The sequence below is a fragment of the Natrix helvetica genome, assembly GCF_964273705.1.
Source record: "Natrix helvetica genome assembly, chromosome: 1".
NCBI lineage: Eukaryota > Metazoa > Chordata > Lepidosauria > Squamata > Natricidae > Natrix > Natrix helvetica.
The window spans coordinates 10264357-10335528 of record NC_138548.1 but is presented as its reverse complement, the minus strand read 5'-3'; the positions used below and the strand labels follow the sequence as shown (position 1 = coordinate 10335528).

At 47.4% G+C, this 71172-nt stretch overlaps 1 protein-coding gene across 2 annotated transcripts; it reads left to right on the top strand.

The window, feature by feature from the left end:
• Positions 1-12924: 12924 nt before the first annotated feature.
• C2CD4C (C2 calcium dependent domain containing 4C) lies at positions 12925-43159 on the top strand. Of its 2 annotated transcripts, none has more exons than XM_081959620.1 (2): positions 12925-13080; positions 40433-43159. In XM_081959620.1, exons 1-2 carry the CDS (start codon positions 12950-12952, stop codon positions 41754-41756), a joined length of 1455 nt encoding a protein of 484 aa, XP_081815746.1. In that variant the 5' UTR covers positions 12925-12949; the 3' UTR covers positions 41757-43159. The 2 variants fall into 2 exon arrangements, with proteins under 2 accessions (XP_081815746.1, XP_081815745.1); XM_081959619.1 differs by having other exon boundaries at positions 12952-13080; positions 40403-43159.
• Positions 43160-71172: the final 28013 nt, after the last annotated feature.

Genomic DNA, 71172 nt, shown 5'->3' with positions numbered 1-71172 from the left:
TAGATACACATACTGATTAACAGAGTTGGAAGGAACCAGCGGTGGGTTTCACATTTTGTTACTACTGGTTCGCTGCACATGCGCCCTCACGTTTTGCATGCGCCCCTTCCGCACTTGTGTCCGGCCTTCCGCGCATGCATTTTGCTTGCATGCATGGCTTCCACGCATGCACCCGGCCTCAAAAACATGCCCAGGTAGGACAGCATAGAGCCCCCCTCCCCTCCCATGATTTCCGCTACCGGTTCAGGCGAACCGGTCTGAACCGGCTGAATACCGCCTGTGATTTACAGGGTAGGAAAGGACCAATAGTGGATTTCAGATTTTGTTACTGCTGGTTCGCTACGAAGCCTCCCACTTTGCAGGTTCCCGCACCCTTTGTGCATAGGCGCCTGGCCTTCCTTGCATGCGTTTTGCTCGCACGCGCGCCTTCCGCGCATGCGCCCAGCCTCAAAAACGTGCCTAAGTAGGACAGCATAGAGCCGGGGCGGATGGGCGGGTCCACCCATGTTTTCCGCTACCGGTTCAGGCGAATTGGTCCAAACCGGCTAAATATCACCTCTAGAAGGGACCTCGTAGGTCAGTAAACTTTTTTCTTATGACGTGCCAAGATTGTGGGTGCATGCATGCTAACACACGCACGTGTGTGCCCACACTAATTCAATCCTCCCCGCCCACCTGCGCATGCGCACACGACCGCTCCCCAGGCTTCAGAGGCTACCCTGAAACCTGGGAGGGCAAAAATGGCCTCCCTCAGCCTCCAGAAGCTGGAAATGGATAGTTCCCGAACTTCTGGTTGGCCCATTGGGGCCGTTTTTTGCCCTCCCCAGCCTCTGTAGGCTTTCCTGAAGCCTGGGGAGAGCAAAAACGGCCTCCTCTGGCCCTGTGGAAGGGCGAAAAATCAGCTGGCCAAGCACGCGCATGCATGCCAGAGCTGACAGCTGATGTGCCAGCAAATATGGCTCCAGGTGCCACAGGTTCGCCATCCCAGAGCTAAATGAATAATGTGATCTTTAAGTGAATCCAGTTCCCCCCCCCCCTTGACTTTGTGGTGGAATACATGCCAGTTGCCAGCGTGTCAAGCACCCACATTTTGATCACATGGCTGTGGGAATGCAGCGACGGTTGCAAGTGCGAGGACCAGTCCCAAGTCACTTTTTCTAGTGCTGTTGTGACTTTCACAGTCACTAAACCAATGGTTGTAACTCAGTGGTGGGTTTCAAAATTTTTTAGAACCTCTTCTGTAGGTGTGGCCTGCTTTGTGGGAGTGGCTTGCTGGCCATGTGACTGGGTGGGAGTGGCTTGCTGACCATATAACTGGGTGGGCATGGCCAACTTGTAAAATGTGGTGAAACTCACTTAACAACACTCTTGCTTAGCAACCAAAATGTTGGCTCAGAAACTCTGGCATTTGAAGCACGCAAGTCTTAAAGCTGTCAAGTTACAAGACCCTTGCACCCCTAACCCTTTTGGAAAAAAAACCCCAGGGGTGTTCAAACTTGACAGCTTTAAGACTTGTGGACTTCAACTCCCAGAATTCTTCCTCCATTCATGTTGGCTCAGGAACTCTGGCATTGAAGCGTGCAAGTCTTAAAGCTGTCAAGTTACAAGACCCTTGCACCCCCTAACCCTTTAGAAAAAAAAACCCAGGGGTGTTCAAACTTGACAGCTTTAAGACTTGTGGACTTCAACTCCCAGAATTCCTCCTCCAGTCATATTGGCTCAGGAACTCTGGCATTGAAGTGTGCAAGTCTTAAAGCTGTCAAGTTACAAGACCCTCGCACCCCTAACCCTTTAGAAGAAAAACCTCCGGGGTGTTCAAACTTGACAGCTTTAAGACTTGTGGACTTCAACTCCCAGAATTCCTCCTCTCGCTCTTCATCTTGATGATGGGCAGATGGGCGGGGGGGAGGGAGCTGGAACCAGTTCTAAACGGCACTGTAAATTTGTGGAACCTCTTCTATAGAAGAGGTTAGAACTGGCAGGAACCCATCCCTGTTGTAACTTGAAGTGTAGTTGAGCACTGTTCCAATCATCGACAAGTCAGTAGGGTATATAACAAATGTTTCACTTAGCAACATACAGTAAATTTTGGGTTCAATTGTGGTCGTAAGTCGAGGACTACCCGTCTCCATTAAATGTCCTGCATCTTAATTCTCTTGGAAGTTTTTTGCCTTTTTCAATGTCTTTGTAGGTTTGAAACTGCTTTTTCTCATCTATTTCCTGCACGCTGCCGACCTAAGATACTCCTGGAAGCCAGGATTCAGCAGAGCAGTTGGTGGTTTTAATACACTCAGGGTTTGTTTGTTTTTTAGTTTAATTGATAGTGCCTTCTTGCCAAGATGAATCTGGGTGATAAAGGCAGGTAATATTCTCAACATCACAATAAAAGGCAGAGAGAGAGAAGGATGAAAAAAACAAAAGTGAGAAAAAAAAGGCAACCATCAACAATAAATAAAACACTTCTTCCCAGGCTCAGCAAAACTCCCTTTCCTGGGAGAACATTCAGGGCTCAAGGCATTTTGAAAGATGACAGGTAGTCAATCCGAATAGAGCTGAAAGCCACCTTGGAGGTCTTCTAGCTGCTACCTGCTCAGGCAGGAAAACCTATAGCAGTGATGGCAAATGTTTTCGGCACCGACTGCCCAAACTGGAACATGCGTAGAGACCAGCTGGCCGGCATGCACATGTCTGTTTGGGGGGCATTTCTGGCCATTTTTCGGACTGTTTTCAGGCCATTTTTTCAGGATTTTTTAGACCATTTTTGGCCATTTCTCGGGCTACCGTATTTTTCAGAGTGTAAGACGCACCGGAGTATAAGACGCACCAAGGTTTTGAAGAGGCAAATTTAAAAAATGAAGTTTTTGCACTCTGCAAAAACGGCCTGCTTTTCGTGAAAATGGGCCCGGTTCCCACACCGCCCCCCACCCAAAAGAGCATGGATAGCCTTTATGAGGCTTATAGAGTGCTCCTCGGGGCTTGGGGGGGGCGAAATTGAGCGAAAAACTGGCTGTTTTTCGCTCACTTCTGCCCTCCCCAGCCCCCAGGAGCACTCTGAAAGCCTCCTAAAGGCTATGCACAGCCATTTTGGTGAAGGGGGCGGGGTTTCGTGAGGCAAAAAATGCTGTATTCAATGTATAAGACGCACCCAGATTTTCAGCCTCTTTTTTGAGGGGAAAAACTCCGTCTTATACTCCGAAAAATGAGGTATTTTCAGGCCGTTTTCCGGTATTCCGGCACCCGCAAAGACCAACGGGCCAGGGTTTCCGGAACTCCGGCACGCACATGAATTGCGGTTCGGGCACTCAGTGCCGAAAAGGCTCGCTATCCCATCTCTTCACTGAAACCAGAAGAACAGCCAGCTCCGCGTGCCACCTCTGGCATGCATGCCATAGGTTCGCTATCACGGCCCTATACCATTTCGGACAAGTGACTGTCCGCTTTCTTCTTAAATACCTCCATTGATGAAGCACCCACAACCTCTGGAGGACATCTCTGTTTAGTTTAGTGTACTTTACTGTCATTCACATCGTACAACGAAATCTAATGCCGTCTTCAGTGTACATTATAACCATTATAAACACAAACATGCATCCTTTACATTCTGTACAATTAAAACTGAAAAGCTGATAATGCATTAATATTGCACTATACCTGTGATGGCATACCTGTGGGATGCGGAGCAATATTTGCCGGCACGCCAACCGTCAGTTCTGGTGCGCAGGTGCTGGGCAGCTAATTTTTTGCCCTTTCGGAGGGCTGGAAAAAGCCGTGTTTGCCTTCCCCTAGGCTCCAGAGGCTGGGGATATTGAAAAACGGCCCCAACAGGCCAACTGGAAATTCAGGAACAATACAATAGTACAGTTGGAAGGGACCTTGGAGGTCTTCTAGTCCAACCCCTGCATAGGCAGGAAACCCTATACCGTTTCAGACAAATGGTTATCCAACATCTTCTTAAAGACTTCCAGTGTTGGGGCATTCACAACTTCTGGAGGCAACTTCTGTTCCACTGATTAATTATTCTCACTGTCAGGAAATTTCTCCTCAGTTCTAAGTGGCTTCTCTCCTTGATTAGTTTCCACCCATTGCTTCTTGTTCTACCCTCAGGTGCCTTGGAGAATAGTTTGACTCCCTCTTCTTTGTGGCAACCCCTGAGATATTGGAACACTGCTATCATGTCTCCCCTAGTCCTTCTTTCTATTAAACTAGACATACCCAGTTCCTGCAACCGTTCTTCATATGTTTTAGTCTCCAGTCCCCTAATCCTCTTTGTTGCTCTTCTCTGCACTCTTTCTAGAGTCTCCACATCTTTTTTACATCGTGGCGACCAGAACTGAATGCAGTATTCCAAGTGTGGCCTTACCAAGGCCTTATAAAGTGGTGTTAACCCTTCACGTGATCTTGATTCTATCCCTCTGTTGATGCAGCCTAGAACTGTGTTGGCTTTTTTGGCAGCTGCTGCACACGGATGGCTTGTATTTAAATGGTTGTCCACTAGGACTCCAAGATCCCTTTCACAGTTACTACTATTGAGCAATGTACCACCTATACTGTACCTGTGCATTTCGTTTTTCTGCCTAAATGTAGAACCTTACAATCCATTCCCGGTTTCCAGAGGGCCTTGTGGGGGTGGAGGCAATTTTCACCCTCCCCAGCCTTCAGGAAAGTCTCTGAAGTCTGGGGAGGGGTGATGTGTGCATGCATGGGGGTGGTGGTGGTGTCACACGTGCATGCGCAAGTGGATGGGGAGAATTGAATTGGTGTGGGCACACACATATCTGTGTGATAGAACGCACACGTGCAATTTTGGCACGCCGTAAGAAAAAGGATCTCCATCACTGATTGAGCAGCTGTAGTGTTTCACTTAACAACTTTGGCCAGAAAGACACTTCACAACTGCCTTGCTTAGCGATGGACATTCAGGTCCCGATTCTGCTTGTAAATCGAGGACTGCCTATATAAACCAATACGGCAGTTTGTTTAGTGACCATTTGAAGCTAGAAGGGCACTGAACAAAAAGTGATTTATGACTGTTTTCACACTTAGGACCGTCGCAACATCCCCGTGGTCACGTGATCAAAATTTGGCCGCTTGGCACAACTGGTTCGTATTGATGGTGGTTGAAGGGTCTTGGGGGGTCACATGATCCCCTCTTACAACCTTCGGACAGTCCAAGAGTCAAGGGAGAAGCCAGATTCACTTAACAACCATGCTAGAACTTAACAGCTGCTGTGGTTCACTTAAGACGTCTGGCAAGGAAGGTCGTAAAAGGGGGCAAATTTCACTTAACAACAGAAATGTTGGGCTCAGTTGTGGTTGTAAGTCAAGGACTACCTGTACTGTAAATAGTTAAGATTGTAAGTCTAGAAAGAGTGCAGAGAAGAGAAACTAAGATGATGAGGGAGACTAAAACATACGAGGAATGGTTGCAGGAACTGTGCATGGCTAGTCTAGTGAAGAGAAGGACCAGGGGAGCAGTGGCGTAGCGTGGGGGGTGCAGGGGGGGCCGGCCGCACCGGGCGCAACATCTGGGGGGGCGCCCTGACTCGCCCTGCGCCGCCCTTTGCCGGACTGTGGCCGTCTCTTTCCTCCCGAGGAGGAGCTCGAAGGGCAGCGGGAAAAGGCTCGACTGAAGGGAAGCAGGTGCCGCGGGGGTGGGAGGCGCACCGGGGGCTTCGGGAAGGCGCCGGCTTCCCGGGGCACTCCAGGCGGAGCCGAAGGAGAGCGGCGCTGCGCTCCGTCTGCCCGCCGCTGCAACGCCACCGCGTCCTCCCGCTCCGCCTGGAGCGCCCCGGGAAGCCGGCGCCTTCCCGAAGCCCCCGGTGCGCCTCCCACCCCCGCGACACCTGCTTCCCTTCAGTCGAGCCTTTTCCCGCTGCCCTTCGAGCTCCTCCTCGGGAGGAAGGCAGGAGGCCAGCATGGAGAGCCTCACTTGACTGATGCCGACCCAGGGGCAGCTGCAGTCGGGCCGCCCTCGCTTTAGGGGGCGCAAATTACTTGCCTTGCCCCGGGTGCTGACAACCCACGCTACGCCACTGCAGGGGAGACAGGATGGCAGTCTTCCAATATCTCAGGGGCTGCCACAGACAGCAGGGAAACAACCTATTTTCCAAAGCACCGGAAGGCCAGACAAGGAATAATGGATGGAAACTGACCAAGGAGAGATTCAACCTAGAAATAAGAAGGAACTTTCTGACAGTGAGAACAATCAACCCATGGAACAGAAGTTGCCTTCGGAAGTTGTGGGGGCTTCATCATTAGAAGCTTTCAAGAAGAGACTGGACTGTCATCTCTCAGCAATGATGTAGGGTCTCCAGTTTGGGGGGAGGGTTGGTCTAGATGACCTACAAGTTCCCTTCCAACTCTGTTAATCTGTTAAAAAAACCCTTCTAGGGTCAGGCCAGGATGGATATTAGTCCAACATGTTGTTCCTCATCACAACCAACCAGATAACACTGAGGTGCTCCAAAGCCTGAGGCCTAACCTCTACCGCCATTTTGTTCCCCCGAATCTCACACATTAGATGTCATATAACTTCATTCATTAGTGGGACGTCGTGGCTCAGTGGCTAAGATCAGTAAGGTCGGCAGTTCGGCGGTTCGAATCTTTAGCGTCGCGTAACGGAGTGAGCTCCCGTTACTTGTCTGAGCTTCTGCCAACCTAGCAATTCGAAAGCACGTAAAACATGCAAGTAGAAAAATAGGAACCACCTTTGGTGGGAAGGTAACAGCGTTCCGTGCACCTTAGGCATTTAGTCATGCCAGCCACATGACCACGGAGACGTCTTCGGACAGCGCTGTCTCTTCGGCTTTGAAACGGAGATGAGCACCGCCCCCTAGAGTCGGGAACGACTCCCACCTATGTGTGAGGGGAACCTTAACCTAACTTCATCTGCCACGTCTGCCTGAAACCATGAAATCCCTTCCCCAGAACGACGTTCCAAAAAGGAAAATAAATTAATCCACAAGATCATCTAGCTGGATTCTGAACCTCGGCCAACAAGGAAACGTAATGACACAACCCTAAAATCGCTAATCCGTGTAAGCACAGGCAAAGCCCAGCCCGGTGTTTGCTCACAGCCTTAGAGGCTCGGAGCAGTGGGCCAAAGGACTATGTAGAAAAAGCTTCTCGAAGTCAAAATGAGACAGGTCCAAGTTGACGCCTATGGAGTGAGTGCCATAGTGTGATGTCACTGAGATTCACACACCTTTTCTGGCTCTCGTTCAGGTACAGAAAAAGACATCATCCACGGTAAACTTTGAGCAGGGAATGTGCAGACAAACGCATTATGTGCAGACCAAAGATACAGGTAATCCTTCCCTTGCAACCATTGATTTAGTTAGAATAGAATAGAATAGAATAGAATAACAGAGTTGGAAGGGACCTTAAAGGTCTTCTAGTCCAGCCCCGATTAGACAGGAAACCCTATACCGTTTCAGACAAATGGCTATCCAACATCTTCTTAAAGACTTTCAGTGTTGGAGCATTCACAACTTCTGGAGGCAACTTCTGTTCCACTGATTAATTGTCCTAACTGCCAGGAAGTATCTCCTCAGTTCTAAGTTGCTTCTCTCCTTGATTAGTTTCCACCCATTGCTTCTTGTCCTGCCTTCGGGTGCTTTGGAGAATAGTTTGACTCCCTCTTCTTTGTGGCAACCCCTGAGATATTGGAAGACTGCTATCATGTCTCCCCTAGTCCTTCTTTTCATTAAACTAGACATACCCAGTTCCTGCAACCGTTCTTCATATGTTTTCACCTCCAGTCCCCTAATCCTCTTTGTTGCTCTTCTCTGCACTCTTTCTAGAATCTCAACATCTTTTTTACATCGTGGCGACCAAAACTAGATGCAGGATTCCAAGTGTGGCCTTACCAAGTGACCGGTCAAAGTTAACAGTGGCATTGGAAAAAAAAGTTATTTACAACCATTTTTCACACTTACAAACATTACAGTATCCCCACAGTTGTATGATCAAAATTCAGACACTGAGAGGTATAACAGCACAGAAAAACAGAATAACAGAAGAGTCGGAAGGGACCTTGGAGGTCTTCTAGTCCAACCACCTGTTCAAGCAGGAAACCCCATACAATACAATACAATACAATAGCAGAGTGTGGAGGGACCTTGGAGGTCTTCTAGTCCAACCCCCTCCCTAGGCAGGAAGCCCTATACCGTTTCAGACAAATGGCTATCCAACATCTTCTTAAAGACTTCCAGTGTTGGGGCATTCACAACTTCTGGAGGCAAGCTGTTCCACTGATTAATTGTTCTAACTGCCAGGAAGTATCTCCTCAGTTCTAAGTTGCTTCTCTCCTTGATTAGTTTCCACCCATTGCTTCTTGTCCTGCCTTCGGGTGCTTTGGAGAATAGTTTGACTCCCTCTTCTTTGTGGCAACCCCTGAGATATTGGAAGACTGCTATCATGTCTCCCCTAGTCCTTCTTTCTCTTAAGCTAGACATACCCAGTTCCTGCAACCGTTCTTCATATGTTTTAGTCTCCAGTCCCCTAATCCTCTTTGTTGCTCTTCTCTGCACTCTTTCCAAAGTCTCCACATCTTTTCTACATCGTGGCTACCAAAGCTGAATGCAGTATACAATTTGAGGCAAATGGCTGTCCCGTCTCTTCTTGAAAACTTCCACTGATGGAGCACCCACAACATCTGGTGGCAAGCTGTTCCCCTGGATAATTAGGAAGTTTAGGAAGTTTCTCCTTAGTCCCAGGTTGCTTGTCTCCTTGATATAGTTTCTATCCCTTGTTTCTCGTCCTGCCTTCTGATGCTTTGGAGAATAAGTTGACCCCCCTCTTCTTTGTGGCAGCCTCTCAAATATTGGAACGCTGTTATGTATTTATGACAGTTGCGGCATCCCGGGGTCTTATGATTCCCTTCTGCGACCTCCTGACAAGCATAGCCAAGGAGGAAGCCTGATTCACTTAACAACCGTGTTACCAATTGAACAGCCGCAGCGATTCCCTTAGCCATGGTGGCCACCGAGGTCGCAACATGGGGCACAAACTCACTTAACAACTGTCTCTCTTAGCAATGGAAATGTGGGGCTCAATTGTGGTCATAAAACGAGGACCACCTATGTTTGGAGGGAATCCTTCGATTGCAACCAGCAAAGTTTTCCTCTTAGCGTTCCGGAAACTTGCTGGATGGAGCTGTTTCCCTTCACCCAGCGAATCTTTGCACTGCTCCAGGGGTGGGATTCAGCCGATTCGGATCGGTTCGGGCGAACCGGTTGTTATGATTTTGCACAGTTCGGAGAACTGGTAAAATCGACCACTGGCTAGCCTCGCCCCACCCACCCCACCCCACCCTGTATATTATCTTCCTTTCATCAGCTAATCTCCGTGCCTCACCTGTTCTGCTCACCAAAGGTAAGCATGCCGTCAGCTCGCCCTTCGCCTCGGGACGGGGCCCAGGGACACGCTATTCCCCAGCTCTGGCTTTGCTCTGGAGCCTCCGCCCATTCGCTCTCCGCCTCTGCCAGGTTGAAGAATGTGCCATTTGGTGGCGAAATTCAATTTTTTTCCCTGCCGGTTCTGTGGGCGTGGCTTGGTGGGCGTGGTGTGGCTTGGCGGGCGTGGCTTGGTGGGCATGGCAGGGGAAGGATACTGCAAAATCTCCATTCCCACCCCACTCTGGGGCCAGCCAGAGGTGGCATTTGCCGGTTCTCCGAACTACTCAAAATTTCCGCTACCGATTCTCCAGAACCTGTCAGAACCTGCTGGATTTCGCCCCTGGTGCCATTCCCTGGCTTCGGCCTTGCCCCGGGCTTCCCCCTGCTCGCCACCCGCCTTGGCCAGGTTGGGGAATGTGCCATCCAGTCTTCTGACCGGCTTCCCCTGGTCTTTTACCCTTAAACTGCCAAAAATGGAGGTACTGCTTTCCTTCCGGCAGTTTAAAGTTGGATCTCGATACGGAAAAAAATGAGGATTCTCCCGATCCTGAGGGGATCCATCTTTGTAGGAAGCGACTGACTCTGGAAAGGCGATGGAACAAGCATAAAGGGCCCCCCTCCCTCCCCCCCGGCTACCCACTGATAAAACGCCTCAGCGAAAGAGTCTTACTGGAAGTGGCGCATCAGTCTTTGATGACTCTTGTGAGGCGGCTGTTATCAGGCAGCTAATTCTGAAAGAGGAATCCTAAGGGTTCTAAGGAGCTCCCACGATTGACCAAACATCACAATAAAGGAGGTTTTTGATGCAACTTATTATTGTACATAAGATTTGAGACCTCTTCCTCCCTTCCTTCCTCCTTCTCTTCATTTCTTTCTTCCGTCTCTTCCTCCTTCTTGCCATCCCCTCCTTTTTTCTCTCTCCTTCCTTCCCTCCTTTCCTTCCTCCCTTCATTTTTTTTCTTCCCCTTCTCATTCCTGCCTCCATCCCTTTCTTTCCCTTTCCTTGCTTCCTTCCTTCCCTCCCTTTTTTCTCTCCTCCCTTCCTTCCCTCCCTCCATTTCTTTCTTTCCTCTCTCCTTCCTTCCCTTTCTTTTCTCTCCTTCCCTCCCTCCCTTTCTCCCTTTCTTTGTTCCCTCTCTGCTTCCTCCATCCCTCACTTTTTTCTCTCCTTCCTTTCCTCGTTCCTTCCCTTCATTTCTTTCTCCCCTCTCCTTCCCTCCCTTTCTTTTCTCTCTCCTTCCCTCCTTCCTCCTTTTCTTCCTTCATTTCTTTCTTCCCTCTCTGCTTCCTCCATCTCTTTCTTTTCTCTCTCCTTCCTTCCTTCCTCTCTTCCTCCCTTCCCTCCCTTTTTCCTTCATTTCTTTCTTCCCTGCTTTCTCCATCCCTCCCTTTCTTTTCTCTCCTTCCTTCCTTCCCTTCCTATTTTCTATTTTTTATTCTATTCTGCATTCTTTCTATTCTATTTTATTCTCTTTTATTTTCTATTCTATTTTCTTGTTTTCATTCTGTTCTATTCTGCATTCTTTCTATTCTATTTTCTATTTTCTATATTCTATTCTATTCTTCTATTCTATTCTCTTTTATTTTCTGTTCCATTTTCTATTTTCTAAAAGTTGGAGCCAGTTTGGTGCAGTGGTTTAGGTGAAGCAGTGGTGGGATTCAACCAGTTCGCACCACTTGGGGAGAACCCGTTGTTAACTTTCTGAGCAGTTTGGTGAACTGGTTGTTGGAAGAAATCATTAGGGAAGAGAACCGGTTGTCCAATTATTTGAATCCCACCACAGAGGTACAGGCCTAGAAATCAGGAGATGGTGAGTTCCAGTCGTGCCTTCGGCATAAAAGCTGGCTGGGTGACTTTGGGCCAATCACCAGGAGACACTGAGTTCTAGACCCGCCTTAGGCATGGAAGCTGACTGGATGACTTTGGGCCAATGACTGGGAGATGGTGAGTTCTAGTCCCGCCATAGGCATGAAAACTGGCTGGATCACTTTGGGCCAATCACCAGGAGACGGTGAGTTCTAGTCCCGCCTTAGGCATAAAAGCTGGCTGGGTGACTTTGGGCCTGTGAATTTCTCTTAGCCCAACCCACCTCACAGGGTTGTTGTTGTGGGGATAATCACAGGAGGAAGGGATATTAAACATATTCGCTGTCTTTAGTAAAGTAATACATAAATCCAAGCCACTCCCTCCATGCCTGAACCAACCAGGAATAAAATGAATTGATAACATTGCTTTCAGACACGCGAAAGCTCTCTGCATGTGCTCAGAGGCTCTGTTACATGATACCACCAATGCCAGCAACCTGAATTGTGAACAGGGTCATCTCCTCTGAGCCTCCCCCCCCCCAATCCCCAAAATGAAATTCTGATTGAAAAGCCATACATGCGAAGAGGGTTACCTCTCCATACCCGAACAGAGGTTCCATCCTGCCAGATAATCAGAACAACTTTCGTGCTTGGCTCTCAGCAGAGGCCAAAATCAAACCCTCCGGCCTAATCAGACAGCCACAGACTAAATCTAAAATGAATTACACCAGCCGTGCCGAGCGCAGCAAACTGGAGGAAGGGAGCAAGTGTTACACAAGGATCTGAAAAACAAAAACAACAAAACAAAACAAGAAACACCTCCCCCCCCCAACCTAAACACATTTTGGAAACTGACACTCTCTATGGAAAGATCAGAAAGAAAACCAATTTATATGCTACACACACACATATATATAAAAGGAGAGGAGGAGGAGGATTAACCAAGTTCATTAAACAGATCTCTCTTTGTCTAATCTTTTTTTAAGGCTTATGATCTGATCAGACAGACAGGGAGGGGGAGAGAGAGAGAGAGAGAGACTAACAGAGAGAGACTAGCAGAGAGAGAGAGAAAGAGAAAGATGTAATAGTAGGCGAGAGAGAGACTAAGAAAGAGAGACTAGCAGAGAGAGAGATATACTAGGAGAAAGTAGCAGAGAGAGAGAGAGAGAGAGAAGGAGAGAGAGGGAGAGGGGGATATAGATAGATAGATAGATAGATAGATAGATAGATAGATAGATAGATAGATAGATAGATAGATGTAATAGTAGGAGAGAGAGTGACCAGCAGAGAGAGAGAGAGGGAGGGAGGGAGAGAAACAAGGAGGGAGAGAAAGAAAGAAAGAAATGTAGTGTAGGGAGAGAGCGACTAAGAGAGAGAGAGAGAGAGAGAGAGAGAGAGAGAGAGAGAGAGAGAGACTCACTCATAACCCCCCCCCCCACACACACACGCCCGGGGAGACGACTCTGTCTTTACGTGCGTGAGAAAGCAAATGAAGTCGGGAACAAACCCACCCAAGACCACCACCCCTCTCCCGGATCCACCGTTGCAGCCCGTCAGCAGCCTCCGTCCCTTTCCTGCAGGGCAGCCAAGCCAGACCTGCGCGCGTTCCTCTGCGGGTGCGTGTGTCGGTGTGTTGGTGTTGCGCCAGGCGGCCAGAAAAAGCGGCGGCTCCCCGTCTTAGGAGGATTACGGCACCGTTGCGGCGGGCTTGAGAATCGAGGGCTGCTTTCTGGTGCCTGCGATGAATGAATGGGGCTAACCTTGCTGGTATAAAAAGGCGACGTCGCGGGTTCTTGGTGCCAGCCCAGGAGAAGGCGGAGAAAGGATCGCTGCTTGCCTTACTTCCCAGGTGTGTTAGCGGAGTTTGGAGCTCGCTGTAAGTACAGCTTTTTCTACTTTCAAAGGGAAGGGAGACCGAGAAAGCTCTCTCTCTCTCTCTCTCTCTCTCTCTCTCTCTCTCTCTCTCTCTCTCTCTCTCTCTCTCTCTGTCTGTCTGTCTGTCTGTCTGTCTGTCTGTCTGTCTGTCTGTCTGTTTATGGATCAATCCTAGCTCTTCCCCCAGCCCATGTTTTGCAAGCTTAAAATTCTATTTCTTTCTTTCCTCTGTCCCTACCTTATTTGATTGCATCCCGGAGACCCTCTCGAGGGGGGTTTAGCAATCTCAACCCCGGGATCAAATTGTTGCTAAAAGTTCATCGCGGCTCGATTTTCAACACAAAAAAGGCAAGCCCTGTTTTGACAAGTTCCCAGCGGTGGGGAGCATACGCAGAGAGCAGAAAGACAGACTGGAACTCACTACCCTTCTTTGCTCAGCCTTATTTTGGGTGTTTCCCCCCCCCTTAAATAGCAGAGTTGTTGCTATAGTCGTTGGTATCCAAGAGAAAACAACCCTTTCTCTTGGGGGGGGAGGGGGGAAAGGGAGAGAGAGAGAGAAAAAAGATAACAAGCAGAGAGAAAGAAAGAGAGACTAGGGGAGAGTGATTGACTGGGAGAGAGAAAAGATACCAGCAGAGAGAAAAAGAAAGAGAGAGAGAGAAAAGATACCAGCAGAGAGAAAAAGAAAGAGAGAGAGAGAAAAGATACTAGCAGAGAGGAAGAAAGAGAGAGACTAGGAGAAAGACAGAAGCAGAGAGAAAAGATACCAGCAGAGAGAAAAAGAAAGAGAGAGAGAGAAAAGATACCAGCAGAGAGAAAGAGAGAGAGAGAGAAAAGATACTAGCAGAGAGAAAAAGAGAGAGAGAGAGAGAAAAGATACTAGCAGAGAGAAAAAGAGAGAGAAAAGATACTAGCAGAGAGAAAAAGAGAGAGAAAAGATACTAGCAGAGAGAAAAAGAGAGAGAGAGAGAGAAAAGATACTAGCAGAGAGAAAAAGAGAGAGAAAAGATACTAGCAGAGAGAAAAAGAGAGAAAAGATACTAGCAGAGAGAAAAAGAGAGAGAGAGAGAGAAAAGATACTAGCAGAGAGAAAAAGAGAGAGAAAAGATACTAGCAGAGAGAAAAAGAGAGAGAAAAGATACTAGCAGAGAGAAAAAGAGAGAGAGAGAGAGAAAAGATACTAGCAGAGAGAAAAAGAGAGAGAGAGAGAGAAAAGATACTAGCAGAGAGAAAAAGAGAGAGAAAAGATACTAGCAGAGAGAAAAAGAGAGAGAAAAGATACTAGCAGAGAGGAAGAAAGAGAGAGACTAGGAGAAAGAGAGAGAAGCAGGGAGAAAAGATACTAGCAGAGAGAAAGAGGGAGACTAGGATGGAGGAAGAGAAGGGGGCAAATAATCGTGTTTTTTATTGTGTTTTTTTAAAAGGCTGCTCTCGAATCCACAACAAAAGTAGACCTCACAAGGAGGTCTACTTATGTTTGAGAGAGATCCGAGCCAGATAGGTGATGGTTGAGGTGGGGGAAGGAAAGGTCCTGGTTTCAGACAGGATGGAAAGGGAAAGGGATTAGAGAATAAACTGGTTTATGAGAAACTGAGATTTGGAAGCTGGGCAGTTTTTTGTTTTTCTTTTTTTACTTTTAAACTGCAGCTTTTGATCTGGTCTGGGTAGAATTCAGCCCCTGGGGATAGACACTTCTGCTGTGTCATTTGACCATTGCCGAAAAGGCAATAAGTGGTGTTTTGCGCAGGTAGAAGGTTGGTTGTCAACAAATAGATCCCTCAGCCATGTACATTTTGGGCCAAATTCTTTCTTCTGGTGGTATCTTTTTTTTTAATTAAAAAAAAAACAAAACCTCTGGGTTCAGTTTGGAGACGATCATTGGGTTTTCCCAGAGAGACGCAGGGGAAGCCTCTGGTTTCTTCAGAGCGGTTTTACCTGGATGCGGGAAGGATCTTCCTTGCAAATCTTAACTTTAGGAGAAAATCTCTCTCTCTCTCTCTCCCTCTCTCTCTCTCTCTCTCTCTCTCTCTCCCTCCCTCCCTCCCTCTCCCTCTCCCTCTCTCTCTCTCTCTCTCTCCCTCCCAGCTGGAGGGCAAGTCCCTCTATCCTGATCAACAGTTTTAATTGAAGATGCTTCCAGTTTAAGGAGAGCTCTTCCTTGCTTACCCTAGAACGATCAATGATCAACAACTATCAGTTATGAAATTATTCTCAGGATAGTTTTCCCAAGTCTTCCTTACAGAATCCAGTTCTTTCACAGAAACCTTCTTAGTCCTAGAATTATAGGTTTGGCTATATTCAAGGGAAGTTTCATCATCATCAGTTGGAAGGGACCTTGGAGGTCTTCTAGTCCAACCCCCTGCTCAAGCAGGAGACCCTCTACCATTTCAAACAAATGGACGTCCATTCTCTTCTTAAAAGCATGCAGTGATGGAGGACTCACAACTTCCGGAGGCTAATTGATTCTTCTCACGGACAGGAAATTTCTCTTTAGTTGCTTCTCTCCTTGGTTAGTTTCTATCCGTTGTTTCTTGAACTTGACGGCCTCCTTATCGTTCCTCGAAGCTTAAAATGTTCCTCCTTCGTCATTTCTTGGGATATTTTCTCCTCTGCCCAGCAAGATTGGACTGAGTTAGATCTAACCTAGCCCAAATCAGGGAGAAATCAGAAATGTGAGTGAAGATCTTTTGCCACCGCCAATATCCTTCTTCTCCAAACGGTAGTTTGGTTACTACCATTCCCCTTGACTAGAAATGGTGACATCCATGGATTTAATAGTAGTAATAACAACAACAGAGTTGGAAGGGAGGTCATCTAGTCCAACCCCCAGCTCAGGCACGAAACCCCGTATCATTTCATACAAATTGTTGTCCAATCTCTTCTTAAAAACTTCCAGTGTTGGAGCATTCACAACTTCTGGAGGCAACTTCTGTTCCACTGATTAATTGTTCTCACTGTCAGGAAATTTCTCCCTATTTCTAAGTTGCTTCTCTCCTTGATTAGTTTCCACCCATTGCTTCTTAACAGAATAATAAAATAACAGAGATGGAAAGGACCTTGGAGGTCTTCTAGTCCAACCCCCTGCTTAGGCAGGAAACCCTACAACACTTCAGACAAAGAGTTATCCAACATCTTCCTTAAAACTTCCAGTGTTGGAGCATTCACAACTTCTGGAGGCAACTTCTGTTCCACTGATTAATTGTTCTAACTGTCAGGAAATTTCTCCTTAGTTCTAGGTTGCTTCTCTCCTTGATTAGTTTCCATTAGTTGCTTCTTGTCCTGCCTTCAGGTGCTTTGAAGACTAGTTTGACTCCCTCTTCTTTGTGGCATCCCCTGAGATATTGGAACACTGCTATCATGTCTCCCCTGGTCCTTCTTCTCATTAAACTAGACATACCCAATTCCAGCAACCGTTCTTCATATGTTTTACTCTCCAGTCCCTTAATCCTCTTAGTTGCTCTTCTCTGTACTCTTTCTAGAGTCTCAACATCTTTTTATATATATATATTTTGGCAGCCAAAACTGGATGCAGTATTCCAAGTGTGGCCTTACTAAGGCATTATAAAGTAGCAAGTCAGACGTTCTCCATCCCAGGACGATCTCCGAGCCCTTAATTCTGTCCTGACACGGGAAGATAGAGGAAACCATTTCTTGCCAACTCATTATCTGCCCAGCTCCGAATGATCTCAGAACCATTCCCAGCTTTACCAGCAGACAATTCCGTAATTAGGACTCTTATTGGAGATAAATGCAAGCTGATGGACATTTCAATAAACAAATAAATAAATGGCCCTCTGAGTCACACCATTTTCCTGGTTCAATTTTCCTCCGGATTCAAAAACCTGCGTCTTAATTCCCCGAAGCTTCCCTTTTTGCTCTGACTTTTTTTGTTATTGCTGCCTCCCCTGTCACTCAAGCCGTACCTGAAAGCAAGGATGAGCTCACTGTTTGCACGGCAAGATTCAGGTTTTTTTTGGCAAGGGGAAGAGCTGAGCAAGGTTCAGCTTAGCCGGAAGGAAAACAAGAACAGAATAACAAGAATCGGAAAGGGGACCTTGGAGGTCTTCTAGTCCAACCAGCTTCCCAAGCAGGAGAACCTCTATGGATAATCCTCATCTTAACAACCGTTTGTTTGGGGACCATTCGAAGTGACGACGGCATGAGGAAAAAAACTGACTCCATGATTCTAAAAGTGCAGAGAAGAGCAACCAGGATGATTAGGGGGCTGGAGGTTAAAATATATGAAGAACGGTTGCAGGAACTGGGCATGGCTTGTCTAGTGAAGAGAAGGACCAGGGGAGACAGGATAGCAGTCTTCCAATATTTGAGGGGCTGCCACAGAGAGGAGGGGGACAACCTGTTTTCCAAGGCACCTGAAGGCCAGACAAGGAATAATGGATGGAAACTGACCATGGAGAGATTCAACCTGGAAATAAGGAGGAACTTTCTGACAGTGAGAACAATCCACCCATGGAAGAGAAGTTTCCTTCGGAAGTTGTGGGAGCTTCATCCCTGGAGGCTTTCAAGAAGAGACTGGACTCTCCATTTGTCAGAAATGGTGTAGGGTCTCCTGCTTGAGTGCGGGGGTTGGACTAGATGACCTACAAGGTCCCTTCCCACTCTGTTCATCTGTTAAATCTGTTTTTCATACAAGACTGTTGCAGGATCCCCATAATCACCTGATCAAAATTCAGGCGCTTGGCTACTGGCCTGTGTTAATGACGGTTGCAGTCTCTTGGGTTCATGTGATTTCCCTTTGGTGACCTTCTGACAAGCAAAAGTCGATGGGGAAGTCAGATTCACTTCGCCTCCGTGATTCGCTTAACAAATGTGGCAAGGAAACTCGTAAAACTGACAACCCATGTCTCGCTTAAGAACACAAATTTTGGTCATAAGTCGAGGACTACCTGTACCGTTCCAGACAAATGGTCGTCCAATCTCTTCTTAAGAACGTCTGGTGTTGGAGCACCCACAACTTCTGCAGGCCAGTCGTTCCACTGATTTATTGTTCTCACCGTCAGGAAATTTCTCATTTGGTTCTAGCTTGCGTCTCTCCTTGATCTGTCTCCTTCTGTGCTTTGGTTGAAGTTGGAATTTCTCCTCCTGCTTCCTAATTTCTTTAAAAATTACATTATCCTATGCAGAAAGGAGTGGCTCGGTGGCTAAGAGGCTGAGCTTGTTGATCAGAAAGGTCGGCAGTTCGGGGGTTCGAATCCCTAGCGCTGCGTAACGGAGTGAGCTCCCGTCACCTGTCCCAGCTTCTGCCAACCTAGCAGTTCGAAATCACGTTAAAAATGCAAGTAGAAAAATAGGAACCACCTTTGGTGGGAAGGTAACAGCGTTCCATGCTCCTTCGGCGTTTAGTCATGCCGGCCACAAGACCACGGAGACGTCTTCGGACAGTGCTGGCTCTTCGGCTTTGAAATGGAGATGAGCACCGCCCCCTAGAGTCAGGAATGACTAGCACATATGTGCAAGGGGAACTTTTACCTTTACCTTATGCAGGGAGGAAGGAACCCCATAAAGTGTCTTTCTTTCAGCTCTGTCCTTCTCAGGACTGCACCCTTCTCCATCCAGCTGCAAAAAAGCAGAGCTGAACGGGTGCATTAGACAGAGCGACAAAGATCTGGAGCAGGTCTTTTTAAGGGCCTCGGGGTATTTAACAATGCATATAATTCTTGATCCTGTTGAGAGGCTGCTTCTGTTGCCTTGCAGCCTGACAGATCTAATTATATTAGGATTCTAATGATGCATCGTGGTTTAATTAGAGGGTCTCGGAGCTTCAGACGGATCGGGGCTGTGAGCTGGAAATAAACAAGGGGGGGGGGGGGCTTCTACCCTTTGCAAATAATTTGGCACCAGAACTTTGGGGAAGCCTCCTTTTGAAATACAGGCAGTCCTCGACTTATAACCATTCTTTTAGCGACCGAAGTTGAATATCCCCACTGCAAAAAAGTGACTTTTGACCGGTCCTTGTCTTTATGACTGTTGCAGCATCCCTGCGGTCGCGTCGTCAGAATTTGGGCGCTTAGCAACCAGCATGTATGTTTGGTCATGTGATTGCCGTTTGCAACTTCTCCAGCCGGCTTCCGACAAGCGAAGTCCATGGAGGAAGCTGGGTTTGCTTAACGACCGCACGATTCACTTAACGACCACACAATTCACTTAACAGTTGCGATGTTTTGGTTAATGACCGTGGCAGAAGAGGTGATAAAATTGGGCGTGATGCATTGAACAGCTGCCTCGTTTTGTGCTGAAAATTCTGATCGCCATTGTGTGGTCCTAAGAGCGGGGGGGGGGGAAGGGGGAGGGGAGGCTACCTGTAGAGGTGATAACATTCATCCTTAGGGGGGGGAAAAGGCATTTGGAAAAACAACAACACCCCAAAAGATTATTTTTAAGATAGGCCTAAACAGACATGAGCCATGGGCAGATCTGTACGTTGGGGAAACAAAACAGCATGGAGAGAGAGAGAGCGATAGATAGATAGATGATTGATAGCTAGATGATAGATAGATAGATGATAGATAGATAGATAGATAGATAGATAGAGATAGATAGATGATAGATAGATAGATAGATAGATGATAGATAGATAGATGATAGATAGATAGATAGATAGATAGATAGATAGAGATAGATAGATGATAGATAGATAGATAGATAGATGATAGATAGATAAATAGATAGATAGATAGAGATAGATAGATGATAGATAGATAGATAGATAGATAGATAGATAGATGATAGATAGATAGATGATTGATAGCTAGATGATAGCTAGATAGATGATAGATAGATAGATAGATAGATAGATAGATAGATAGATAGATAGATAGATGATAGATAGATAGATAGATAGATGATAGATAGATAAATAGATAGATAGATGATAGATAGATAGATAGATAGATGATAGATAGATAGATAGATGATAGATAGATAGATAGATAGATGATAGATAGATAGATAGATAGATGATAGATAGATAAATAGATGATAGATAGATGATAGATAGATAGATAGATAACTAGATAGATAGATGATAGATAGATAGATAGATAGATGATAGATAGATAGATAACTAGATAGATAGATGATAGATAGATAGATAGATAGATAGATAGATAGATGATAGATAGATGATAGATAGATAGATAGATAGATAGATGATAGATAGATAGATGAGATAGATAGATGATAGATTGATAGATAGATGATAGATAGAAGATAGATGATAGATAGATAGATAGATAGATAGATAGATAGATAGATAGATAGATGATAGATAGATAGATAGGTAGATAGATAACTAGATAGATAGATAGATAGATAGATGATAGATAGATGATAGATAGATAGATAGATAGATGATAGATAGATAGATGAGATAGATAGATGATAGATAGATAGATAGATAGATAGATAGATAGATAGATAGATAGATAGATAGATAGACAGACAGATAGACAGACAGACAGACAGACAGACAGACAGACAGATCCTGGCCTGTCTGTCAGAGGGAGAGTGAACAGCCCCCAGGTCTGGAAGTGGCTGATGAGGAAGAGGAGGAACAGCTGGGTCCAGTGCCTAACGTGCGGATGCGCAGAAGGCAGAGGAAAGGAGAGCAGTGGAAATCTATGGGCTGGTCCTCGGGACAGAAGAGCCACCGCTGCTAGCGAAGCCCCATCCTAGCTCTGGGGTAAAAGGAAGTGGGTGGAGATGAATAGATGCGGCAGGCAGCTGTTCATCTCCCGGCCGGAAGGACTTGTCAGCCTGCATTGAGAGAGAAACTTTTTGCCGACGCTCTGAATAAAGGAATCCTTGAGTTCACTTCAGAGGGTCTGTCGTGTTGGGAGAGCAGGGTCAGAACACAATCATTTGAACGCACTGCGTGCATCCGGCAACTTCCAGCAGGTGTCGCAGTCCCAAAGGCCAGATGTGTGTATGCGCTAGCAGTGCGCAAAGAACCTGACCAAATTACCCACTCCTGGATCAATTAACACTCCGCCTATTTGCTCCAAACAGTCCATTAACCGGTCAATTCATGTGGCAGCTTTGTCGGAGTTTGCTCAGCTGCTTCACAAGGATAGGAAATTCATTAACTGTTTATGAACCAACCCAAAGGAAATTGACACCAGTTGGAAGATTATCCCTAATCCCCACTTTTTTGTGTGTGTGTGGCTATTCATTCAGAAAATCGGACTCCCTCCTTGATTTTCCTTATCAGAAAGTGGCGAAAGGTGACCACGTGACCTTGGGACATAAGTATGAAGCAGTTGCCAAGCACCTGAATTTTGATCACATGACCCACGGGGATGCTACAATGGTTGTAAGTGTGAAAAATGGCCATAAGTCATTTTTTGAGTGACGTAACTTCAAACGGTCATTAAATGAATGGGCATTCTCATACTGTGCCAACACGGTCGGTCCTCCCACCCTCCCTCCTTCCCTCCTTCCTTCCTTCCTCCTATTCCTCCCTCCCTCCTATTCCTCCCTCCTTCTCTCCCTCCCTCCTTTTCTTTCCTTGCTCCCTCCCTCTTCCTTCCTTCCTCCCTCCCTCCTTTTATTTCCTCCCTCCCTCCTTCCTCCCTCCCTTCCTTCTTTCTTTCCTCCATTTCTTCCTCCATCCTCCCTTAATTTCTTCTTTTTTTCTCTCTCTCCTTCCTTCATTCCTCCCTCCTGCCTTAATTTCTTCTCTCCTTTCTTCTCTCTCTCCTCCCTCCCTCCCATTCCTTCTTTCTTTCCTCCATTTCTTATAATAATAATAATAATAAATATTTATTTCTTAGCCGCACCCTCTCCCGAAGGACTCGGGGCGGCGTACAACAAAACATAGGAAATAAATATATCGACATACATATAACAAAACATATACCAAGACATATACGACATATACAAGGAGGAGGTGAACTGATAGATAAAAACAAGTAAAAACACAATGTTTAAAAACCCCTAAATAAATTGAATGCAATTAAAATACCCCAAATAAAAAAACCCGTCAGGAGCGATATAGTTGGATCAAAGTTGAGCCAGGCCAGCAACTTGAAAAAGGTGGGTCTTGAGCTTTACACGAAAGGAGCGGAGGTCAGAGGTATTCCTAATATCCGGGGGGGAGGTCATTCCACAGGACTGGGCCCGCCACAGAGAAGGCTCTACTCCTAGGCGCCGCCCCTCGACACTGTCTGGTGGACGGCACCTGGAGGAGGCCCTCTCTGTGCGAGCGGATTCTTCCTCCCTCCTGCCTTAATTTCTTCTTTCCTTCTCTCTCTCCTTCCTTCATTCCTCCCTCCCTCCTGCCTTAATTTCTTCTCTCCTTTCTTCTCTCTCTCCTCCCTCCCTCCCATTCCTTCTTTCTTTCCTCCATTTCTTCCTCCCTCCTGCCTTAATTTCTTCTTTCCTTCTCTCTCTCCTTCCTTCATTCCTCCCTCCCTCCTGCCTTAATTTCTTCTCTCCTTTCTTCTCTCTCTCTTCCCTCCCTCCCTCCCATACCTCCCTTCCTTCCTCCCTTCCCTGAAATACTGCATTCTCACCACTCTGCCATCACGGTCCTTCCTTCCTTCCTCCCTCCCTCCCTCCTTTTTCATCCTCCCTCCCTCCTTAGCACTTAGACTTATATACCGCTTCACAACGCTTTACAGCCCTTTCTAAGCATTTTACAGAGTCAACCTCTTGCCCCTAACAATCCGGGACAGGGAATTGTTAAGTGAATCCTGCCTGATTTTTATAGCCTTCCCCCCCCCCCCATGGTTGTTAAATGAATCATGTGGTCCTTAAGCAAAACCAGCTTCTCCCATACACTTTGCTTGTTGGGAAGCCAGGTGGGAAGGTCACAATGGGAACCCAGCATGCGCAGCTGTCGTAAATACAAGTAAACTGCCAATCAGCCAAATTTTGATCGCTTGCCTGTGGGAATGCTGCGATGGTCCTAAATACAATTATAATTCTTATTTTTTTGGGGGGGGGGCAGTGCTTGTCAGGGGAAATTTCACCCTGAGCTAATGAGGTCTAGAATCGACGGCTTTTCCAAACAGCATATCTTCAGAAAAGCGAAAGTAAGATCCAGTAACATGTTCTAGTTAAAACAAACTTTTAAGATGAAAATAAGAAAATGAACAAATCTATCTAATTGTTACATTTTGGCAAGAGCAGTTTGTCGTCCACCTTCTTGGCAGACAAACAGAAGATCAAAAGTAAAGAAGTCTCTGGAATGTGTGTGAGCAGGCGAAGTACATCACTTGCTGATAAAGCCTATGACCTGCGCAGTAATTCATCAGTTCGGCTAGCAAACAATTAACGCAGTGACAGTGCTGTTGTCACTTTGAACTGTGACTAAACAAATGGCTGTAAGCTGAGGACGATCTGTATAGTACAGCCGGTCCTCGACTTACAATAAGTTCATTTAGTGACCATTTTCCAAGCGGCGACCCCCGCAGCCTCCCCGTGTTGCCGCGATCAAAATTCAGATGCTTGGTGACGGGTTCATACTTACGACCGTCGCTGTGTCCCAGGTTCACGTGATCTCCTTTTGCAACCTTCAGATAAAGTCAGTGAGGAAGACCGAAACTGCTGTGGGAAGAAATGCCCTTCTGGGTTCAGTTCCAAGTGGGGAGGAAGACACTGGAAACAATGGTGGCTGCTTGGGAAGATGGTTTTTAATGGTGGACAGGACCACGTGGTTTGAGATCCTGGGCAAAAAGAGGGAAGAGATGCTGAGAGTGCCTGGGTTTTATGCCCTCTCTGGGCTTTTGAATTTGAGCTTCTCTTCCGATTGGTTGTCAAACTCCCATGGGACCATGCAGGGGTAATTTTGTAGTCCCAGGCTTGGTTGACTCTAGCTGGGTGATGATGTAATGAAACGACTTTGGGCAATTCCTCCTATGGCTGTGCCTGAAGGAGGTAGATCTTTGTTATGTAGAATAGACTGGCCCAGGCCTTAATGGCCCATTGACAAAGGTGGTGGTGGTGGGGTTGAGTTTCTGCCTCCCTTTTGGGGGGGAAATATTCTGCCCTTTTAATATTTCCTAAAATATCTCATTTTCCTAGGAGAGGGGTGGGTGCTAGACCAGGTTATTCACTTTATCCACTGGTGTGATTCGCTTGACAACAGGGGCAAGAAAGGTCATAAAACAGGGCAAAACACACTTAGAATAGAATAAGAGAGTTGGAAGGGGCCTTGGAGGTCTTCTAGTCCAACCCCCTGCTTAGGCAGGAACCCTACACCATTTCAGACAAATGGCTATCCAACATCTTCTTAAAGACTTCCAGTGTTGGGGCATTCACAACTTCTGGAGGCAACTTCTGTTCCACTGATTAATTGTTCTCACTGTCAGGAAATTTCTCCTTAGTTCACTTGCAACCATTGACATAGAATAGAATAGAATAGAATAGAATAGAATAGAATAGAATAGCAGAGTTGGAAGGGACCTTAAAGGTCTTCTAGTCCAGCCCCCTGATTAGACAGGAAACCCTACACCACTTTAGACCAATGGTTATCCAATCTCTTCTTAAAAACCTCCAGTGCTGGGGCATTCACAACTTCTGGAGGCAACTTCTGTTCCACTGATTAATTGTTCTCACTGTCAGGAAGTTTCTCCTCAGTTCTAAGTTGCTTCTCTCCTTGATTAGTTTCCACCCATTGCTTCTTGTTCTACCCTCAGGTGCCTTGGAGAATAGCTTGACTCCCTCTTCTTTGTGGCAACCCCTGAGATATTGGAAGACTGCTATCCTGTCTCCCCTAGTCCTTCTTTCTATTAAACTAGACATACCCAGTTCCTGCAACCGTTCCTCATATGTTTTAGTCTCCAGTCCCCTCATCATCTTTGTTGCTCTTCTCTGCACTCTTTCAAGAGTCTCAACGTCTTTTCTACATCGTGGTGACCAGAACTGAATGCCGTATTTCAAGTGTGGCCTTAACAAATGTCTCACTTAACCATAGAAATTTTGGGCTCAAGTGTAAGTCGAGGATCACCTGTAGCCTATCCTCTGGCATCTGATCTCATTCCCTCTCTTTCAAAACCTGCTTTTGTTGCTTTCATTTTTCTTCCCTTCGTATTGTTGGTTGTTGTTTTTTTTCCCTTCCTGATTTGCAATGCATACGCCAGCCTCGAGAAACCCTGTCTGGGTGTAAAAATCTTTGCATCCTTACATCAAAATTCATTTCATGCTGGGTTTGGCTGTTGCTCCTAGGCGGCTCTGTACGGCGGTCAGATGCTGCCAAAAAACCACTCCAGATGTGACCACCTGAATGATCATGACATTTCCTCTTTGGGGGGGGGGGGTCGACTTTTATTAATGTGTGCCGGTGCTGCTTTGCATTAATCAAATTCTCTGCAATAAGAATATTGATAGAGGCTGTGCTCTCTTCTTCTGTTTGACTGGGCTTTTATTCTTGCATGTCAACAGGGCTCTCTCTAAAATTCAAGCCTGTTTTTTTTTTTTTTAAAGAAGGTTAGCATCCACTTCCGCGGGCTTTGCATGGAAGGAAATGTGTAATTTCAGTTAGTTAAAGACCTGCGGCTGCTTTTATTCGAGTTGGATTAAGTCTTAATGCTGATTAGGGTTTATTTTTGGTGGACGTATTTTGTGATCTGTTAAGTTAGATCAGGGGTGCCCAACCTTGGCAGCTTTGAGACTTACGGACTCCAACTCCCAGAGTTCCCCAGCCAGCTCCTAAGGCTCATAACTTGGCAGTTTTGAGTCTTGTGGACTTCAACTCCCAGAATTCCCCAGACAGCATGTTCAGGTGACCCTGAAGGCAGAGATAAACCTCCAAGTGGCCTCAGCGACTCTCGGAAAGTGTACTAACCCACCAGCTGTCTGAAAATAAACCCGTCCATCCTTCACCATTCAGTCAGAACCGATGAAGCTTCTGGGAGGAGAAGCGAAATGTCTTCGAGAAAAAAACCCAAAGAAAATCCAGGTGCCTTTTGAAAAAATCGCCTTTGGGACAACTCTGACCTAGATAACTGAGAATCTCCACAGACATCCTGCTAATTGCTTGTTTGGTACTCAACACACAAGCTACAACTTGTTGGTGTTGTCTGCCTCGGGACTCACTATATTATTCCTTTAGAGAAAATTTTCTTTGGTACTTGATCACACCTCCTGGAACCAATTAACAAGGAGTACCAAAGAACCACTGTACAGCTAGTCTGTATCCTCGATTTACAACCAAAATTGAGCCCAAAATTTCTCTTGTTAAGCGAGACATTTGTGAAGTGAATTTTGCTCCGTGTTAAGTGGATCACTGCCCTTATTAAGTGAGGAACACGGTTGTTAAGGGACTCTGGCTTCCTCGCTTTTTGGAAAGTCGCAAAACGGGATTACTTGACCCCCCCCCCCGGGACACTGCGACCGTCATAAATACGAACCGGTTGCCAAGTGTCTGAATTTTGGTTATGTGTCCATGGGGATGGTGCAATGGTCATAAGTGGGGGGAAACGGTCACAAGTCACATTTTAGTGCTGTTGTAACTTTGAACGTTGTAACTTGGAATGAACTGCTTTAAGTCAAGGAGTACCCGTATTCTGCTAGTTCTGAGTTCGATCCTAGGTAGAGGCAGATCTTTCTCTGGGTACAATAGGAATATATCTGCTGGAAAAAAACTCTGCATTGGTGACAGGAAGGGCATCCGGCCAGTAAATACTCAGCTCCGTTCACTTTCCCAGATTCCACCCCACAAGGGATTATGGAATCCTTGAAAGAGGATGATGATGAATAACTATTCTGCTAGAGAAGAAAATTCTGTGCCCGAAGAGTAACAACCGCTCACCTGGAATATCCAACTCCAGCTGCAAACGGAAAGGTTAGGGAGCTTTCGGAGGGCAGAGGGGAATCCTCAGCGTCCCTATGAAAATTTGCATTGAAATGTCACTGAATGCCATGTTCTAGGAAGCAGGTCCCTTTCAAATTTGGATGGCACTACCAGCAAGTTCTCAAATCTTTGCAAAAAGCAGCCCATAGGAAAAGGAAAGCAAAGCACCTACCTGGCTCATTCCTGGAGAAAAATCAACAACATTGTCATAGTAACAGAATAACAGAGTTGGGAGGGACCTTGGAGGTCTTTTAGTCTGACCCCCTGCTCAAGCGGGAGACCCTGTTTGCACCATTTCAGACAAGTGTACGTCCAGTCTCTTCTTAAAAACTTCCAATGTTGGAGCATTCATAACTCCCAGAGGCAATCTGTTCCACGGATCAATTGCTCTCACTGTCAGGAAATTTCTCCTTAGTTCTAGGTTGCTTCCCTCCTTGATTCGTTTCTACCCATTGCTTCTTATCTTGCCTTCTGGTGGTTTGGAGAACAGGTTGACCCCTTCTTCTTTGGGGCAGACTTTCAAATATTGGGTGACTTCTATCATGTCACCCCTCGTTCTTCTTTTCCCTACCCTACCCTAAACATACCCAGTTCCTTCAACCATTCTTCGTATGTTTTAACCGCCAGGCTTTTAATCAAGACGATTAGGGGATGGGAGGCTAAAACGTATGAAGAATAGTTACAAGAACTGGGCATGGCTGGTCTAGTGAAGAGAAGGGCCAGGGGAGGCATAATAGCAGTCTTCCAATATTTGAGGGGCTGCCACAGAGAGGAGAGATGGGGGGGTCAAGCTATTTTTCCAAAGCATCCAAAGGAATAATGGAATAATGGATGGCAACTGATCAAGGAGAGACATTCAAACTGGAAATAAGAGTCAGAACAATCAACCCAAGGAACAGAAGTTTCCTTCAGAAGTTGTGGGAGCTTCATCTCTGGAAGCTTTCAAGAAGAGACTGGACTGCCGTCTGTCAGAAATGGTGTAGGGTCTCCTGCTTGAGCAGAGGGCTGGACTAGATGACCTACAAGGTCCCTCTCAACTCTGTTATTCGGTCCTGTTCATCTTTGTTGGCTCTTCTCTGCAATCTTTCCAACATCATTTTTTTATAATGTGGTGAATCAAAACTGGATGCAATATTCCAGATGTGGCCTTACTTGGTTCTTACAATTGTGTTGGTCTTCCCCAAAAAATCCCTTTGTGGCATCTTCTGTTTGCTGCCAGATAAATCTCCTTTGGAATCCAACCCTACTTAGCCCCTCTACAAGGGATTCTATCCCGCGCCCCCCGCACACCCCAAACACAAAAATATTTATTTTCTCTCCTGAGCTGGTGTTGCTGGATGGGCACAGCTGCTTTAGGTCAGTTTGGCTGTACATTTGACAAATACAAATAGCTTATATGGGCAGCATCGATTTTCCGCCCCCTCTCTGAGAGACAAGGAAGGTGGGAAGGCTTAGAAATGGCTTAGTCATAGGTAAGGGAGAAGTTTTGGCAAAGACAAAGAACTCTCTCTCTGGATCCAGCTGAGTATGGAGCATCTAAGCTCAGGGAATGTGATTTACCGCATAACAGAGCTGGAAGGGACCTTGGAGGTCTTCTAGTCCAGTGGTCACCAAGAAAATGTTGGTGGTCTGAAGAAAAAATATTTGCATTTTTTTATATTGCACTAAATCAGGGCTCCTCAAACTACGGCCCCTGGGCAGGATACGTGCAATGAACACTTGTGTTGCTGCAGAGAGTCTCCCCCTTTGGGGTCTTTTGTACGGGTCGGAGGGGGGCAGAAATTCCGACTTGGGGTCTGCTTTAGCCTCCTGGTGGGGGGCTTTGGGCGAAGGCTGGAGGGAAGCGCCGATGGTGGCGAAGAGCGAGGGCTTCGTTCCAGTGGGACTGCATCATGGCCTGGAACTGGCTGACCATCTCAGCCCGCTGAGCCTCCAGGTGCCGTTACCTGGCCTTGCACTCCCGCAGGTCTTCCCTCTGCTTGGAAAGCCTATGCTCCTAGTCCTCAGTGAGGTACTTCTGCTGAGCCTCCTTCTCGGACAGATCCAATTTGAGCTGAGCTGTTTTGCCAATTCTTTCTCCTGGGGGCTGCTTAGCTCCAGCAACTGCTTCCTGTTGGGTCCCTAAGGAGCCCAGGCGGGCAGGCATGGAGGGGCTGGGAGAGGAGGGATGAGTGTTCCTATATCCCAGGGGCTGCCCCGAAGAAGAGGGAGTCAAGCTATTCTCCAAAGCACCTGAGGGTAGAACAAGAAGCAATGGGTGGAAACTAATCAAGGAGAGAAGCAACCTAGAACTGAGGAGAAACTTCCTGGCAGTGAGAACAATTAATCAGTGGAACAGAATTTGCCTCCAGAAGTTGTGAATGCCCCAACACTGGAAGTCTTTAAGAAGATGTTGGATAGCCATTTGTCTGAAACGGTATAGGGTTTCCTGCCTAGGCAGGGGGTTGGACTAGAAGACCTCCAAGGTCCCTTCCAACTCTGCTATTCTATTCCCATTTCCATTCCTAGTCCCATTCTATTCTATTCTAAAGGCTGGCATGGCCCCCCTTGATGTAAGTGACATCGAGTTGGCCATGCCCACCCAGTCACATGACCACCTAGCCACGCTCACCCATCCGGTCATTAGGCAGATCGTATTAGTGGTCCGCAGGATTTAAAATTATGAATTTGGCGGTCCCTGAGGTCCGAAAGGTTGGTGACCCCTGTTCTAGGTCAACCCTTTGCCCAAGCAAGAAATCCTACCATGCCAGACAATTGGCTATCCAACATCTTCCTTGAGAACCTCCAGTATTGAAGCCTGGTCATTTGTTCTCATTATCAGGAAATTTCATAATCCACGGTTGGATCTTTCTTGAATAAGCTTCCACTTCTTCCTTCTTATCCCGGATAGCTTGTCCTCCTCTTCTCTGTGGCAGCCCCTCAAATATTGGAAGACTGTTATCCTATCACCCCTCGTCCTTCTCTTGGTTAGATTAGACACGATACCCGATTTCTGGAACCATTCATCGAGCCCTCTAATCATCTTTGTTGCTCTTCTCTGCACTCTTTTTTTTTTGGGGGGGGGAGGGTGTCTTAGCCTCTCTTTTTGGTATCGTGTTAACTAGGGACTCTAAAACAGCCCCTTTTTTGGCTTGCGTGCCAGAAGTGGGGGGAGTGCAGGGGGGGGGTCATGCACGGGCATACCACACCCATAATGCAATGTACGACACCCATCCCCAGCATGCATATGTGCATGACAGGTGCCCCCCACCCCCCATTTTTCGCATGCTTTTTTCGCCCTCCCCGGGCTCCAGAGGCTTTATAGGAGCCTGGGGAGGGCAAAATCATCCTTCCCCAGCACAAAAAGCCGGCCCTACGGGCAAACCGGAAGTTCAAGAACAGACTTCCGGTTTGCTCGTAAGGCCGGTTTAAGCCCTCGGAGCCTTCAGGGGCCTTCCGGAGGCTTCCCTGAAGGCTCCGGAGGACGAAAAACGGCCCTAAGGACAAACCAGAAGTCCTATAAAGCCTCTGGATCCTGGGGAGGGCGATAAATGGCTTTAAAAAAGGTTGAACTCAGCTGCCAGGGCAACACCTCGGGGCCTCTGACAAACGGCTCCTTGTGCCACCTGTGGCACGCGTGCCATAGGTTCGCCATCCCGGCTCTAAAACTAGTGCCCAACCATTTGGGCATCAGTTCCATGGAGAAAGGTTATTCTGTAGGCTGGAGGGGTTTGATTTTGCGTGCTGTCTGTATCCCATGGATGGGGCTTTGCTTGTTTACGCAGCCTGGCTGCTGGCATGCTGTGAACCGGTGCTGGTTGACAGACGGGGGGGGGGGGGGTTGGGGATCCTTGCCGTAGAAAGGCGCTCACAGGGACTGAATGTGGATAATTACAAAGGCACACCTGGAATCCTGCGTCCAGTTTTGGTCACCAGGATACGAAAAGGATGCTGAGACTGTAGAAAGAGCGAAGAGAAGAGCAACAAAGATGATTCAACCGGAGGCCAAAACAAATGAAGAACGGTTGCAGGAACTGGGTATATTTAGCTTAAGAGAAAGAAGGACTAAGGGAGACATGATAGCAGTCTTCCAATATCTCAGGGGTTGCCACAAAGAAGAGGGAGTCAAACTATTCTCCAAGGCACCTGAGGGCAGAACAAGAAACAATGGGTGGAAACTAATCAAGGAGAGAAGCAAGTTAGAACTAAGGAGAAATTTCCTGACAGATAGAACAATTAACCAGTGGAACAACTTGCCTTTAGAAGCCGTGAGAGCTGCATCACTGGAGATTTTTAAGAAGAGGTTGAACAGCCATTTGTCTGGAATGGCGTAGGGCAGTGTTAGCGAACTGTTTTGGCACCGAGTACCAAAATGGGAGTGCCCCTAGGGGAGGGGGAGTGCCGTAAACTGGAAGAACAGCTCCCCTGTGTGCACAAGTGGGCGCGCTGGAAACCGGAATAGCAATTCCCCGGGACTCGTTCGTACGCGGGGAAGCTGAGCGCCTGGTTTCCAGCATGCGCATGTCACCTGCTGTTTCCAGTTTGCGGCGCTCATGTGTGCGCAAAGGCCACCTGGCTGGAAGAGCCGGAACCTGGAAGAACAATGGGCGATGGTTGGCGTGCCCAGAGAGATGGCTCTGCGTGCCACTTTCGGCACGTGTGCCATACGTTTGCCATCCCTGGCATAGGGTCTCCTGCTTGAGCAGGGGTTGGACTAGAAGGTCTCTAAGGTCCCTTCCAACTCTGGTCTTCTGTTCTGATGAAAGACTGTTTTAAACAGGGACTTGTCGGGTAAGCATAAGAAATTTGAATAATTTTTGACTCATACGATCTGATCTTTTCCGGCTCTTGCCTCGTCTGGCTTTCGAATCGCTACCTACGTCAATAAAAAAAAAATTGGGAAGACATAATTAAGGGCCCTAAGGTGATCTAGAACCGTGTTCCTAATACACAGCGTTTGCCATCGCATGAAGAGTTTGGCTACATTATGCCTATAACACGGACTCAGGCAAGAGGATAATTTTACATAACTGGAATAAAACTTACCCATGTGGATACAAGGAACAGATCCAAGATACGAGTCTCTTAATTATTTCTGAAAAGTGTCTGTTTTCCAAAAATGAGAAGCTGAAGCAGCGTGTTTCTACGTAGGTAAGATTTAATTTTCCACTACTCTGTACATACTCTATAGAGATCCCTTTCCTCTCTTAATTAGCTTTCTTTTTGCTTTCTTGTCATATCCCTCTAATAGATAACTTTCCTTCTTAACTGCGCAGCATAATCACTCTGTTTTATTTTATTTTTATTTTCCCTGTTGGTAGTCTAGGTTTGTTTTTTTTTGGGGGGGGGGTGTTGTTTTGTTTTTTGTTTTGCATTTTGCTGTTTAATAACAACAACCACAAGGCTGTGTTTATGAGAAAGACCAATTGCTAGCCCATCTGAGAGCTTCGTTAGAGGATTCGTGCAACAGGCTGGAAGGCAGTGTTGGTCTCAACTTCGACAACTTGAAGATGCTTTCAATTCCCAGGATTCTCCAGCCAGCCGTCTGAGAATTGAATTCCAACTGTCTTTGAGCTGTCCAGGTTGAGAAACTTTGGGTTAAGGCAAGGAGGAAGAATTTGACAAGCAGGAAGGATTCCTCTTAAACACTTCTACTGATTATTTTGCTTCCTCCCTCCCTCCCTTCCTTCCTTCTTTTCCTTCCTTCCTGCCTCCCTCCCATTTCCTCCCTCCCTCTCTCCTTTCTTTCTTCCTCCCTCCCTGCCTCCTTCCTTCCCTTCCTCTCTTTCATTTCCTCCCTCCCACTTCCTTCGATTCTTCCTACCTTCTTCCCTCCCTCCCACTTTCCTCCTCCCTCTCTCCCTTATTTTCCTTCCTTCCTTCCTGCCTCCCTCTCATTTCTTGCCTTCCTCTCTCCTTTTTTCTTCCTCCCTCCCTCCCTCCCCCTCCCTCCTTCCCTCCCTTTCATTTCCTCCCTCCCTCTTTCTTCCTTTCTTCCATCCTGCTTCCCTCCCTCCAACTTCCCTCCTCCCTCTCTTCTTCCTCCCTTCTTTTCCTCCATTCCTTCCTCCCTCCCATTTCCTTCCTTCCTCTCTCCTTTCTTTCTCTCTCCCTCCTTTTTCATACCCCCTCCCACCTTCCCTTCCTCCCTCTCTTTCATTCCCTCCTCTTCCTTCCTTTATTCTTCCCTCCCTCCCACTTCCTTCCTCCCTCCTTCCCACTCCCTCCCTCCTTTCCTTCCTCTCTCCCTCCCATTTCCCCTCTCCCTCCCTTCTTCTAACACCTTTCCTCTCTGAAATTACATTCTTAGTTGCTTTCTGGAGTCTTTTAATTACAATTTTCTTAGTCTTTTGTCCTCCTTGGAACTTTCTTTGTGTTGAGGTTACCGACCCATGTCTCTGATGCCTTCTTGCCTCCAAAGGCCTAGAGAGCATTATCCTATCTCATCTTCCCTTTGTCTTCTCATTGTCTTCACCAGCTATTTTGATGAGGATTTGGAGGGCACGTTCCAGTACCCTCATCATTGCTGGTTCTGTCCCCAACTATTGTCCCCAATATTGTTGGTGTAGATCAGTGTTGCTCCACTGCAACAACTTGAAGGTGTGTGGACTTCAACTCCCAGAATTCCTCAGCCAGCGTGGGAATTGAAGTCCATGTATATTAAACTTGCTGAGGTTGACACACATTGGTCTAGGTCAGGGGTCAGCAACCTGCAGCTCTGGAGCCGCTTGTGGCTCTTTCATCCCTCTGCTGCGGCTTTTTGTCACCAGTTAGCTCCATAATTGATAGGGCTTTCGGTTAAAACAGGTAGAGGAAAAAGGATGCCGTGTTAGGAGGAGACTTTATGGTGGGGGAACGAGACTTCCGGTTGGCTCCAGAATTGAATGGGAGGGGGGGGCTTCTTTGTGGCTCCTTGAGTGTTTCAGTTTGCTGACCCCTGGTCTATGGTCAAGGGGTGAAATGCTACCAGTTCAGGCCGGTTCGCCCGAACCGGTAGTAAAAAATGCTACTGGATCGCAGAACCGATAGCAAAAAAAGGCTTTAAAAAGTTTTTTTAAAAAGGTGTGACGGTCGCACGGTGTGTGTGTGGCCGTTTTTGCTCCCAGCAGGCTTCCCTTAAGCCTGCTAGGTCAAAAATGGGGAGTGGGGGGTGCTGAGAAAGAAAGAAAGGGAGAAAGAAAGAAGAAAGAAAGAAAAAAGAAAGAAAGAAAGAAGAAAGAGAAAGAAAGAAAGAAGAAAGAAGAAACAAAGAAAGAAAGAAAGAGAAAGAAAGAAAAAAGAAGGGAAGGGAGGGAAAAAGGAGAAGAAGACTACAAACCTGGCATTCGTCGCAGCTTCAGAGGATAATCCAGGGCTGGAAGGGGCCTGGAGGTCATCTAGTCCAACCCTGCTCCAGCAGGACATGGTTAAAGTGAGTTTCAGTCTTTTGATCCCCCAGTTACATGACCACATAGTCACAAGACCCCACCAAGCTACGCCCACAGAACTGGTAGTAAAAAAAAATAGATTTCACCACTGGTCTAGGAGGTTATGGGCTAGGCCCGTGATGGCGAACCTATGGCAAACAGATGGCACGCAGAGTCCTCTCTCTGGGCACGCTAGCTGTCATTCCAGCCCATCACCACTGCACATGTGCGCACGCCTCCTGCCAGCCAGCTGGTCTTCGAGTCTCTGCCACGCATGCGCAGGAATGGGGTGCATGCGGGGGATGTAAAGGAGCATGGGCGGGGCAAATGGAGGGGGGCTCGGATTGCATTTTGGGTTTTTGTGTGTGTCATGTGCTTTGGGCATTCACCACCCTTGATTGGGTCACATCTTGTTGGCCTTCTCACTCTTTTGCAGTGTTGATGGTAGATGTTTCCCCCCCCCCCAGGAAGATTCTCCTTATATAATGAGAGTCCCCCAAGAATCACTTCTCAGATCCTATGTTTTTCTCCCCTCAAGTGCCCTGATTCACTGTAGGATCTGACAATCACATTGTCTTACCGGCGATGCTCCCATCTACCAATCTTTGGAGGTAGTTGGTCAATCATAGCAGAAGCTCTTATTAGCGTAACCTGTGGGGAATCTTGCTCTGATTTTTGTGCATTATGGTGTGAAACTTTCGTTGCCTCCTTTTTCAGCTTTTATATCATCACCAGGATCTAAAAATAAAAATAAAAAGATATTGAGACTCTAGAAAGAGTGCAGAGGAGAGCGATGGAGATGATTAGGGGACTCAAGAATAAAACATATGAAGAACGGCTGCAGCAGGGGTGGGTTCCTGCCAGTTCTAGCCTCTTCTATAGAAGAGGTTCCACAAATCTACAGTGCCGTTTAGAACCGGTTCCAGCTCTCTCCCCCCGCCCGTCTGCATATCATCAAGATGAAGAGCAAGAGGAGGAATTCTGGGAGTTGAAGTCCACAAGTCTTAAAGCTGTCAAGTTTGAACACCCCTGGGGTTTTTTTTCTAAAGGTTTAGGGGTGCAAGGGTCTTGTAACTTGACAGCTTGAAGATTTGCGTGCTTTAAATGCCAGTTTCTGAGCCAACATGACTGGAGGAGGAAGTCACTTTTATTTAGTATCCTATTATGATTTACGTTGATTGCATATTTAGTATCCGGTGAGTTCTAGTCTTGCGTTAGGCATGAAAACCAGCTGGGTAAGTTTGGACCAAACACCAGGAGACTGGGAGTTCTAATCCCACCTTAGCAATGAAAGTCAGCTGGGTGAGTTTGGGCCAATCACCAGGAGACTGTGAGTTCTATTCCCGCCTTAGACATGAAGGCCAGCTGGGTGACTTTGGCCCAGTCAGCCCAACTCACCTCACAGAGGTGTTGTGAGGAAAATAGGAGGACGAAGATGTGTTGAATGCGCTCACTGCCTCGATTTATTTGTAAAAATAATAAAGACGAGATACAAATCTCTCTATATAAAAGCGAAATGCCACTCACGCCACATCACAAAATCTCCAGAATTGTAAAGCCTACACACTTGAAATTTGGTACATAGGTTCTTCTTGGCTTTTAGGTGCTCACTAAGAACGGATTTTTGGAAATGACTATCAGATCATTAGCATTTCTTATGTAGCGGGGGAGGGGGATAAAAGGAGGGTTTAGGGGGAAGGGGAGGAGACAGAGGGAGTGCAGGGGAAGGAAGGAGGGGCTTGGCTGGGGGGGGAAAAAGAAAGAAAAAGCGGGAAGCCAGCGGTGAGAGGAGGTGAGACCTGAGGAAAAAGAGGGATAAGGGAATAGGAGAGCAGAGGCTTCTGTGGGCCAAGCCTGTGGCAAACTTGAGGGAGAGGGGGAGAGGAGAGGCTCTGTGGGGCAAGCCTGAGGGAGAGGAAAGGAGAGGATTCTGTGGGACAAGCCTGAGGGAGAGAAGGGGAGAGGAGAGGATTCTGTGTGGCAAACGTGAGGGAAAGGGGGAGAGGAGAGGCTCTGTGGGGCAAACCTGAGGGAGAGTGGGAGAGGAGAGGCCTCTGTGGGGCAAGCCTGAGGGAAACTAGAGGATTCTGTGGGGCAAGCCTGAGGGAGAGAAGGGGAGAGGAGAGGATTTTGTGTTGCAAACCTGAGGGAGAAGGGGAGAGGAGAGGCCTCTGTGGTGCAAGCCTGAGGGAGAGGAAAGGAGAGAATTCTGTGGGGCAAGCCTGAGGGAGAGAAGGGGAGAGGAGAGGATTTTGTGTTGCAAACCTGAGGGAGAAAGGGAGAGGAGAGGCCTCTGTGGTGCAAGCCTGAGGGAGAGGAAAGGAGAGAATTCTGTGGGGCAAGCCTGAGGGAGAGAAGGGGAGAGGATAGGAGAGGCTTCTATGGGGCAAGCCTGAGGGAGAGGAAAGGAGAGGATTCTGTGGGGCAAGCCTGAGGGAGAGGAAAGGAGAGGAGGGGCCGATCATAACTACTCATTAATTTTCAAGCTGTAAGTGTCGATTTATCAAGCCCGATCACATAGTTTAGTAGCGGAGCACGGGTATTCAGCTAGTAAATAAATACATTCTTAAGGTAATATAATCCATTTTGGGGGAATTGGCCCAACACTCTAAACCACGATCAAACTAGATTTGCCAAAGATGTAAAGGTACTTGAAAAAACATAGCTCAATCATAGCCCAACTGACTACGTTGTATAAGCCTGAGGTTGTCCCTGCTCTGATTAACATGTGTTGGGTGAACCTGCCAGGGAAACGCTGCGTTTATTTCCAAACATTGCTGAAGCAACATCTGAGTTTCCGCTCATGTGCCTGAGAGTGAAGTGTGGAGCCATCAAAAGGCCTGCTGTTTTTTTTTTTTTCAACTGGTGTTTTGCCTCCAGTAGTACAGCATTTGCATGTCAGTTTGGCTGTGTTCAACACTTAGTATCATATGCTCTGTTATGTAATTTGGGGAGACTTACATCATGCGCAGACAGAAGCTCTGTTCTAACCGAGGCTTCGCAAGAGCATGAAACAAACTCCTTGTCCAGACAAAAAAACCTTTTATTATTTGATTGTGAATTCTGCTCATTCACATCCAGCAAAGTCTTTCAAGGGAGGATTTGCAGTCACAGACCTTATTTGGCTTGGAGAGCTGCCAGGCCAGATATCTTCAAAACTTGGCCAGGAGTCTGGGAGAGTCAGGAACCAATTAAGCGAACTAATTGTCTCCTGCAAACTCCACTCCCCTTTCGCTCCTCTTTTATTTCCTCTGGGAGGGGCCATTCACCGTCCACCTGTGGCCTTACTCCCAAGTCGACCCCTGTTCTTTAGCTGTTCCCTTCTTCTGGCCACTCTGCGCATGCTCATACTGGGAACAGGCTCCAGCTGTTCGTCTGCCTAACTGATGTCCGACTCCAAAGGCAGCTGATAACTGTCAAATGGCCCTGGCCCCCCCTCTGCCTCCAACACAGAGCCCTCATCAGAGCCTTCCCCAGACTCCAGGACTGGCCCATCTTCCTCCCCAACCTCCTCACTCTCCGAATCTGTTCCGCTGGCCGCTGGCGGGCCACAACAGGCTCCTGTATCATTAAAGGATGAGAGGTTTAGCTTTAGAGCCAATGCCAAGCGGCCTTTTTGGAATTCACATAGAATCACAAGAGCTGGAGGTGTGCTTTGGAGATCATCTAGTCCAACCCCCTGTCCTCATACCATCCTGGATTGTCCGATCTTTTCTGGAAAACCCTGCAGGGATGGACCATCTACAAGTCTGAGCTTAACACAAGTAGTCCTCAACGTATGACCACAGTTAAGCCCAAAAGCTATGCTGCTAAGCGAGAAAACGGTTAAGTGAGTTGATGCCCCGTTTCCCGACTTTTCTTGCCGCCTTTGTTCAATGAATCACTGCCGCTGTTAAGTTGGTAACACGGTTGTTAAGTGAACCTGGCTTCCCTGCTGACTTTGCTTGTCAGAAGGTCGTAAAAGAGGATCGCATGACCCTCCCAGGACAGTGCAACTGTCATAAATGTGGGTCAGTTGCCAAGCATCCGAATTTTGACCCTGGGGATGCTGCAAGTGTGAAAAACAGACGTCCAGTCAATTTTCAGTGCCGTTATAACTTTGAACGGGTCACTAAGTGAAGTCAAGGATTGCTTCCAATTATTTCCAAGTTGATCTGACAAGCTTCCACCCATTGCTTCTCATCCTGTCCTCAGGTGCTATGGAGCATAAAACGACCCTCTCTTCTCTGTGGCAGCCTTTCAAGTGCAGGTAGTCCTCAACTTACGACCAAAATGAAACCGGCCAACCATGGTCATAATTCAAGGCAGCCGTAAAAATGGATTGGTCACATCCTCAATCTGATTTTATGACCTTCTTTGTGGCCGCCGTTAAGTGAATCACTGCTGTTGCGAATCCCTGATCGTTAAGGGGATGCCTCAGTCATTACGCAAACCAGTGGTTCATAATGGTCGTGTTTTTGCTGGTTTTCGGCAAAACTGTCATAAAATGTATGAAACCTGACCATGGGGTGCTAAAGGTCTATGTGGCCGTGTTGCCGAACCCCCAGAGTTTGATCACATGACCTCTAGAGGCCCCCACTGTTAGAACTCTGAATCTAGGTTGTAAGTAGCCCCAAAGTAGGTCTGTCGTAACTTTGAATGGACACTAAGCGGCCAGTCGTAAGTAGAGGACTATCTCTATGGGGAGTTCCATGACTTACAACCCTTCGTTTAATTGTTCAAAATGACAATGGTGCTGAAAAGAGTGACTCACGACCGTTTTTCACACTTATGACCGTTGCAGCATTCCTATGGTCACCAGATCAAAATTCAGATGCTTGGCAACTGGTTCATATTTATGACGCTGGTCGCATTGTCCTGGGGTCATGCGATCCCCTTTTTGTGATCTTCTGACCAGTAGAGTCAACGGGGAAACCAGATTCGCTTAACAACTATATAATACAATACAATAGCAGAGTTGGAAGGGACCTTGGAGGTCTTCTAGTCCAACCCCCTGCCTAGGCAGGAAACCCTATACCGTTTCAGACAAATAGCTATCCAACATCTTCTTAAAGACTTCCAGTGTTGGGGCATTCACAACTTCTGGAGACAACTTCTGTTCCACTGATTAATTGTTCTAACTGTCAGGAAGTTTCTCCTCAGTTCTAGGTTGCTTCTCTCCTTGATTAGTTTCCACCCATTGCTTCTTGTTCTACCCTCAGGTGCTTTGGAGAACTTCTGGAGGCAACTTCTGTTCCACTGATTTATTGTTCTAACTGTCAGGAAGTTTCTCCTCAGTTCTTAGTTGAACTGTGTTACTTACTTAACAACTGCAGTGATTCACTTAACAACTGCAGCAAGAAAGGTTGTAAAATGGGCCAAAACTCACTTAACAAATGTCTCACTTGGCAATCTACACTTTGGGCTCAATTGTGGTCCTAGGTTGAGGACATGCCAGCCCTCATTGTGGTATCATCATACGTCACCGTGGTGGCACAGCGGTAAGAATGCAATATTGCAGGCAAACTCTGTTCACTGCCAGGTGTTTGATCCTGAGCAGCTCAAGGTTGACTCAGCCTTCCATCTTTCTGAGGTCGGTAAAATGACTCAGCTTGCAATATGCTGACTCTGTAAACCGCTTAGAGAGGGCTGTAAGGCGGTATATAAGTCTAAGGGCTATTGCAATGTAGGAGATGAGCAGGCTGAGCCCAAAGGAGGAGTCAAATGTGTCATCAGTCATGAGTCCCTTCATGCCTCCAAGAAATCTAAGTCCAGCCCACATCAAATGCCTTCCTAATTCCCACGCATTTCCCTTGACCTTTAGTAGGTCAGATTTTTATAGAAAGCTTAAGCGTACAATAAATCTTTATACTCATTTGAACTGCCTGAATCTCCTGATTTCCCTGGTGCCTGATATGCTTATGAAGAAGTAAGTTTTAAAAAGCTATGGCCCTGAAATTTTCTCTTCCTCTTGGAAGAGAAATTTCAAAAACCGATGCTCTTTTCCTCCATTGGAATCTATAATGAAAAAGAAAAGGAGATTATTTCTCTGCTCAGCAGTAGCTAATTTGCAAATTAAAAGACCATTCTGTACCAGTGGTAGGGTAAGAAACTCACTATGATTTTTGTCTTTTATCTTCCAGCCATTTGCAGTTGTCCTCCTGAACCAGTAGAAGAAAAAGACTCAGAATGTGGCTTTTAGAGAAAATCCGGGGCTCAGTGGACAATAGCGGTTCTCGTGGCAACGACTCGGCAGACAAGCAGTCCAAAGGACCCTTGTACAGCAATGTCCTGACGCCGGATAAAATCCCGGATTTTTTCATTCCACCCAAGTTGCCGACGGTGTCTCCTGAGGGAGAGGAAGGGAACACCAAACCCAACCTGGGCACTTCGGCCTCCGAGCAGAATTTATCTGCCCGCAAAACCCCGCGCAGCCCTCGCTTGCCGGTGAAGGCCATCTCGGAGAGCAAGAATCTTTTAAAAGCCGCCAGCCGCCACATCATCCAGATCGAGAGCGCAGATGAGTGTATGTCTGAGGAGGACTACAGTACCAACGCAGACCCACAGTCCCAGACGGCCATGTCGCTGCCGTATGTCCCCAAAGCACAGACCTCGTATGGCTTCGCGACACTGATGGAGAGTCCTCACACGCGCCGTAAGGAATCTCTTTTCCATAGCGAGCACACTAGCCTGTGCCAATCCCAGTCCTCCTCGCCCAGTTCTCAACGGAAGTCCACCTCAGGAGGGAGCAAGACCAATGGAGAGAGCGCCCACCTGAACCCCTCGGACATCAGTATGTCCCTCATGAATCCCTACCGCTACTTCAGTGGAGGAGAGAGCGACACCTGTTCCTCCGCGGAGTCCTCTCCCTTCGGCTCCCCGCTGCTGTCGAGGTCAGTGTCCCTCCTCAAGATCTTCAGCCAGGAGAGTCAATCCAAGGTCATCAAACTCAAACACTCGGTGGCTCGCAACAGTTCCCTGTCCACCGACGACAGCTCGGCCGACACCAGTCCCAGCTCCCAACGCCGAATGCGCTGTGCGACCCCTCCAACTGGGGGAGCCACCGGCGGGGTGCAACCACAGCCCCTTACCCCCGCAGACTCCCAAGACAGATTTCACAAGGAACACCTGCTCAGTTTTAGCAAAGGAGGCACCATCCGCTTGGTGGTCCAGTACAACCCGTCCAACGCCAGGCTGCGGGTGCGCGTGGTGGCTGCCGAAGACCTCTACGACAAGCACTGTGATGTCAGGAGCATCAACTGTTGCGTGACTCTCTATTTAAACCCCGGCAAGCTGCAGAAGCAACGGAGCACGATCCTCAAGAATAGCCGCAATCCCATCTTCAACGAAGATTTCTTTTTCGACGGGCTGGGCCTCAGCAACATGAGGAAAATGTCTCTCAAGGTCAAAGTGGTTAACAAAGGCAGCAGTCTCAAACGGGATACTCTGATGGGCGAGAAGGAACTGCCCCTCACTTCCTTGCTCCCCTTTTTATAAGGCCTCCCCTCTCCTGTATCTGTGGCCTGCCGCTAATCCCAGTCGGCTTCTTTCCTGTTCTGCAAACTGGGAGGGGTTGGAGGTGTGGTCTGCTCGCGCAGATTCCTCCAAGGTCAGTCAGCATTTCTGTAAAATGGGTGTTGCATGTTTGGGGTCCACAAAGGGGGCATCCCAGCATTTTTGCATGAAACCTCAGTAGCTTGCTGCGTGACCCTATTTTCTTAGAAGGTCTGGATATTCTTTGTCTCTTTGGGTCAAGGTGTGTCCCTTGGTCACTGGGAGCCCATCTTCTTTCACGGTTACCGTGTTGGAGGTAGAGCGGAAGAGGGCCTGGGAATGTGACAGGAAGCAAGAAGGTTCCTTCCAGTGGGTTTTCCCTCCGCGTAGGAGGCGGCTGCATGAACAAACCAGGTTTCCACCCTGTGTTTTCGAGCCTCTTCCTCACAAATGCATACTGAGAATCTGAGAAATGTATCCCTTTAAGATGCATGCTGGTTGCATTCCATTCCGTCGGGTCGTTGAGCAAGGGCCAATCAGTTGGAAGGTGATCTAAACAGCCCGCTTGGCTTCTCAAAAGGGACGTGATCACTTTCTTCGGATCATCCAGGAAACCCGTTTGCTCCCCCAAATGGGTGCAAATTCCAATTTCTGATTTGGGAGCTGGGGTCAACATGTGCTTTCTGAAGGAAGTGGACGAGGAGAATGAGCTGGGCCAAGAAGAGCTTCTGAAAGCCAACTAGTGATCCAGCAATTGCCCCAAAAGGCTGTTTTGCAAGACTTGGGGGATTGGACAGAGACCCTGCCTCCCTGCTCTGCTGGACTTCAGGGGAAATGGCAGAAATCGGAGCGATGTCCGATATGAACTTTCAACCCGGAGGCAAAAAACTGGACTTATGGACATTGCGCTGTCTGGACAGTAGATCGAAATGAAAGAAAACATGCAGAGAGAGAACAAGGGAAAGAGGAAAATATGGAGAGGGGGCCGTGATTATTTTTTTAATGTTTTGATAATCCCGGCCTGAGAGACCATCCTCAATAATAATACTAAATAATGATAATTTTAAAAGTGGGCTGGGTGATACTCACGGAATTGCCTTATCCTGCACTATTCTGCTTTTTTGGAGTCTTCGGTGATCACTCCCAGCCTTAAGAGTCTTTCAATCTGCACTTCAGATGGCTTGAACTCATCTGAAGATAAAACTCAGATGGATCTGAGGAAATAGTCCTGATTGAGAAGCCCAACCCTCCATTCAAACAAGAGGAGGGAAGGAATCAGTGTTAACCTCTACAGCAGTGTTTTTCAAACTTGACAGCTTGAAGTTGCTTCAACACCCAGAATTCCCCCAGCCGGCATGTTTTAAGATGGCTGGACTTCAATTCCCAGCATTCCCCCAGCCAGCATGTTTTAATAATAATAATAATAATAATAATAATAATAATAATAATAATAATAATAATAATAATAAAATTTTATTTGTTAGCCGTACCCTCTCCCGAAGGACTCGGGGCGGCGTACAATAAAAAACATATAAAATACAAATATGGACAATACATACACAAAATAGACATATACGTGGAGGAGGTAGACAGATGGATGGAAACAATTAAAATCACAGTTTAAAATCCCCTAAATAAAATCACAAAATTAAAAAACCCGCCAGGAGCGATATCATCAAACTATGGTTGAGCCAGGCCAGCTACTTGGAATAGGTGGGTCTTGAGCTTTACACGGAAGGCGCGGAGGTCAGAGGTAATCCTAATATCCGGGGGGGAGGTGATTCCACAGGGCTGGGCCCGCCACAGAGAAGGCTCTGCTCCTAGGCGCCGCCCCCCGGCACTGTCTGGTGGACGGCACCTGGAGAAGTCCCTCTCTGTGTGAGCGAATTGGTCGCAGGGATGTATGGGGCAGAATACGATCCCGCAGGTATCTAGGTCCTGAGCCATGGAGCGCTTTAAAGATCGTTATCAAAGACCTTGAAACACACCCGATAGACCACAGGAAGCCAGTGCAGCTCGCGCAGGAAAGGTGTCACATGGGAGTACCTTGTACTCCCCGTAATTACCCGCGCGGCCGCATTCTGGACCAACTGCAGTCTCCGAGTGCATTTCAAGGGAAGCCCCATGTAGAGAGCGTTACAGTAGTCCAGGCGAGACGTCACCAGTGCATGAGTGACTGTGCGCAAGGCGTCCCGGTCCAGTAGGGGGCGCAATTGGCGCACCAGGCGAACCTGGTAGAACGCCCCCCTTGCCACGGCTGTCACATGGTCATCCATGGACAGCCGGGCATCCAGGAGGACGCCCAAATTGCGCGCCCGCTCCACGGGGACAAGTTGTACGCCCCCGATGGCCAGGGATGGGATTAGCTGGTTGAACCGGGGGGCCGGAACCCACAGCCACTCCGTCTTGGAGGGGTTGAGCTTGAGTCGGTTGTCATCCATCCAGACCCGTACGGCTTCCACACACCGGGACATCACTTCGACGGCCTCGTTGGGGTGGTTCGGGGTGGAAATGTACAGCTGAGTATCATCAGCGTACAGATGGTATCCCACCCCGAACCCACGGATGATCTCACCCAGCGGCTTCATGTATGTGTTGAACAGGAGTGGCGAGAGGACCGACCCCTGTGGCACCCCACAAGTAAGGGGGGTTAGGGTCGACCTCTGCTCCCCTGCCAACACACGTTGCATCCGGCCGGAAAGGTAGGAGCCGAACCACTGCAAAACGGTGCCCCGAACCCCCAACCCCTCCAGCCGGTGCAACAGGATACCATGGTCGATGGTATCAAAAGCCGCCGAGAGGTCTAATAGGACCAGGATAGAGGAACAACCCCTATCTCTGGCCCTCCAGAGATCATCCACCAACGCGACCAAGGCCGTCTCCGTGCTGTGCCCGGGGCGAAAGCCGGACTGGCGCGGGTCTAGATAATCATTTTCCTCCAGATGTCGTGGAAACTGATAAGCCACCACACTCTCTACAACCTTCGTCAAAAAGGGAAGGTTGGAGACAGGACGATAATTGGCCAGCTCCGTAGGGTCCAGGGAAGGCTTCTTGAGCAAGGGCCTCACCACCGCCTCTTTCAAGGCGGCCGGAAGAGACCCCTCACTCAACGAAGCGTTCACTAGGCCCAGGAGCCAGTCACGTGTAACCTCCCAGGATGCCAGTACAAGCCAGGAGGGGCACGGGTCCAGTAAACATGTGGTAGGTCGCAGTCGTCCACGCATTCTGTCCAAATCCTCGATGGCAACCAAGTCAAACTCCTCCCAGATTGATCTCTCAAGACTCGCCACAGATGTCTCCACTGGGCCACTGAAAGGGACCCAATCCTTCCCGATTTGAGCGATTTTATCCTGCAGGTATTTCCCAAATTCCTCTGCTCTACCCTGTAAAGGGGCCTGCCGCGGCCTCTGAAACAGGAGGGAGCGGGACACCCGAAACAGGGCGGCAGGGCAGTTTTCTGCGGATGCAATGAGAGCGGCACAATATTGACGTTTGGCCGCTCTCAGTGCCACAAGGTACGTCCTTAAATGGGCTCGTACCTGTGTTCGGTCAAATTCGGAACGGGAGGATCTCCAACGACTCTCTAGGCATCTCTTGCGGCGCTTCATCACCCTTAGCTCCTTGGTAAACCAAGGGGCCAGGGTGGATCGTTGCCGCCGGAGAGGCCGCAAAGGCGCCACCCGGTTCAAGGCCCCGGTAGTCGCATTGTTCCACGCGACCACCAGGTCCTCTACCCGAGGGCGGGTCAGGGCTACAGAAGGTGGCCCAAGCTCCATCTGGAACCTCTCTGGTTCCATTAGGCGCCTGGGGCGGAACCATCTAGTGTTTTCCGGTTCCGCCTCCCCGCAGCGGGGGGTAGCACCAGGGAAGTCAAGTCGGAGGAGTGAGTGATCTGACCATGACAGGGGAGTGATGGTTAAGTCCCCTCCTCCCAGATCACTCAACCACTGGCCAGAGACAAAAACAAGGTTCAAGGTGTGACCTCCCTCGTGTGTCGGGCCCTGAATCAATTGAGTCAGGTCCATGGCTGTCATGGAAGCCATGAACTCCCGAACCCCCTCAGATGCTTCTCCCACCAATGGCAGGTTAAAATCCCCCATCACTAAGAGTTTGGGGGTCTCAACCGCCACCGATGCGATCAGCTCGAGGAGTTCAGGCAGGGCCGCTGATGTATAGCGAGGAGCCAGGTATACTATCAGCAGGCCCAACTGTCTCCCAGGGCCCCATTTCACGACAAGGGATTCACACCCGGACGTCTGTGGCACAGTGGACTCCCTTGGCTCTAAATCCTCCCGAATAATCGCTGCTACCCCACCGCCCCTTCCCTGGGCCCGGGGCTGGTGAAATGCTCAGTAACCTGGTGGGCACATTTCCACAAGGGGTAAACCTCCCTCGTGGCCCAACCAGGTCTCCGTAATTCCCGCGAGGTCTGGCTCCCCCTCCAAGATTAGATCGTAAATGAGGGGGGCCTTATTAACAACGGACCTCGCGTTGCATAGCAACAGCCTCAGGCCCTGGGTCTGCAGCTCCTGACCACCTAGAACGCGGGGGTTGGTACAAGCGACCGGGTGTAACCAGCACCCACGGTCTCCCAACCGACTGCGAGATCTTAATCTGTCTTTGTATCTGCCCCTCCCTACGACCGTTGGAATCAAAGAGCCCTGTATTGGAACGATATCCTCCCCCTCCTCCTCCCTTCCGCTCCTTCTGCTCGTGACCACACCTGGTGACCTGGCTCTGTCATCGCTCCTGACCTGACCCACCCACCCTTCAACCCCAGAACCCCTACAAGTTTTTAAAAAACATTTAACTAAAAACCCCCGAAGCCTCCGTTTCTTCCACCTCTCGGGGTCTATAAACCCGTCATCAAGGCGGGCCCTTGTAAGCGTCAAGGGCCATGCCTGCAAGAGGGGGGTCTCCCGCAGGCGGAGCAGGTCAAACCTCGAATAAATAATCTACAGAATCTTAAAAACACGATGGGGTCAAAATGTTATAGATGGTAAGTGGTCAGTCATAGAAAAAAAAGGGGGGGAAGAGTTCTTAGATGACCAAATGGTGGTCTGGGTGGAGGAGAGATGGTCTAAGGGTAGATGATCCTAAGTAGTCCCAATGTCCTAGTGACTGGACTACAATTCCAGAAATTCCCCAGTCAGCATACTTTAAGATGGCTGGACTACAATTCCCACAATTCCCCAGCCAGCATGCATCAAGACGGCTGGACTTCAATTCCCAGAATTCCCCAGCCAGCATGCTTCAAGATAGCTGGACTTCAATTCCCAGAATTCCCCAGCCAGCATGCATCAGGGCGGCTGGACTTCAATTCCCAGAATTCCCCAGCCAGCATGCTTCAAGATGGCTGAACTTCAATTCCCAGCATTCCCCAGCCAGCATGCCTCAAGATGGCTGGACTTCAATTCCCAGCATTCCCCAGCCAGCCACGAGGGCTGAGGAATTCTGGGAGTTGAAGTCCACAATCTTAAATTTGCCAAGTTTGAAAAACTCTGCTCTACAGGTTGTTTTTCTGCAGGGGATATTCAAAGTTGGAATTTGGAAACGGTGTAGATCAAACTCCAGGTCATCTACAAGTAATTTTTTTCCTCAAGTTGTGGTTCCTTTTTAATATTAACATTCTTTGTTGGGCTCAGTTTTCTTAAATCTCAAAAACAAAATAATCTCTTGTGCCAAGAATCGGTTTCCTTCATTGCAAACACCCACTTCTACTAGGGGAAGGTAGGTGCTGTTCTTGGGGCCACAATCAAGGAGGAAATCTTTAGTAAACCTAGCTGAGCATCCCTTATTTTGCAACCCCTAAATGGGGGGGGGGGGGGGGAGAATCCAAACTTAGAAACTTTAAGACTTGTGGACTTCAGTTTCCAGAATTCCCCAGCCAGCATGCTTCAAGATGGCTGGACTTCAATTCCCAGAATTCCCCAGCCAGCATGCTTCAAGATGGCTGGACTTCAATTCCCAGCATTCCCCAGCCAGCATGCCTCAAGATGGCTGGACTTCAATTCCCAGCATTCCCCAGCCAGCCACGAGGGCTGAGGAATTCTGGGAGTTGAAGTCCACAATCTTAAATTTGCCAAGTTTGAAAAACTCTGCTCTACAGGTTGTTTTTCTGCAGGGGATATTCAAAGTTGGAATTTGGAAACGGTGTAGATCAAACTCCAGGTCATCTACAAGTAATTTTTTTCCTCAAGTTGTGGTTCCTTTTTAATATTAACATTCTTTGTTGGGCTCAGTTTTCTTAAATCTCAAAAACAAAATAATCTCTTGTGCCAAGAATCGGTTTCCTTCATTGCAAACACCCACTTCTACTAGGGGAAGGTAGGTGCTGTTCTTGGGGCCACAATCAAGGAGGAAATCTTTAGTAAACCTAGCTGAGCATCCCTTATTTTGCAACCCCTAAATGGGGGGGGGGGGGAGAATCCAAACTTAGGAACTTTAAGACTTGTGGACTTCAGTTTCCAGAATTCCCCAGCCAGCATGCTTCAAGATGGCTGGACTTCAATTCCCAGAATTCCCCAGCCAGCATGCTTCAAGATGGCTGAACTTCAATTCCCAGCATTCCCCAGCCAGCATGCCTCAAGATGGCTGGACTTCAATTCCCAGCATTCCCCAGCCAGCCACGAGGGCTGAGGAATTCTGGGAGTTGAAGTCCACAATCTTAAATTTGCCAAGTTTGAAAAACTCTGCTCTACAGGTTGTTTTTCTGCAGGGGATATTCAAAGTTGGAATTTGGAAACGGTGTAGATCAAACTCCAGGTCATCTACAAGTAATTTTTTTCCTCAAGTTGTGGTTCCTTTTTAATATTAACATTCTTTGTTGGGCTCAGTTTTCTTAAATCTCAAAAACAAAATAATCTCTTGTGCCAAGAATCGGTTTCCTTCATTGCAAACACCCACTTCTACTAGGGGAAGGTAGGTGCTGTTCTTGGGGCCACAATCAAGGAGGAAATCTTTAGTAAACCTAGCTGAGCATCCCTTATTTTGCAACCCCTAAATGGGGGGGGGGGGGGGGAGAATCCAAACTTAGGAACTTTAAGACTTGTGGACTTCAGTTTCCAGAATTCCCCAGCCAGCATGCTTCAAGATGGCTGGACTTCAATTCCCAGAATTCCCCAGCCAGCATGCTTCAAGATGGCTGGACTTCAGTTCCCAGAATTCCCCAGCCAGCATGCTTCAAGATGGCTGGACTTCACTTCCCAGAATTCCCCAGCCAGCATGCTTCAAGATGGCTGAACTTCAATTCCCAGAATTCCCCAGCCAGCATGCTTCAAGATGGCTGGACTTCAATTCCCAGAATTCCCCAGCCAGCATGCTTCAAGATGGCTGGACTTCAATTCCCAGAATTCCCCAGCCAGCATGCTTCAAGATGGCTGGACTTCAATTCCCAGAATTCCCTAGCCAGCATGCATCAAGAAGGCTGGACTTCAATTCCCAGCATTCCCCAGCCAGCCACGAGAGCTGAGAAATTCTGGGAGTTGAAGTCCACAAGTCTTAAAGTTCCCTAGTTTGGACACCCCTGCGCTAAATGAATACCCAGATAGGATCTAAAGAAATCATAATCTGAAATACGGGTAGTCCTCAGTTAATGACCAATCTGTTCAGTGACTATTTGAAGTTAACGACCGCATTATGCAAGTGGTCTTTTGAGGTTCTGGCTGTCCCAACATCTTGGCGCTCCCATGATCATGATCGGGGCGTTCGGCAACTGACTCACACTTATGACGGTTGCAGCCTCCTGTGATCACACGATTGCTACTGTGATGTAACCCTGCTGGCTTCCTGCAAGCAAAGGCAATGGGGAAACCAGCAGGGAAGGTCACACTCTGGTAAGTCACTCACACTCCAGAGGTTTTTTGCACTGAGGGGCTCAGCTATTGATAAATGTAGCAGCACACCCCATCTGTGCACCTTGGCACACCTGGAAGAAACCACCCCTGGCTCTGCCATGCTTGCACCTTTATGCACCAGGCAGCATCCACTGGTTCTGCACTTGTGCCGTGCCAACCTTGCACACCCAGCAAAAGCTACCTAACCGCCTGCAAGCGTGCTTACAAATCACTGGGAACTTTTGGTTTCCTGCAGGCTTCCCCATTGACTTGGCTGGTTGAAAGCCAGCAGGAAGTTAAGAGATTCTTAACAATCCGTGAACCTTGCTTAATTGCAGTAACAGGGTGGCCTTGATTGCTGTTGCAGTCAGACAACGTTGTACTTTATGATGGCATCACTTAGTGATGGAAATTCCAGACCCATTGCTGTCATAACCCAAGGACTGTACGTAATGAACCTACATCGTGGTCAATATCCATTTTTAAGGCAATGGTTTCTGTGTACTGTGGAGAAATTACTATATCCCCTTGTTAATAACAGGGGTCTTCCAATTCACTCAGTTTTGCTCCATGTGTAAATCACAGGTAGTCCTTGACGTACGACCACCATTGAGTCCCAACTTGATGAGGCTAAGCAAGACTGTTGTTAAGTGAGTTTTACCCCATATTACGACCTTTCTCGCCACAATTGTTAAGTGAATCACTGCAGTCGTTCAGTTAGTGACACGGTTGTTAAGTGAATCTGGCTTCCCCATAGACCTTGCTTGTCAGACGGTCACAAAAGGGGATCACTCGACCCCGGGACGCTGCAACCGTCATAAATATGAGTCAGTTGCCAAACGTCTGATTTTGATCACGTGACCCTATGGATGTTGCAACGGTTGTAAGTGTGAAAAACGGTCATAAGTCATTTTTTCAGTGCCATTGTAACTTCAAATGGTCACTAAATGAATGGTTGTAACTCAAACACCTGTAACCTCCCTTTTTGCTCCTCTATTAAAGCTCCTCAGTCTTAAAGCTGTCAAGTTGCAAGACCCTTGCACCCCTAACCCTTTAGAAAAAAAAACCCAGGGGTGTTCAAACTTGACAGCTTTAAGACTTGTGGACTTCAACTCCCAGAATTCTTCCTCTAGTCATGTTGGCTCAGGAACTCTGGCATTGAAGCACGCAAGTCTTAAAGCTGTCAAGTTACAAGACCCTTGCACCCCTAACCCTTTAGAAAAAAAAACCCAGGGGTGTTCAAACTTGACAGCTTTAAGACTTGTGGACTTCAACTCCCAGAATTCTTCCTCTAGTCATGTTGGCTCAGGAACTCTGGCATTGAAGCACGCAAGTCTTAAAGCTGTCAAATTACAAGACCCTTGCACCCCTAACCCTTTAGAAGAAGAAAAACCCCAGGGGTGTTCAAACTTGACAGTTTTAAGACTTGTGGACTTCAACTCCCAGAATTCCTCCTCTCGCTCTTCATCTTGATGATGTGCGGATGCCGGGGGTGGGGGAGCTGGAACCGGTTCTAAATGGCACAGTAGCTTTGTGGAACCTCTTCTATAGAAGAGGTTAGAACTGGCAGGAACCCATCCCTGCAACTGACTCCTACTTAGGACGGTTGCAGTGTTCCTTTTGCGACCTTCAGACAAGCGAAGTCAATGGGGAAGCCAGATTCACTTAACAGCATAGAAATGAAACAAATAAATGAAATAAATAAACGAATAACAGAGAAAAAAGAGGCAACGATTTCCACCTTTTTTCTTTGCATTAAATACAGCTCAACTTACAACTATTCATTTAGTGGCCGTCCGAAGTTACAACGGCATCGAAAAAAAGTGACTTATGATTGTTTTTCACACTTAGAATCGTTGCAGCATCCCCATGGTCACCTGATTGAAATTTGCCTGTTTTGTAGCTGACTCGTATTTATGACGGTTGCAGTGCCCTGGGGGGGGTCACGCGATCCCCGTTTGTGACCATCAGACGAGTAAAGCCAATGGGGAAGCCAGATTCACTTAACAACCCTGTGACTGACTTAACGGCTGCGGTGATTCGTTTAAGAACTGTGGCAAGAAAGGTCGTAAAGTGGAACAAAACTAACTTAGCAACTGTCTTGCTTAGCAATGGAAATTTGGGGCTCTATTGTGGTCGTAACTCCAGGACTCTCTGTACTGGTTATCCTCTTCTTCTCCCTCCCTCCCAAGATTAAATCCATTTTTACAAAACTTTAGTATCTTTGGGGTTGAAGAGGCCATAAAGGGGAGATTTTTTGAGCTGGAGATCAAAATCTTTGCATTTTCCCCTTGCCTCGAACCTCAAAAGCAGCCAAAATCTGAGTTAATCCTCTTTCCTTCCTTCTTTTTTTCCCCTTTTAATCTTGTTAACAGAGATCCTTGCTTTTCAAATGTCATTTTGTGTTTGCTCAGACACTCCGGGATTATAAATTTGTACGGATGCCAAGATTGGAGACTGTTTTTTTCCCAGAAAGGGAGCAAACTATTATTTATTTGCTTGTTTTGTTTACGATATCTATCCCGAATAAGTATCAGTCAATTATTTATCGATCGATTTCTATTTTCTGCATGATTTTAGTTGGCGACTAAAGTTACAAGCCGATGCATTTTTGTACCGTTGCTCTGTCGACAAGCAGCCTTCTCATTGATTCCGAGGTGTCTCTATATCTGATTTATCTATATACCAGATACGATTTATTGCTGTATTTTGATCCCGTGTAATCTGGATGCTGACAGTTTTGGAATCAAGTTTCTTGCTATATGAAGCTGTTTCTCCTTTTTCTTTTTTCTCTGTTTCTCTTGTTGGTGTGTATGTATGTGTGTGTGTGTGTTTGTGTGAATGTGTCTGTGTGCACTCCATGCTGTAACTCTGATGTCAAACTCAAGGCCTGGGCGTCGGATCCTGCCCGCGGGGTGCTTAGATCTTTGCCCATGTGGCCACCCTGGAAACAACGAAGGACTCGCCTGTGGTGCCTCTGCCATCAAAACCGGAGCTCAGGCGGGCCGCATGAGCTCCATTTTCTCTGGCAGTGGATTGCAGGAGGCCTTCCCCAGCCAAAAACGGAGCTCGGGAGCCCGTTTCGCTGGTAGAGTGCTCGGGCCTCCATAGGCGACCCTGACATGAGTGACGTTGAGCTGGCCATGCGCATCCTGGCCACACCTACTCTGGGCCCCTAACGGGTGGGTTCCTGCCAGTTCTTCTATAGAAGAGGTTCCACAAATCTACAGTGCTGTTTAGAACCGGTTCCAGTTCCCTCCCCCCGCCCATCCGACCATCATCAAGATGAAGAGCGAGAGGAGGAATTCTGGGAGTTGAAGTCCACAAGTCTTAAAACTGTCAAGTTTGAACACCCCTGGGGTTTTTTTCCTAAAGGGTTAGGGGTGCAAGAGTTTTGTAACTTGACAGCTTTAAGACTTGCACACTTCAATGCCAGAGTTCCTGAGCCAACATGACTGGAGGAGGAATTCTGGGAGTTGAAGTCCACAAGTCTTAAAGCTGTCAAGTTTGAACACCCCTGGGTTTTTTTTTCTAAAGGGTTAGAGTTGCAAGGATCTTATATCTTGGCAGCATTAAGACTTGCACACTTCAATGCCAGAGTTCTTGAGCCAACATTTGGGTTGCTAAGCAAGAGTGTTGTTAAGTGAGTTTCACCACATTTTACAAGTTGGCTAGGCCCACCCTGTCACATGGCTGGCAAACCACTCCCACCCGGTCACATGGCTGGCAAGCTACTCCCACAAAGCAGGCCACACCTACAGAAGAGGTTCTAAAAAATTTGAAACCCACCACTGGCCCCTAAGGTCAAATGTAACCCTAATAGACAGGAGTGGGCTTCAAAAATTTCAGCAATTGGTTTTCTACTCGGTGGCTGGGTGGACGTGGCCATGGTGGGTGTGGCTTAGTTGGCCTCCTACACCATGGAGGAGGGGCATTTTTGCCCTCCCCAGGCTCCAGAGGCTTTCTTTGAGCCTCTGGGAGGGCAAAAATTCTCTCCCCCAGTCTCCGGGGACAGGGAAATGGGCCCTTTCTGAAACTTCCAGGAGGCCCGCTTTCCCCCCTCCCCAAGCCTCCACGCGGGCCCTGCACTTATCTTGCATCCAAAACGGGCCGCGTGGAAACTCCTGGGAGGGGCAGGGTGGGCTGGGCAGGGCCAGCCACGGGTGGGATTTGGAGATTCTCCAAACCGGCCATAATGTTAGCTATGGGTTCTCCCAAACCCGGGTAAACCCATAGCAGCTACCACCCTGCTGATGGGGCCCTCAATGAAATTGAGTTTGACACCTCTGCTGTAACATGATAATATTGAACATTTTAGGATCCAATCTGGGTCGGTCACCTGGACCGGAGGTTTTGGACTCATGCTGGAGCCCATGGGAACGTCTCTCTGGCAGAGTCTGTGCTGTTCTCTGTGGGATATGGTATATGGTGCCTGTTGCGTGTGTGGCTTTTTAGAAGGAATTGGGTATGGCCAGTTGAGAGAGAGAAAAAAAGACTAGGAGTGACATGATAGCAGTATTCCAGTATTTGAGAGTCTGCCACAAAGAAGATGAGGTCAATTTATTTATTTTTAAAGCACCAGAAAGTAAGATAAGAAACAATGGATGGAAACTAACCAAGGAGGGAAACACCCTGGAATTTAGGAGAAACTTCCTAACAGTGAAGACAATTAACCAGTGGAACGGCTTGCCTTCAGAAGTTGGGGGTGCTTCATCATTGGGGGAGTTTTAAAAAGAGACTGGACGGTCACTTGTCTGAAATGGTATAAGTCTGCTTGAGCAGGAGGCTGGACTAGAAGACCTCCCAGGTCCCCTCAAGCTCTATTCTGATTGGTATTTTTGTAAAAAGGGAATGAACACACACACACATGCCGAAAGGCTCAGAATTGTGTGTTTTTTTTCAGCTTATTTGCACAACACAGCAATGCAAGACAACTGGTAACGGACATCTGATGATTGATTGATTTATATTTTATTTGGGCTTCAGTGAGGAATTTGCTGGTGAGAATATGGCTCCCAATTAACAAAGACTGCCTCGTTTCTCTTCTTTCCACACAATCCCATTGCACAACACACACACACACACACACCCCTACCTCTTGTCAGCTTAGCTGTGTCGGTGCAGGATAAATACTTTTTCTCTTCTTTTCTTACTGCGTTTTTTGTTCTGCGATGCGTGCATTTATTCTCATATATATATATATATATATGTATGTATGTATGTATGTATGTATGTATGTATGTTTGTGTGTGTGTGTGTTTTCGTAGAGAGAAAACACCCTCGCCCCAAGGAAAATAGGAACACAATTTCCTGAGTGAACCAAGAAAAAAAAAAGTATCCCGGAGGAACACAGGTAATCCTCAATTTATGACTGTAATGGAATCTGCCCATCACCGTCATAACTTGTGACAGTCATAAATCGGATCTCCATTCAAAGTTCAAATAACATCACCCGTTTTTACACAACCATTGCAGCATCCCCTTGGTCACATGATCAAAATTCAGACACTTGGCCACTGACTCGTATTTACGACGGCTGCCGTGTCCCAGGGTCATGTGATCTCCTTTTGCAACCTTCTGACCAGCAGAGTCAATGGAGAAGCCATGTTCACTTAACAACCCTGTTACTAACAACTGCGGTGATCCACTTAACAACTGTGGCAAGGAAGGTCGTAAGATGAGGGGAAACTCACTTAACAACTGTCTGGCTTACTAATAGAAATTTCGAGCTCAATGATGACAGTTGGAGGAGGCCTCTGACCAGCAAAAGTAATGGGGGGATGTCTAATTTGGTTTATGGCCACGGTGGTTAGCTTTGCGACTACGGCAAAAAGATCACGGAATAGCAGCTGCTTAGCAGCAGAAGTTCTGGTCCCAATTTTGGTTGTAAATCGAGGACTACCTGTAATAGGAAAGGTGACATTTGATTAATCTTTGATTAATTAATGCCCTTACGTTCCCTTGGTGTGCAATGTCGCTCAAAAACTTTAGAGGTGACACACACATTGAGCCGAGGGATTGGGAAAAGAACCAGTCATTGTGATTCACCTCGCAGACAAAGCTGCTTTTCACTCCAACCTACAAGAACGTTGCCTGCGGATCACAGCGGGTGAGTCACGTCTCCTGGAGTTCCAAAGGTCTTTTGGAGGGTACCGCTGGAAAATAAAAGGAACAAAACCCGGTGGATGGTTAACATTCATGCAAAAGGTGATTTGGATGCCAAGCAGGTGTGACAAAGCGGGGAGAAATCTCATTTCTTTTGTGGCGATTTGATCAACGGGGGAAATGGAACACACAAAGCAATCGAATGAACTTGCTTCGTTTCCTCTCTGCAGAATATTCATATCACACGCTTCGAGTCTGACTGCAAAGGGGCAGCTTGGAAGCCTGTCTTCCTCACCCCCCACCCTACCGCCCAGAGGGAATAATGGATTCTAGCCTATTCTTTGAAGCCTGAAATCTTGTACAGGTAATCCTCCAAATTTGGCAACTTCGCAATTTGTGGACTTCAACTCCCAGAATTCCTTAAGTCAGCCATGAAGTCCACAAGTCTTCACATTGCAAAGTTTAGAGCCCCCTCTTCTAGTCTAGGGGTCTCCAACCTTGGCAACTTTAAGCCTGGAGGACTTCCACTCCCAGAATTCCCCAGCCAGCTTTCCTGGAAAGTTGAAATCCTCCAGGCTTAAAGTTGGCTGGGGAATTCTGGGAGTTGAAGTCCTCCAGGATTAAAGTTGGCTGGGGAATTCTATTTTCTATTTTTCTATTCACCCCAGGATGAAACACAAATGGGCAAACAGCACATTTAGCCCAGGTTGTCATGTTATGTGAATCCAGCTAGTAGATTTGACGACTAGCTTTTGGTATGCTAACCACTGCACCATACTGCCGCCCCTCAATACCTCCTGAGGAGACCCAAAGTCCATTTCTCCTTGATCAGGGAATTTCATAGCCTAGAAGGCTGATTGAGGAGTTAATGTGGGGGGAGGGAAGGGAAGAAAGAAAAGAAAAGAAAAAGAAAGAAAGAAAAGAGAGAGAAAAGAGAAAAGAGACAAAAGAGAGAGAGAAAGGAAAGAAAGAAAAAGAAAGAAAGAAAGAAAGAAAAAGAGGGAGCAAAGGAGGAAGGAAGGAAGAAAAGAAAAAGGAAAGGAAGGAGAAAAAGAAGAAAGAAAGAAAGGGAGAGAAGGAGGAAGGAAGGAAAAGGAAAGGAAGGAGAAAAAGAAGAAAGAAAGCAAAGGGAAGGAAGAAAAACAAAGAAAGAAAAAGGAAAGAAAGAAGGAAAGAAATATAGACAGACAGAAAGAAGGAAGGAAGGAAAGGAAGGAAAGGAAGGAAGGAGGGAGGGAGGAAGGAAGGAAGGAAGGAAATTGTCTGTGAACTCATAAAAGGGGCCGAGAGGGGTAAGTCCCGGGCCTTGCTTCCTTTTCCACCGGATGAAGAATTTGGTGCCATATCAGAAGGCAGCCCCCTTCCCCCCTCCCCAAATCAACGGAGTGCCAAAACCCCTGCAGAGGCTTCCCTGCATATTTTGGTTTATCAGCTTTGGCTCAGAAGTGCCAGGCATTCATGGAAGCCGTTGATGGGTTATCTAGGAGAAGCAGCTTCAGCCCAGCTTCCCTCTGCTGCTAAATGATGCAATATTGCTGGCTGGGGAATTCTGGGAGTTGAAGTCCACGCATCTTAAAGTGGCCAAATTGAGAAACATGGGAGTAAGTTACAGGTAGTCCTCGACTTACAACTGGTGGTCACTTGGCAACCGTTCAAAGTTCCAATGGACCTACCTGGAGGGCAGTTATGACCGGCATTTATTTCCTTTTTTCAGCAAAACTGGACCATGGATTCGCTTAATGACTGTGGCTTAATGGTCACTACAAAAAAACCATTTGTGACTGACCCAGTTTACTACTGTTGTGAGTTACGAGTGTGATGGGCGTGTTGTAATTTGAGGACTATATGTATATTATTATGTATCTTCCTTTCTCTTCTTTTCTCCCCCATCTCTTTTTCCTTCTTTCTTCTTCCTCCCCACTTCCCCTCCTCTTCTTCTTCCGCCTCCTCTTTCCCCCCCTCCTCCTCCTCCTCTTCCTCTTCCTCCTTCTTCCTCCTCCTCCTCCTTCTTCCTCTTCCTCTTCCTCTCCTTCTTCCACCTCCTCTTTCTCCTCCTCCTCCTTCCTCCTCCTCCTCTTCCTCCTCCCTCTTCCCTCTACTTCTTCTTCCTCTTCTTCTTCCTCTTCCTCTTCCTCCTCCTCCTCTACTTCCTCTTCTTCCTCCTCATTCTCCTCCTCCTCTTTTTCCTCTCCTTTTTCTTTCTCTTCCTTCTTCTTGCTCCACCTCCTCCTCTTCTTCTTCCTCTTCTTTTTCTTCCTCCTCCCTCCTCTTCCTCTTCATCCTTCCTTGTCTTCCTCTTATTTTTCTTCCTCTCCTCCCCCTCCCTCCTCCTTCCTCTTTCTCCTCCTTCTTCCTCTTCATTTTCTTCCTCCTCCTCCTTTCCTCTTCCTCCTCCTCTTCTTCTTTCTCTTCCTCCTCCTCCTCCTCCCTTCCTCCTCCCTCCTCATCTTCCTCTTATTTTTCTTCCTCCCCTCCCTCCTCCTTCCTCTCCTCCTCCTTCCGCCTTCTTCTTCCTCCTCTTCCCTCTTCTCTTTCTTCTTCTACTTCTTCTTCCTCCTCCTCTTTTTCATCCTCAATCTCCTCCTCCTCTTCTTCCCCTCCTTTTTCTTCCTCTTTCTTCCTCCTCCACCTCCTCCTCTTCCTCCTCCTCTTCGTCTTCTCTTCTTTTTCTTCCTCCCCTCCCCCTCCCTCCTCCTTCTACCTCCTCCTTCTCTTCCCTCTTCTCTTTCTCCTTCCTTCTTCTTCTTCCTCCTCCTCCTCTTCCTCCTCTTCCTCTTCTTCCTCTTTTTCTTCCTCCTCCTCCCTCCTCTTCCTCCTCCCTTCCTCCTCCTCCTCCTTCCTTGACTTCATCTTATTTTTCTTCCTCTCCTACCCCTCCCTCCTCATTCCTACTTCCTCTCCCTCTCCTCCTTCTCCTTCTTCTTCCTTCTCTTCCTCTTTCTCCTCCTTCTCTTCCCTCTTCCCTCTTTGTTTCTTCTTCTTCTTCTCCTTCTTCTTCTTCTTCTTCTTCTTCTTCTTCTTCTTCTTCTTCTTCTTCTTCTTCTTCTTCTTCCTCCTCCTCCTCCTCCTCCTCCTCCTCCTCCTCCTCCTCCTCGTTCTCCTCCTCCTCTTCTTCCTCTCCTTTTTCTTCCTCTTCTGTCGATGGAGAAGTCTTCTAACAAATCTGATACACCTGCTCTGTTTCAAATAGGTGGCTGGAAATGGCATTCTGGGAGTTGCCAGCAAAGTATTCTGGGACTTGTAGTCTCAACCATTCCAGAGAGTCCCATGTTTATCCCTGCTGTGGCAAGGATAAAAACCCTCCCTTCCTATCCTGAGATTTAAATTTTCCTGCAGGGATTTTGAGCTCTCAAAGCCATCTCATTATGAATTAAATGCCACGGAAAATGGAAACCTAAATTTAGTCACTCATTTTATTATTGCCGCTTTTCTTTCAACGGAGTGCTCAAGTCGGCTAATGACATTTCTAGTCTACCCTCGCCAGGATGAAATTACAAGGCAAAAGTTAAAAGCATAAATCTGAAAACGGACTCCATTCTCCATTGCCAAAGAATACTAACTACTGTTGTTAGCTGCGAAGTCGTTTCCGACCCATCGCGACCCCATGGACAACATTCCTCCAAGCCTTCCTGTCCTCTACCATCTTCTGGAGCCCATTTAAGCTCACGCCGACTGCTTCGGTGACTCCATCCAGCAACCTTATTCTCTGCCGTCCCCTTCTTCTTCTTTTGCCCTCCATCTTTCCCAGCATGAGGCTCTTCTCCAGTGAGTCCTTCCTTCTCATTAGGTGGCCAAAGTATTTGAGCTTCCTCTTCAGGATCCGGCCTTCTAAAGAGCAGTCAGGGTTGATCTCCTCTAGGACTGACCGGTTGGATGGCCTTGCAGTCCAAGGGACTCACAGGAGTCTTCGCCAGAGTTCAAAGGCCTCTATTCTTTGGCACTCAGCCTTGCTTATGGTCCAACTTTCGAGCCATCCATTGCAACTGGGAAAACCATAGCCTTGACTCTACGCACTTTTGTTGGCAGGGTGATGTCTCTGCTTTTTAGTATGCTGTCTATATTTGCCATAGCTTTTCTCCCCAGGAGCAAGCGTCTTCCAATTTCTTAGCTGCAGTCCCCATACTAACTGTAGGCAGTGGAAATGACACCATGCACTGTGCTTATTTAAAAAAAACCTGTCCTTCTTCCAGAAGAACCTCAAGATTTGCAAAATACAAGAAGTACATTCATAAATAGCCAACTACAAAGAAGTCTGAAGGGGTGAGAGGAACCTGTTTAATGGCTAGAGAAAGGTTAATTGGAGAGAAATTGGCTCAATTTACATTTTAATCCTGGCTTTCCAACTTTTGCATTTTTAATAGATTGATCCAATTCTTCAGACCAAATCTCTAGGCCTCCTAATGCTTTGACGTGTGGTTTCAATTTTAAAAAAAGGAAACTTCTTTTTTTGCAAAAGAAATGGATTTTATCTCAGGGGAAATGAAAAGGGACTGAATTAAATTGGGGAAATATTTCTGCAAATTGCACAGAGGAGGTATAATTGGGTAGGAGGAAGCTGCATTCTGCTTCAAATTTGAGACATTCCTCAAACAATTATGAAGCCAAGACTCAGATAAATCAGAAACAGAAAGAAGTTAAACCTGACCAGATTAACCTAGTTAGTAGAGTAGAAACAGACTAACCTATAAACACATGTAGAAATATCCATGTGCCTCTGCTTCATCATTAAACCATCTTTCCAATCAGCCTCCATGTTTCCAATGTCTTTCTCCCAGCTTGGAACGGAACCAGAATCTGGCAACAGCCAATAGAATACATGCATCTTGCACAGGAACAGGAAGCTCAAGTGCAAAGTCCGAAGAAGGTATAAACCGCTCCATCCCTTCAACTCCATTTTGTCAGCTGCCCAGAACCACAAACCGATGTGATTCTGTGTCATGCCCCCATCAGAGTCTGAATCTGCAGAAGATGAGCCGGAACAAGAGTTGACAGAGATCGGGAGAGTGGCTCGTTGGGAGGAGAAGGAGAGACGGTGCTCAGGCCAAGAGCAAGGACCATCCCCTTCTGATCCAAGAGCATGGAGAGAAGAGAGAAGACGAGAACAACGCAGACTGAGCCTGCTACGAGGGAGGAGAGTGCCCCGTCCCCCCTTCACAAGGCACACCTGGGGACTGAGATGTAAGGAGGTGCCGGTGGGAGGGGCATTTGATGGGAAAAGCATTGAATCTGTGGAGCCTCATGTGCACTTGCTGACGCCCGGAGATTACTGTGCTCTGTCTTGTAGGGCTTGCCCAGTTTGCCTGCTTTGCTGAATTTCTTGCTCTGGTTACTGTTTGGCTAACTTGGCTTACTGGACTTCTTGCTCTGGTTAACCTAATGTCAGGGTTCCAAATAGCATCCAAAAGTAAACCAGAGTCCAAAGTATTGCTCAAAGTTTCAATTTATTAAGAGAGTGGCCGGGTGAGGTGAGCAGGCAGGCAGGCGGGGGGGAGCAACAACGAGCAGCAAGCAAGTGGGCGGGGGTGAGTGGCGACCGGGGTCGGGGCCAGCCAGAGGTGGTATTTGCCAGTTTGGGAAACCAGTTAAAATTTCCACTACTGGTTCGCCTGAACCAGCCTGAACTGGCTGAATGCCACCTCTGAAGCTGTTCCACTGGTTAACTGTTCTCACTGTCAGGAAATTTCTCCTCAGTTCTAAGTTGCTTCTCTCCTTGGTTAGTTTCCACCCATTGCTTCTTGTTCTACCCTCAGGTGCCTTGGAGAATAGTTTGACTCCTTCTTCTTTGTGGCATCCCCTGAGATATAGGAACACTGCTATCATGTCTCCCCTGGTCCTCCTTTTCATTAAACTAGACATACCCAATTCCAGCAACCGTTCCTTTATATGCTTTAGCTTCCAGTCCCCTTGGAGGTTTTGAAGAAAAGATTGGAACAATCATGGAACAATCATTTGTCTGAAATGGTCTAGGGTGTCTTCTGCTTGGGCAGGCGATTGGACTAGAAGACCTCTGAGATCCCTTCCAACTCCACTCATCTGGCTAAGGTAAGCATGTTGTGTAATGAATCCTCACCTTGAGATCTAGCCTCATGACTTTCGCTTCCTAAAAAACGGGGGCTGGTTCTCAACCCCCCCCCCCCCTCCATCATGGCTTCGGCTTCAGTTTTATTGTGATGCCTTTTGGCTACAGCCTGAGACGTTGAGAGTTATCTTTTTTAAAAAAAAAATGCTTTTCTGGCTGAGATATTGCTTCCAAATTACTGTAAAAAAGAAAAAAAACTTCATTTTACCACCTGTCTCTTTGAGCGATGCCTTGAGGGCTGCTGATTTTTCAGCATTTCACCATCCCACCTTTGCAAAGAGGTTCTGAAAAATTCCAAACTGAAAGGAGATTTATGAAACCCCGAGGCAAAGAAAGACAAAACACTTTATTTATTGCCTCTCCTTAGGGATCCAGGAAAAAGCCGATAATAGGGGAGGGGGAAAAAATGGCCTGGTATTTTTGGGTTTAAAGCCTAGTTGGGGGAGGGGAGGGGGGGGGAGAGAATTAGAGGTTTTGTTTTGACCAGACATTTTCTTGCTTTTAATTCCATTGAACATCCCAGATTGAAAATAAACAACAACCCCTCAAAAGCTGCTTTGAAAGAGAATTCACATGGGTGTGTCGCTGTGAACCCAATGGCCGTTAAGGAGAGAAAAACTGAGGAAGATTCGAGCCCAGGGCTTTTCAAACTGGGAAGTTTAAGACGGTGTGGACTTCAAGTCCCAGAATTCCCCAGCCAGCCAGCGAGGCGTGTCTCCTCAATGGTCACCATTTCTAGCCCCTTCCTGCCTTTGGCTGGATAGTGGCCCTGTATGGTCAGCTGATCGAAGCAACCAATGAAATCTCAGCAATGGTCTTAAAAATAATGTTGTGGACCAGTGATGGCTAACCTTTTCCAGACCAAGTGCCCAATGAATACACACGCCCGAACCCCCAAAATGCAATGTGCCACGCCCCCATGCATGTGCACATACCCCCCTACAGGCACCTCCCATGCATGTGTGTGCAGCCCTCCCAGAGGCACCCCACCCTGCACATGCGTGCATGGCCCCTCACACGGCCCCTTCCCCTGTGCATGCGTGCATGGCCCGTCACATGCCCCCTTCCCCTGTGCATGTGTGCATGGCCCGTCACATGCCCCCTTCCTCTGCGCATGCGTGCATGGCCCCTCACATGGCCCCTTCCTCTGCGCATGCGTGCATGGCCCCCTCACATGCCTCCTCTGCGCATGTGTGCATGGCTCCTCACACACCCCTTTCCCCTGCCTATGCATGCATGGCCCCTCACACGCCCCCTTCCTCTGCGCATGTGTGCATGGCTCCTCACACACCTCTTTCCCCTGCGTATGCATGCATGGCTCCTCACACACCTCTTTCCCCTGCGCATGCGTGCATGGCTCCTAACACACCCCTTTCCCCTGCGCATGCGTGCATGGTCCCTCACACGCCCCCTTCCTCTGCGCATGTGTGCATGGCTCCTCACACGCCCCTTTCCCCTGCGCATGGCTGACATAAAGTAAGAATTCTGTTTATGCTTATCTTTTATATGTTATTTTTAAAATTGTAGAAGTGTGAGATTTGGGGGGATTTCTACTACTAACACGGAAGCTACCAAATTTTCTATGTACCCTTTTACCCTTTTCCCATAAATGTTTTAAAACCAATAAAAAAATTTTTTTTTTACAATAATTTAAATGACCAAAAAATCAGGAATTAATCTGGTAGCACCTTTTTAGATTAACACATTTTATTACACTCACAAAAGCCTCTACTTTTTAATTAAATTTCCAGGCCGGAAAAAGGTTCTATTAAGATTTCTTCAGAGTTTTTTGCCACCATAGACGAACGCGGTGCTCTCCTTCGTTAGGACGCACAGCTCACCTGGAGAGGGATATGATTGCGATTTCCTGATGGCCCGTTCACGCTTTTGGTTTCAATTGAAACGGCCTCTTTCGTTTCGATTTAACATGCGCTCGCTTATTATCACACCGTTTGAGTTGGATGGCGGCGTAATTTATTAACCGACATAAAAATCAATCAATCAATCAATGGCAGCCTGCTCCAATCAGCCAGCAAGGAGGGACAGGCAGCAATACACAATTTGGAATTGCAAGCCAACAAGTCAATAGTTCCAATTGTATAGCAAAGCTGTACGCTGCAATTACATCTTTTTAAAAGGGGGGGGGGGGCATTAGAACCAGGACTATAATACGAAATCATGATAATCTAAGAGCAGGGATCGGCAACCTTAAACACTCAAAGAGCCATAAAGGTCTTAACTGGAAGCCCCCCCGTTCAATTCTGAAGCTGACCGGAAGTTCAGTTCCCCACCGTAGAGTCTCCTCCTAGTGCGGCGTCCTTTTTCCTTTGCCGACCGGAAGTCCTTGTTCCCCCACCATAGAGTCTTCTCCCAGTGCGGTGTCCTTTTTCCTTTGCCGACCGGAAGTCCTGTTACCCCACCATAGAGTCTCCTCCTAGCGCGGTGCCCTTTTTCCTCTACCTGTCCTAATCGAAAGTCCTATCAATTGTGGAGCCAAATGGAAAACCTGTCCCTTGCCATAGAGTCTCCTCTTGGCACACCATGCTTCCCCCCCCCCCCTTAACTGGAAGCTCCTCTCAAAATTGTGGTTCCGACTGGCGACAGGGAGCTGCAGCAGAGGGATGAAAGAGCCACATGCGGCTCCAGAGCCATAGGTTGCCGACCCCTGATCCTAACAACGAGAGATAATCCTAACAACCCAGCGCCTGTGGCTGGGTGTAATAATGAGGATTTCATAGTTACAGTGACAAGGGATGCACCATTGAGAGATTTCTCCTCTCCTCTCCCCTCCTCTCCTTTTTCCACCCCTTTCCTCCCCTCCTCTCCAGTACTCTGCCCTCCCCCCTATTCCCCTGCCCTCACCCTCCCTCCCCTCCCCTCCTCTCCTCCTTTCCTTTCCCTCCCCTTTCTCCTCCTCCTCTCCAGTAACAAACAAAAGTATAGGAGGCCATCAAGAGAATAAAATAATTGAAATGGAAACGGGCCGGTCTCATAGCAAGAAGGACTGATGGCAGGTGGACCGGGGCAGTCGTTGAATGGATCCCATTGGATCAAAAGCATCCAGGAAAGAGACCTAGAAGAAGATGGATGGACGACATCAGCAAGTGTGGTGGGCCCAGTTGGCAAAAAGCAAAAAAAAAAAGCTTAGGACTCTGTCGATTGGAAATATGCAGAAGAGGCCTTCATTCTGCAGCAAACTGTATGGATATGAAGGTGGGCGAATGGTTTATGTGCAAATAAATGCCAGTGTTTCTCTGAAAATAAGACCACGTTTTATATTATTTTTTGCTCCAAAAACTTTGCTCCATGAGGGCTTATTTTCTGGTTGGGTTTCATTTTTGGAGAAATACAGTCCTAAATACATCTGCCGGGCTGATAATCTTAAGTGGGGCTTATTTTGGAGGTAGGGCTTATATTGCGAGCATCCTTAAAAATCATGCTAGGGCTTATTTTCCAGTTAAGCAGGGGTGAAATTCAGCAGGTTCCGAAAGGTTCTGGAGAACTGGTAGTGGAAATTTTGAGTAGTTCAGAGAACCGACAAATACCACCTCTTGCTGGTCCCACAGTGGGGAGGGAATGGAGATTTTACAGTATCCTTCCCCTGGAATGATCAAAGGCCAGAGAGGGCATAAAACCAGGGACTCAGCATCTCAGCGGCCCCTTCTCTTCTTCTCCCCAACATTGAAGCATGTGATCACCTTTTCTGTTCAGGACTCAAACCATGTGGTCCTGTCCACCATTAAACCATCTTTCCCAGCAGCCTCCATGTCTCCAGTGTCTTTTTCCACACTTGGAGCCAAACTCAGAAGGACATTTCTTTCAACAGTATCCTTCCCCTGGAGTGGGGAGGGAATGGAGATTTTGAAGTATCCTTCCCCTGGAGTGGGAAGGGAATGGAGATTTTGCAGTAGTCTTCCCCTGGAGTGGGAAGGGAATGGAGATTTTGCAGTATCCATCCCCTGCCATGCCCACAGAACCGATAGTAAAAAAAATTCAAGATCAAAGGCCAGAGAGGGCATAAAACTAGGGACTCAGCATCTCAGCGGCCCCTTCTCTTCTTCTCCACCAGCACTGAAGCATGTGATCACCTTTTCTGTTCAGGACTCAAGCCATGTGGTCCTGTCCACCATGAAACCATCTTTCCAAGCAGCCTCCATGTCTCCAGTGTCTTTTTCCCCACTTGGACCCGAACCCAGAAGGACATTTCTTTCAACAGTATCCTTCCCCTGGAGTGGGGAGGGAATGGGGATTTTGCAGTATCCTTCCCCTTAATTAAAAGTTAGGCCTTAATTTGGGGGAGACCCGGTAGAAGATTTGTTGATTTTACAAATGGGTCCTTATTACCAGGCAGTAATTCTAATCAATAGCCATTCATTCCATGTAATGATCACTTCACATAATTGTTGGGAGGAAAATATATGTCCAGGCTTGACTTCGGTGGGTGTTGACAAATGTCACTGATAAGCTGGAGATGCTTTGCGTTGTGTAGGGTGTGTGTCTGTGTGTGTCTGTGTGTGTCTTCCTTTGGGGACCATCTTCTTTTCGTGGGAAAGTTGTTCTTTCAAGTGAATCCGGTCTCTAGAAATCCTTGGTGTATTTTGACAGAATTGCAAAGGGGGAAATTCATTTCATACGAAGGAGCAGCGCTTGAAGCTCACGTAGAGGAGACGTGATGGAGGAACTGGAAAAAACTATACAATCTATTCTATAGCTTTATAATTATTTGGCTCTCAGAGCACGAATCACCGGTAAGGTTGATAAAATACTGTAGCTCAGGGATCTCTGAGGCTTCTTGCGCCGAAAACTATCAAAAACTATAGGCCGAAAAAGAGGCCTGATGTTACGTCGCTGCCGCTGCCGCCCTGGTCTTTGTGCCCGCCATGCATGGGCACCCTATTGCCTTCCGGTGTGCGGCCGCACCCCATTTCCAGAGCCGGCCAGGAGGACGGCCTGTTGCACCGGAGGGACATTGTTGCAGTGGAGTTGCTCGGAAGGCAGCCAGACTGCGGGGTCCCTTTAAGGTACTTTGACGCTAGTGAGAGGGGGGACCATAAAGGGACAGGCCGCGGGAGCTGCCTTTTCTGCCGGTTCTGTGGCCGTGACTTGGTGGGTGTGGCTTGGTGGAGTGGGTGTGGCCAAGTCGATGTCACAGCAAAGTGCCGCCCCAGGGGGCCGAGTGATGTTGAGTTGGCCACGCCTACTCAGTCACATGACCCCCCCCACCAAGCCACCCCCACCAAGTCAAGGCCACAAAATCGGTAGTAAAAAAAAATTTGAATTCCACCACTGAATGGAATAGAATAGAATAAGGAATGTAGAATAGAATAGATTAAGGAATAAAGAATAGAATAGAATAGAATAGAATAAGAAATAAAGAATAGAATAGAATAAAGAATAAAGAATAAAGATTAAAGAATAGAATAGAATTAAATAAAGAATAGAATAAAGAATAGAATAGAATAAAGAATAGAATAGAATAAAATAGAATAAGGAATAAAGAATAGAATAGAATAGAATGGAATGGAATGGAATAAGGAATGAAGAATAGAATAGAATAAGGAATAAAGAATAGAATAGAATAAGGAATAAAGAATAGAATAGAATAAGGAAAAAGGAATAGAATAGAATAAGGAATAAAGAATAGAATAGAATGGAATAGAATAGAATAACACAGTTGGAAGGGACCTTAGAGGTCTTCTAGTCCAGCCCCCTGCTCAAGGAGGAGAACTTATACCATAGAGGTGATCACAGAGAGTCATCAGGTCCCACTTTCAGTCCTTTTTTGAAAAGCTAAAAATCCTCAGATCCTTGAATCTCTTGGTTTCTAGTCTCCAGATACTCCCCACTGTCCTCTTGGGACCTGATCTACTTCTTTTTTTAAAATGTGAGTGACAGAACTCGCCTTGGACTACAACTCCCAGCATTCCTGAGGGTGCTGGCAGGGGCTCCTGGCAGTTGTAGTTCTGGAAGCCCTGGAGGAGGCTCACAGGTTTCCAGATGCTGCCGGCTCAGCTTTCCACCCTGAGTGCGCATAGCAAGAGAGCCTGGTCCCCTTGGGCCTGGCTTAGTGGGCTTTGTCAACTGATTTATGACTTATGGTTAAATATCAGCTCAGCTGTAAATTCCCACTTATTTAACAAGTGAATTTGAAAGAAAGTATGGCTCAGGAGAATGAGTGGACTTACAATTCATTACAGTATGGATTTTTTCCTTACTTGTGATAAAAAATTCCCTCCCTCCCTCCCTCTGTCCTTTTCCTTCCTTCCTTCCTTCCCTTCCCCTATTTCTCCCTCCCTCCTATTTCTCCCCACCTCCCACCCTCCTTCTTCCTTCCTACTTTCCTCCTTCCCTCCTATTCCATCCTCCCTCCTATATCTCCCCTCCTCTCTTCCTCTTCCTCCCTCCCTCCTATTTCTCCCCTCCCCCTCCCTTTTTCTTCCTTCTTTCCGCCTTCCCTCCTATTCCATCCTCCCTCCTATTCTCTCCTCCTCCCTCCCTCCCTCCCTCCTTTCCTCCCATTCTATCCTTCCTTCTTCCCTTCCTTAGTTTCTCCCTCCCCCCATTCTTTCCTCCCTCCCTCCCTTCTATTTCTCCCCTCCTCCCTCCCTCCCTCTTCCTTCATTCTTTCCTCCCTCCCTCCCTCCCTTCTGTTCCATCCCCCTCCCTCTGATATCTTCCCTCCTCTCTCCTTCTTCCTCCCTCCCTCCTATCCAATCCTCCCTCCCTACTATTCCTCCTTCCCTCCTATTTCTCTCTTTCTTTCCTTCCCTTCCTCCTTTCCTCCTATTCTATCCTTCCTCCTTCCCTTCCTCAGTTTCTCCCTTCCTCCTATTCCTCCCTCCTTCCTATTTCTCTTTTTCGTTCCTCCCTTCCTTCCCTCCCTTCCTCCTATTCTATCCTTCCTTCCTTCTTTCCTTCCTTCCCCTCCTTCCCCAGTTTCTTCCTTCCTCCTATTCATCCCTCCTCTCTCCCTCCCTCTCTTCCCCTCCCTTCCCATGCAGAGCAGTATTCTCCCCCTCCCCATCTCTAGAGCTGGGGACACACACACACACACACCACATTCTGATCCTTGCCATCCATCACAGCTGTGGGATGTGCTGGCTGAGGCCAAGGGAAGAGGGGGGACCCGTCCCCCCTCGGAGAATGATGGATTGCAGGAAAGTCGATTGGTGGACGATAAAGGTCACCGGAGATACCGGCCCATTGATCTCCCAAATTTTTTCGCCCACTTTCCGAGCATCTTCGCTCCTCCACTTGGTTAAACAGCCAACAGAGCATTCGTGGCTTCGATCTGTTCAGCACGGATATTCCATGTAGCTCTTTGCAAAAGGCTTTTCGGCAAACTGAAGCCAATGGTAATGAGAGCTGGTCTCTTTGCCCATCAATAAGTTCCCCTCTTCCCCCTCCCCTCCCTTAATTTACCATCCTCCCTCTTCTTCCCTGAAAGTCCTCGGCTGAACTGTAGCTAGGACCAAACTGGATCATCATTTTTAGCTCTGTCCTAGCTCCGAGTGGGCAGGCTGCTCATTTTTGCTCCCTTTCCAATATTATGATGTTTCTTTCTCTCTCTTTTTTTTAAAATGGGTATTCTTACTGCAAATTTCTCTAACTCAACCCAGACTTGTATCTTGCACCAGGAGGGACCAAAGAGTCAAGGAGCGTAAGGAGATGGTGGTCTAGAAACCACAGTGGCTGGGTGACTACAAGCCAATCACCAGGAGACGTTGAGTTCTAGTGCTGCCTTAGGCCTGAAATCTGACTAGGTGACTTTGGGCCAACCACCAGGAGACGGTGAGTTCTAGTCCTGCTTTAGGCCTGAAAGCTGACTAGGTGACTTTGGGCCAATCACCAGGAGACGGTGAGTTCTAGTCCTGCTTTAGGCCTGAAAGCAGAATAGGTGACTTTGGGCCAAGGTGGTCTAGAAACCAGAATGACTGGGTGATTTTGAGTCAATCACCAGGGCATTGTGAGTTCTAGTCCTGCCTAAGGCCCTAGTCCTTTTTTTCATTAAACTAGACATACCCAGTTCCTGCAACCGTTCTTCATATGTTTTAGTCTCCAGTCCACTAATCCTCTTTGTTGCTCTTCCCTGCACTTTTTCTAGAGTCTCCACATCTTTTTTAAATCGTGGCGACCAAAACTGGATGCAGTATTCAAAATTAGGCCTTACCAAGGCGTTATAAAGCGGTATTAACACTTCATGTGATTTTGATTCTATCCCTCTGTTTATGCAGCCTAGAACTGTTCACATTGCTCAAGATCCTTCTGTATCTTAAGCCCATATTCCAGTTCTAGGCTGCAATAACAGAGGGAAAGAATCAAGATAATCTGAAATGTTAATACCACTTTGTAATGCCTTGGTAAGACCACACTTGGAATACAGCATTCAGTTTTGGTCACCACGCTATAGAAAAGATGTTGAGACTCTGGAAAGAGTGCAGAGAAGAGCAACAAAGAGGATTAGGGGACCGGAGGCTAAAACACATGAAGAACGGTTGCAGGAACTGGGTATCATTGGTGGGATTCAAAATTGATTACTACCGTTTTGGTGGGCATGGCTTGGTGGGCATGGCTTGGTGGGCATGGCTTGGTGGGCATGGCAGGGGAAGGATGCTGTGAAATCTCTACTCCCTCCCCGCTCCATGGGAACAAGGCTGGACTGCTGCTGGCATTACTGCCAGTTCAGTGTGCGCAAAAATTTTGCACGTGTGCATTCACTTCACTTGTGCGCACACCAGGCGTGCGCTCTGAGCGCATTTGCAAATAAAAAAAGGTCTCTGCATGCACAAAACCTTAAAAATTACAAAAAAAAAAATCTTTGCAATGAAAATTATTCTGTGGTGCTGTAGGAGAACCAGTTCGGGGGCGTGGCAGGCCTGGGTCGCTACCGGTTCCAGCAACCTAGGCTGCCAAATTACTACTGATTTAGCCGAACTGGTCCGAACCGGTAGGAACCCACCTCTGCATGGGAAGGTCACTGCAAAATCATCATTTCCTACGCTACAGGTTCTCCAGAACTGGACAGAAGCTGCTGAATATCACTTCTGCTGGGTATGTCTAGTTTAATGAAAAGAAGGACTAGGGGAGACATGATAGCAGTCTTCCAATATCTCAGGGGTTGCCACAAAGAAGAGGGAGTCAAACTATTCTCCAAGGCACCTGAGGACAGAACAAGAAGCAATGGGTGGTTGAGAATAAATTTGAAAAACGTTGGAAATGTCATCAGATACCGGGCTCATATTACCGTATGTGGTAGATGTGTGCAGAAGCTAAAAGATACTGGATTAAAATTCACACATGGTTGGAAAAAATGATAGAAAAACATATAGGCTTTAATCTAGAGATATTCTTATTGGGGATTTTACCAGAAATATATAGTAGAGAATTGAAATATTTGATT

Excerpts from the sequence above, each read along its gene's own strand:
- C2CD4C (XM_081959620.1), top strand. The coding sequence starts at position 12,950 with ATGAATGGGGCTAACCTTGCTGGTATAAAAAGGCGACGTCGCGGGTTC. Across the intron at positions 13,081-40,432 it reads AGCGGAGTTTGGAGCTCGCT|AAGAAAAAGACTCAGAATGT; the intron begins GTAAGTACAGCT and ends CTGAACCAGTAG.